This window comes from Ostrea edulis, chromosome 5 (genome assembly GCF_947568905.1).
Source record: "Ostrea edulis chromosome 5, xbOstEdul1.1, whole genome shotgun sequence".
NCBI classification, from domain to species: domain Eukaryota; kingdom Metazoa; phylum Mollusca; class Bivalvia; order Ostreida; family Ostreidae; genus Ostrea; species Ostrea edulis.
The window spans coordinates 13,887,338-13,959,426 of record NC_079168.1 but is presented as its reverse complement, the minus strand read 5'-3'; the positions used below and the strand labels follow the sequence as shown (position 1 = coordinate 13,959,426).

Genomic DNA, 72,089 nt, shown 5'->3' with positions numbered 1-72,089 from the left:
GGAAAGGTTCAGCATTGCTGTTGTATTCATTCGCATTTTCAGAAATAAACAAAGAGAGTGGGCAGGGGTGGGTGGGAGCAGGATCTACATTATTAATCGTTTGTCAACATTTTATACATTTGTAATCTATCTATAAGGAAAAAACTCTCATTTTATCAGCATTGTTTAATGAGTTAATCGATACAAAAATGAAAATAGGTTACATTATATATGCAATGTAGGTATTCATCCAATAGCTAATAACTACACGTGTGTTTGTTTAATGTTGACATATTCTGGGAAGAAACGCTGATCCCGCTCTTCTGTTAGGAAAATACACAAATGTTGATAAAGTTATGGTCATTTATCGAAGATATTTGTCTTTCCGTTCTATTATTCCATTTAGTAAATCAAAACGTTTAACAACAACAATATCAACAACAAAAAGATATGATATATATCGGGGTCATTTGATGTTGTATAGTTTTCATGTCAATTGATCCAGGTTATTTTAGTTGCGTTATCTGTTACGTAATGGCATTGCTTGTTCAAAGTGACGCTGTGCTGAGATTGCAATTACTTTTAAATTTTAGGGCCACATTTATTATCATCATTTTTGGGCGATATTTCAGCCATTTGCGGTGATTAACTAAATAAAATGTGATCGGTTTTGAAGAGTTGTGGAGCAGCATATACTGTATAAATAACATGAGCATCTTTGTGACATTTTGTGTCGTTCATCGGCTCGTTTCAGTACTTTCAATACTTTGATTATTTTTACGTAACGTCCGTATATATTTTCAATGATTCACTGGTCGTGACCTAATTAAAAAAACACTAAGAGTCAAGAAGGCCAGTTTGTATTCGGTGATTTTCTCTTGAGTAATTTGTGTGGATAATGGTACATGTGTATGAAAGAAAAGCATTCTCAAGTGTTATCTTCAGTTTGCATTGTACATTAAACATTCAATCAAAACATTTGAGTAATGTTATGATTTGGGAAGGGGGGGGGGTCACATTAAATCTAAGGGATCACTTCATTGATTGATTGGTTGGGTATTTTTTTATTCTGTCAATGTTCTCTATACACATATAAACACGCTGGTGCAGGTAAACTATAAAAATGCTATAATTAGGCTCAGGCCCTTTCTAATTTTTTGAAGGTACCACACAGATTAAGTGGTTCTTTACAGCATTCAATGCTCCTGAATTAGTATACTGTCGAAATCAAAACGCTTGATTTTAATGCTCACCGAGGCTGAGGACTGATTCACCTATTGCAGCATATAATACCGGGTTGATTAAAGTACACGAGACATCCATCGTCAATGATGTGTAACACGCTTTATAAAGAAAATATGCCAAGGTTGTTGTAAATAGTAAAATGCACAGAAAACATTTCGTCATGTTTTGTAAAATCCGTATTTTCAGGTCATACACCATAACCTATCCTATCACCTTTATGCCAATATTTGGAATTTCAGTATTAGAATGCTAACTCGGTCGTAAAGCGATATGAATATACAAAGTACGAACGCACGTGAGAATCATGTCATTCATATTATTAGATATGACTTAAGAAATAATGAAAATTGCAACAGAATGCTAGAATACATAAATATAAAGTAAGCTAACATTTTTCCCGATAACCATTACTTAAACTGTCACTGGAGACTAAAGATGAAGAGGTAAGAGAAATAAGAGTTAATGATATAAACTCTAAATATAAAGTAAGACGGTTATTGGAGTCAATATCTCACAATTTGTGCCAACAAATAAAGCTATACAAAGATGGGGTTTACAAGTAATTTCCCCACCGTTTTCTAGATTGTTTCTGTGATAGGCTTGTAACAGATACTTGTTTTAATAACTTTTAACATCAACATAAATACATGTAAATTAAATTTTAAATAATCACATCGTGTATGATGTACAACACAGAATGTAAATCAATATTGTTTACACAGGGCATTGCTGATCTTAACACTTGTAACGTCGGCAAATGCGTTTTCATTCTTTGCTGAAAAACTTCCGAATGGAGAAAACGTTCCCCATCCCTGTAAGCCAAACTACATGTGGCAGGGCGTAGGGCACAAAGCCAAGGGCGGAGGAGGGGCGAGGAATTCATTTGGGGAGGATTTCTACAATCAAGGAAAGGTGAGACATTAAAACAAGTGACAAGCATGTGACTATCTGAATTCATTTCCGCATGAATTGATCGTCATAGAATTATATATTTTATATAAAATAGATTACGTGTACTACTTTAGGATGTGGGGAATGATTTGTTATTACATGTGAGTGTCCTCTGTAAGAGTCCCCTTCCTGTAAAGTCGAAGGGATCGATAGGTTTCATCTACGAACGTTACCCAAAATAGACGCTTTATCTAGCAGATACACTGAGCTATTCAAGACTCATTTATTATTAGAAGTTTAAAGTAGTATCTAAAACGACAGTTTTGTGTCTTTCGACTTCGCGCATTTTACCCCTGAAAAAAATATATCAGAAAAGTACATCCAGGTGTTATTGTGCTGTCTATGAATCATCTCTCCATATTTTGAAGAATGAAGAAATATATTCTTTGCATGTACATCTGGTACTTTCTGTGTAGGTGTGGAACGAGTCCCTCTGCAGAATGGATTCGGATGGCGATGGTAGAACCAATGGGCAGGAACTGGGTGACCCCAACTGTTTATGGAAGGAAGGGACAATCCCGGATTTTGTTACAGGAATAACACATCCCGGTAACTTAGTAAATGTAGTAATGCTAAAAAAAAGTCCATATCGGATGATAACGGAATATTTCCAATTTCAAATCGGAATAAATATTTTCATTATTTCCCATATTTTCCAAGAAAATGTTCGCCATTCATTGTTTTTAAAGAGCGGATTTATCAATATAATTTCTTATAGATATTTTGATACTAAGAATCAGTTTGTTGACTTTTTTAAGGTACCTCGCGTCAAACACGCTATGATCATTTACGTACTGAGTGTGAATGAAAAGTGTCTTTTCTTTATCTATATAGGTGTATGCGAGCCCATGAACAGCACAATTTGCTTGGGAAAGAACACATGGGTAGATTGTTCGTCAGAGTCCTTTCAGTGTGAAGCCTTAAAGAAAGATCCAGGTATGTAATGTGAAATCAGTGACTCTAGGATTCGTGTTTACAAGGAACAAATCTATCTCGCTTTCTTGACCAACTGCGCCAATATCAAATTATAAATCGACGAATGATACATTCATGGAAAGATTTAAATCCATCGAAATTATTTTGTATTAGTTAAGGTTGAAAATGTAATTTATTACAAGCAAAGTGTTTTTAAAACAACCCAAGAAAGAAAAAAATGATAACAATAAACGAATTGTAAATTGCAGATGTGAGGAACATGACACTAAAATTTCCCGAGACAGCTGTACCTGCGGAAGAAACTAGCTATTACTGCATGACATTCGAATTTCCTCAAGATGGTGACTATCACATGATCGCAACAGAGCCAATCATTGACAACGTACACGTCATGCATCACATCCTTCTTTTTGGATGCACACAAAAACGTAAGACTGGCTATACATAACAGACAGATTTGTTATTTTTGTAGGACATCAATCGATAAGAAATATATGATAAAAAAGATATATATTATTAAACGTATATAGATATTAGATATCTAAATCCTTTGTAGTCGAAGAGATTATCATGCCTTTTAATATATCTAAATTTGTGTTATTTGTCTGTGACTTTGTGAATGCTATCAGCATGCAACATAAGCCATTCAATATTTCTTTTATTATGTATAGCATTGATGTCAACGAGCAATCCCGAATCGTGTGGAATGGGTTCTGGAAACTGTTTTGACACTATAGGTGGTTGGACAGTTGGAGCATCTGGAGAATGCTTTCACGATAACATAGGATTCAGACTGGGCCGACACGGCTATAAATATGGTATCCTGCAGGTATGGGATAGGAGGACATTTACACTCTCTACAGCCTTATTTTCACTGCAGTTTAACTTTCGCCATTTTCAATTAAAACCAGAATCGTGTAGTGAAAAGACATGTGGTAATAATCATAATATTTATATCTATTTAGATTGAGCCATAAAAACTGTGAATTGAACATTTGAAATTGATTTAGACTAACAAGTTAATATATTCAGACATGTATACAGTAATAAAATTCTTAAACTTTGAAATCATTAATTTCTTTCAGAAAGAAACTGACCGTTTCAATACATGCCAATGTGTTGCTTACTTATATGATTTACTGAAATGTTACAGTTTCATTGGAACAACCCTCAGAGGAGACCAGATTACTTTGATGGTTCTGGGTTGATGATACACTATACTCCAAACAAACGCATTGCTGATGCTGGGGTTTTAATCATAGGACAGAACTACTTTGCGATTCCTCCGCGTAGAGAGGAAGTGATTGTCACTGGACAGTGTGATAATTTAGCCGTAAACGGGACCGTTCATCTCACCAGAGCCATCAATCATATGCATTATCTTGGTAAGTTTCTAGGATACATCAATATCTTTAAAAGTCCCTTGTCATACTCGTTTAATCTGTGTTTACTTGTTTTCTGATGTCATTGACTTACAGTGATGTCATAATATGACAAAATCATCCTCTCAAATAACATATTCTTCTAACATAATCTCGCTCACGGCAATTAAGAGCATTCTATACATATTTATATATCCCAGTCAATGGGACGGATAAATATGAGTTACTGTACCTACATGTATATACTGGATTCTTAAACTTCTCAGAACCCTTACAAGCATAGATACATCGTGGGATCCAGTACATGTTCTACTAAGTTCCTATCTTTGCACCTTATGAAAATATTAACTGCTGTGACGGACAAACTTCAAACGTACTGTGCCATGGCATATACCAGAAGTGTTGTAAATCAAATGTGGATTCTGAAATTAGTAAATTTGAAATCACAAAACTTTTCTCAAATCAACAACATCAAACTATGATTTTGCAACACGATTTCTACGATATACTAAAGAATATACTTTTTGACATCGTAAAAAGTTGCTTCTTTCATAAAAATGAGAAAAGGAAATATTCATATCTTACGACCAGTCATTCAAAAAATCACATCATTAAACTCCACTCTGATTCTACGCACAAGTACTCTGAAATTGATATTAAAAAGATACTGGAGTTCCTCATTGACAATATCTTTGTCGTTGGTGACCAGGTCTTCCACAGTTTGTTGGAATTCCGATGGGCACGGACTGTGCTCCTTCATTAGCTGATCTGTTTTTATATTCTTACGGGGAGGACCTCATTGAAAAACTTCTTTATGAGAAGAAAAAATATCTTGCTGTTGCCTTCAAGTCGACATTTAGATATATAGACGACTTTTTATCTATTTAAAATCAGCATTTCGCAAATGCTATGACACATTATAACGATCTAGTTTGCCAAAATAACCTATCATTGAATCAAATGTGGTTTGACGTGTTTCATACCGATTGTTAGACCGTTCTTGGCACACTGATTTTGACTACAGATAACCCCGTTTGCCTAATCAAGAAATAGGGCTTACTGCGGGTGTGACTGGTCGACAGGGGATGCTTACTCCTCCTAGGTACCCAACTCTGGTGTGTCCAGGGGTCCGTGTTTGCTCAACTCTCTATTTTGTATTGCGTATAAGAGTTATGAGATTGATCACTGTTCGTTATCTTCACCTTTGTATTAAGAATAATAATTTCATTCAGACATTCTGTATGTTGACTCGATATATCCAGTGATCTCGAACTCAAAGGCACCACAGAGTCTCCCACGTCTGCTTCATACTTAGATATTTTATTGAACATGGATGCTAACGTCAAACTAACAACTCAACTTTATGACAAACGGAATGACTTCAGATTCTCCATCGTCAACCTCCCATATTTATGTACCAATATTCATTATCACCTGCATATGGTGCTTGTCTCTCAATTGCTTCGATACGCCAGAGCTTGTTCTGCGTATGATCAGTTTTTAAATCGAGACAGGCTACTGACAAATAAGTTGATGTTACAGGGGTTTCAACAGTCTCGTTTAAAGTCAGGATTTTGCAGATTTTATGGTCGTTATAACAATCTAATTTACCAATACAACCAGGGCATTTTTCATACCAATTGAGGCCGTTCTTTACACATTGATTTTGACTATGGATTACTCCGTTTACCTGATCAAGATATAGAGTTCACGGTGGGTGTGACCGGTCGACAGGGGGTGCTTATTCCTCTTAAGCAGCTGATCCCACTTTTGGTATGTGCAGGGGTCCGTGGTTGTCTGATCCCACCTCTGGTGTGTCCAGGGCTCCGTGTTTGATCTATTCTTAATGTTGTATTATTTATAGGAGTTATAACATTGATCACTGTTCGTTATCGTCACCTTTTCATGAATCATTGCTATTTTTCTACCAGGTAGAAAGATGAAGATAGAGCAGTTTCGAGGAGGAAAGAAGATAAGATACTTAACAAATGAAGACGATTACAACTATGACTCGCCTAAATTGAATGAGTAAGTAAGGGTTCTCTATTTCTCTGGGTGCTGTATTATCATCTCTGGTGAATATCCCCATAATATAATATATAACCAAACATAGGCTTTCACTTTTTATAGTTCTGTTAGCAAAGTACAAAATATAGCAGCACTACATTTTAACGACAATATTCCTTGATCTGATTGCAGTTATACTATCCCAATACAATTCAAAGCTGGCGACACTCTCAGAACAACTTGTACTTTCAAGTCCACCGGGAAATCCAAAACAGTTTTCTATGGCGATGGAACTAATGATGAAATGTGTCTAGGATTCCTGACATATTATCCAAAACAAAACATGCAAAGTCCATTCTGTGTTCCCTTCAAAAATCTGAATCAGATGTCGTTATTTTCATCTGAGGTATACGGTGGATGTCGACACTGGGATTTTCTTTTGTCATCATCAGATGAAATAAGAAATCTAAAATTCCAAGTCATAGATAATTGCCAACCATTACGAGGTTGCCTGTCCGAGTGTCTGACCGTGTTGAAGACGATAAAGGGACATGCGTGCATGAAGGACGACATTGGCCATTGGATAAAAAATCACGCTTTGTACAGTCAAGATCAGAGAGTTAATAGGACGGAAATGACGCAGTTTTACTTGGCGACATCTTCCTGTGACAGACAGTTTGAACAGTACGAAAACAATTACTCTTCAGACGGAGATCCTCTATCGAGGCCATCAATCTATCTTGTTCTTTGTATGACTCTGTTTTTAAACTATTTGATTTTTAGTAATTAAGGTAACTCCATACTCGCAGTTTTATCTGATACAAGTTTAAATTGTGTATTTATTTCCATTCATTAGAGTTAAAACTAACAAATTATCAAATAAAATACATAGGTCATCACACTTTTTAAGATGTGAGACGTACATAATCAGAATCATATATCACCGTCAGAAAATTGCAATTTTCATTAAACAGCGTTATCAAAATCTCATAAAAACTGGTTATGACGATATAGTAGTATTCATAACAATTTCATGAAACTGTATCTTCACAAAAATATACAAAATGTATGTAAAAAATAAAGGAAATCATTGCATAATAGACTTCATAAAGAAATCAATAGAAACAGAGTTATTGCCCTTGGATTCAATATTTTGAAACGTATCATTGATTATTCATCTATAACTTAGACTTTTGAAATATTTTTTTTTAACAAGATTTTTTACAATAACTATAGGAAAAGACTCCAACAAAATTTATGTTCCTATCATGCATAAATCTAAATAAATCATTGATTTTGCAAAATCTGATGACATCACAGGAGGGTGGAATTACTTTAAGTAACAGTTAATATAGATTTTTATATTTCTTAAATGTATTTGTATTTTTATATATTTATATACTGTTGCCTAATAAACATTACCCAATTAATTCAAAACGACCTTCATAACGTTTCTATATGAGTGAAATATTCTCGAGAGGGACGTTAAACAATATTCAATTAATCAAAACGATCCTGTAACCCCTATGTACATGTAGCAATAATGCCATTTAATTTAACACAATAATTATATATTTCAGCATTCGCATTTCCGCTGTTGTTATGATACATGTACTTAGTAATGAAATCCATTCACAAGCCTAGAATCGATCTGATTGATCAAGATCATTAGATGCATACAAAGATAAACATATTCAGACATATTCTTACAAAGGTTATGTCTGAATCGAAAATCAAATTTGTCCAGCTCATACAATATTTTCCCCGTCCTTCGAAATAGATTTCATTACAAAATTAGAATTGTTCGAAAATATTCGAGAAAATGTACTGAGAGTATAGAATAAATAGCAATGGTATATCATATAGAATAAAAGATTTCAAATGCAAAATCTTACAAAGCAAATATCGTCATTATCTACAATGTACAATGCATGTTTTAAGACATACTACAAGTCAGATGAAAATGATATCAATTAAACATCAGGTCCATGGACCACAATGCTCACCTGAGCACCTTCCTTCGAGGGAAATATGACTCACAAGAATGGGAAATCATTGGGCTCAACAATAATCCAATATCAACTATTAAAATGCATTTCATAGGATGCTTTCATGTTTTGAAGGAAGGAAAACCCCGTTTACTTTGTTAGAATATGAGACTTTTTGATATTCCCATTGGAAATGTTCCGATCTTAAATATAGTGCAATCCTAGTCCACGTATTTGGAATTATACTGCTTTAATATTATATGTTTCGCAAAGACCTTTTGCGTCGTATGTACGACTCTTTGGAAGTGAGACGTATCTATGTCAGAGCGTAATTTGTAAAGATGACAGCTTTTATGTGAGTTGCAGACGAGGAAGTAAGAGGGAATTTGAGAAAACAGTGGATTTCTAGAGATAGACAGAGCCCCCTTACATGTAACTCCCACAACAATAAAGATTTTAAATCGTGTTACTTGTCTGGACAAAAGGTGGACTATGAATATAAATGATTCGACAAAAGAGAGCTTATGCAAGCCCACCAAAAGATCCAGGAGTCTGCCTGCATTTCTTTAAGGTAGTACTCTACATCGTCATAATGGCTGACTTCCTTTAAAAACAGGGATGAAAAAAAAATCGATATCAGCAATATTTGACCTTTCCTGTTATATTTAAATTCCTAGCCGAGTAGCTCAGTAGGTTTGAATACCGACTGCTGAACTGTAGGTCGCACGTTCAAGTCCAGCAGGGGTTTTAATTTTTTTTTTTCATATTACCTACTACTAAAACTGTATTGTTTGACAAAATAATGTAAACTTAAAAATTTTCAACTTCAAAATATTGTTGTACATATCCTCCACTTTTCATCTACATCAAATTTCTCTGGTGTAGCATACCTCCTTAAGTCAGGTTTCTTACCCGGAAAACACATACGAGAGTGATTGGAAACACTGGGTATATGCAAACCCGCCGTGCAAGTTATGAAATATTGAAGTAAATTTCTTATCACTTTTACTTTATCAAAACCATTACTCGTCAAACTTCGTGATGTACTTTTATATTTATACTACATGTATATCATGATTACGTAAAGAAAGAAATAGTCTAAACAAAATGTATTTTATTACCTACTAGATGAACCCCGCGCAAGCGCAAGGCAATTAAATAACAGTACATGGAGGAAAGACTTTTTAATGCGATTTTGAATTGTCGCGAACATGAATTGAATGAACGATATCTTAATTCAAATGAATTCAAGAACAACGTTTTTTGTTTTTTGTTTTTTTTTTAAATTGTGTGCATCAGTTAAGTTATATTTATTATATACAGTAAATAAAATTTGGTTATTAGGAAATCATTTGGAGCTCCAAATAAAATGTTCCTTCTGAAACATAAATGATTTCTCTCTTATTGAAAGTTAGATAATGATTTCATGAATGAAATTGTAAGCCGTCATGTCTAATTGTTGACCAAAGACAAAATGAACGGTCGTTCATAATTTCAAAATTTGAAACTAAGTATTGCAAATGTGTTTACAATGGTAGTTTTTGTCCAGTGCGATAATTTAAGGGCAAAATTATGAATACACGTCGTTTCTTCTCACGAAACACGATAATCAAAAGCATAATGCACTATATGACAAACAGAAATCTGCTACATAATATTGTAAACAGTGGTTCGATTTCTATGACATTTTCAGGTAGTGTACAACCTCATTTTGGTAAAAATGTTTTCACTTTTAAATTTATAAGGCGCAAACTTCACAGAACAGCTGATTCAAGGCTAAAATCATGGATTGAAGGAACGAACAGGCACATTCTATTTATCAAAAAATTATCGAAACTTATTTCTTCTCTAAGATCAAAATCAGGAATCGAAAAACCACGGATTTACTTCGTATTTCTTAAAAGTTGACATTAAAAATAAAAAAATAAAACTGGCTTATATCCGTCAAACTACTATCATTTACGCTATTTCAGGGTAATTTATCGAAAACGAAAGTAGGTTTTCAATTGATTTTACGATGTAGTTGATGGTGCAGGGGTTTCTACAGTCTCGTTTAAAGTCAGCAATTATATCCTTAACATGGTTGACAAACATGGGGAATGTAACACACGTTTCTTTATAGGTCTAACAAAACAAGCAGAGGTCTTGACTACAAACCAGAGAGGTAGTACAAAACAAACGCAATAAGATAACAATAATAATAATACTTTATTTCAAGGTGACCTGATTAGTGCACGCACTATTCTTCCCCGGGGCCTTCCATTTGATACATACAATTATATACAAGAATGATCGCTTACAACAGAGTCTCAAAAACATGAACACAAGGTTATGCAACAAGATTCAATCTATATCACTTAATTGAATGTCCGTGATAAATAATCACAAAATTTAATATTCCAGATTGCGATTAAAAGACAAATGCATCATGTGCATGAAATTTATATACGAGAAGAAAAAAGCATGCTTAAATAGTGGTACGGCAGCTGATAATGTATTTCTCTACATTATTTTTAAAAATATGTTGAGACTGAGAGAGCCTTGTACATTGTGTAAGAATGTGCAATATGAATTTTTCCTGGTCCCATTCAATGACGGGAATACCAACAAAGACCAAATACTAATACTCCAACAGCGATTTACAGACTGGGGTAAATGAAACCTGATGCTTTGATATTGAAACTTCATAAGTATATGTACATGCATGTTACAGTGGTAACGCTAGCAAGCTATCAATACCCTTAATCAATTGCATAGTTTTGGCCTTCTCCATCTCCTTATTCTTCTCCTGCACTAGGACCTGATACTGAAGTTGTAAATGAAGTGCAGCAAATTAAGACCTATGTTTAGCACTCAGGGTCCGTTCCTTAACATGTCAACGCCTGTCGCGTTTTTACGGTCACACCGGAAAGTCTCGTAATGTTCACTTAAATACCGAGCGTTTAGCGAAGAAGCAATCCCTACCTATGTTTATATCTTCGGTTTGACGCAGTCATGGCACGACCGGGGCTCGAACTCACGACCTCCCGGTTACATCTCAAGTCACTTGAATAAAAGACTACAACATAGAAAACCACTGAATATTCCCTTTCTTCCTGTTTCAGTGTTATCAGGTGCTACAATGATCATATGATGGTTGAACCCATTTTTGTCTAATGAAAGGTGAAGATAACGAACAGTGATCAATCTCATAACTCCTATAAGAAATACAAAATAGAGAGTTGGGCAAACACGGACCCCTAGATATACCAGAGGTGGGATCAGGTGCCTAGGAGGAGTAAGCATCCCCTGTCGAACGGTCACCTCCGCCCTGCTCCCTATGTCTCGATCAGGTAAACGGACTAGTCCGTAGTCAAAATCAGTGTGTCAACAACAGCCTAACAATATAATAGCATGATGCATGTTGAGGTATTGCGCTTAAATGTGTGTACAATTGTTCCCAATATTTCTTGTTGTTCAAGTTTTATTTTTTCTCATTCGCTGCTAACACAGCATAGAGAACATGTCAAACAATCATTCAAAAACAATATCCACGCATGTACATGTAACGCATATAAATATATATCACAACCTTCATAATGAATAAATACAATGATATACTAATACATACATTTAACCTGGAGGACTTACTCTCACAGTAATTAAATGTATGTATTTACACAATTTTAAAAGTAATTTTTCATTTTTGGTTGTAAATAGATTATGAAATTTTATAACATAAGGTCTAGTATGAAATATTTCTGGTATATAATGTCGCCTTATATCATTTAAAGCAGGACAAATAAGAATATAATGCATCTCATCTCCAATATCAGAACTGCAAATATAACTTTTTTTTTCGATCTATATCTTGCAACCTTCCCGTTTCTATGGGTAATTTATAATTTATGGTTCTAAACCTGGTCCTTCACCGGCAGTGGTGACGTCTCCATATGAGTGAATTCAAACATTCTCGAGAGGGACGTTAAACAACATTCAATCAATCAATCAATTAATTAAAACCTGGTTAATATACGTTGTTTATATATTGAAATATTTGACAATATATATCCTTGACATTTAAAAGCAAGATTTGTAAAAAGTCTGTAAGTTATGCCATTAGAAGATTCGTTACATCTAGATACCCAGTCTTGAATAAACTGATACTTCAACCTTTGTTTAACATGACAGATAATCCAGTTAGTATTCATTTTGTCAACATTATACAATATATCAGACATTCCACAGTCATCTAATATTTTCTTTAAATTCAAAAACCATTTTTATTTACATCCCTTGTGAAATTTATGTACAAGAAAATCGAACATATAAAAATATTTTTCATTTTCCCCATGCATCATCCGACACCAAAAACTAACAATTCTTGTTTTTAAATGTAAATGTAATGGTGGCCGACCTAGCTCACCATAAATCATATAATTTGGAGTGGATGACTTGACATGTAATAATAATTTACAAAACTTTAAGTGTATCTATCTTTTCAATAATTTCATTGTTTCCAAAAACCCCAATTTCACATCCATATAGAAGGATAGGAACAACGATTTTGTCAAATAAGTGTAAATGATCTACTATTGAGATATTAAGAGTTGCTAGTTGTCCGTTTCATGTATTTCCTCTTTGGTTGCCGTCAGTGCTCTGTACGGTTTTACTCTCCTCTTTTACTGGTTGCGATAGCATATACCAGTAGTTAAAGCGTTTGCTTTGCAATTCTCGAACGGAACGTTAAACAATATACAACCAACCAACATAGTGAAAATGTGTTTTGACAATGTTTAGGTTGGCATCGCGAATGTGTCCAATATTGTCAAGCAACATTGTCATATATGCGATGTATGAAATGTAATTATTATGAGTGTGGAACTGTGACCGACAAGTAACGATCACGAAAGAAATAATATATCAGCAATTAATGAAAGGCAATGCAATACTTTGGACCTAAGACACGTGCGTGTGGGATTTCGACATGGGGTATATATCCAAGGGAGATTAGACAGCGTAGACGCAACTGGATTGAGATTCCTTTTAAAAGTATCCCACGTATTCATAAGACTCGCGATTATCGCATGTGATGCTGTGCTCTTGGTGAAGAAACAATAACTTTCTATGTAAACGTCTTAGTTTTGACGCGGCTGTTTGGGATCGATAACCCAACACGTGACCTTCAAGTTGCATTCACTCATATGGAAACGTCACCATTGCCGGTGAAGGGCTGCAAAATTTAAGCCCATGCTCGGCGCTTACAGCCTTTGAACAGGAAGGGATCTTTATCGTGCCACAGCTGCTGTGACACGGGACCTTGGTTTTTGCGGTCACATTCGAAGGACCGCCCGGGCATTTCGTCGCCTCTTACGACAAGCAAGAGGCTCTGAGGACCTATTCTAACCCTGATCCCCATGGGATTTTTCACTATATAATTAGAAAGATTTATTGTTGTAGTCTCCAGTACAAGCTTAATATTGTGAACGAGATCACCAAATGGATATTCAATATAATTCTAACTAAACAGAAAATAAAGTACAGTGTATATAGAAGAAACACCTCTACGTGACCTATAAGCCGGGCTAGCTTTTACTCACCCTCTTCGACACCCATCGATCTTGACACATAGTTTTCCTTTCTTTCATTCGAAGTTTTCTTTTCAGTTTACATTTTTGACAAAGATTAATCAGATCCAAAGAAGCAATTGCTGTCAGAACTAAAGCGATGGCTACACCTCCTACATATCCGAGAGATTGCGCTGACGGTCTATCGTCACTGGCACATGATTTACTTCTAACCCTTGAAGATAACTGAGATTTGTTAACTTTCAGTTCTGTGATAAGTTCATGAATTTTATGGTATGAAGATACATATACAGAATTATTTACAGCTTGACTTAAATTCTTGCAAATGCAGATACAGATATCTTTTGACGTGGTATTGGTCCTATTGTGATGGCCAAAAATAGAATAAGTGGTTCGTAATTTGTCCGGTGTTTCGGTGAACTGTGTCCAAATGTTTGATGAAGTAGCGCGAGCGGCAGTACTGCTGACCAGTGTCCTTGGTAAAGTAGCGTGAGCAGCTGTACTGCTGACCAGTGTCCTTGATAAAGTAGAGTGAACGGCTGTACTGCTGACCAGTGTCCTTGATAAAGTAGCGTGAGCGGCTGTACTGCTGACCAGTGTCCTTGGTAAAGTAGAGTGAGCGGCTGTACTGCTGACCAGTGTCCTTGATAAAGTAGAGTGAGCGGCTGTACTGCTGACCAGTGTCCTTGATAAAGTAGCGTGAGCGGCTGTACTGCTGACCAGTGTCCTTGATAAAGTAACGCGAGCGGCTTTATTGCTGACCCATGTCCTACTTGTCGTATTTGCTGTAAGAGGACCTTTGCTTTGTTGCGTGGAAACACCAAATGCTTCAAGAGTTGTTGGGTGGCTGCTCGAGATGGACGTCGTCACTGTAGGGGATGTTATACCAGAAGAGGACCTTGCATCAGGCGTTGTCAGTGTTGGTAGAACTGGTATCGAAGAGAGCATTCTCGTTCTTACAGCAGCGTTTCCAGAACCATCGTAATAAGTATCGACAAAGAGGACGCACACATCATGCTCCGCCTGAAGCGTCCATTTCATTTCTTTTTCCAGAGGTATTTCCAGGAAGTGACGGTCGATAATATATTGTTTGTCGTTAACTTTGACAGATTGTCTCTTTGACAACACAACATTGACCTTTAAGGAACAGTTGTTAACATGGGTGATATTAAACACTGGACACGAACTCTGAAAATATTTTCCACAGTTTGTTTTCGGAAGGACCTGAAACATCGAAGAATCTTTACAAAAAACCACAAGCGTATTATTCTGAGAATCCACTGCTGTTTGATATAACGGAACTCCGCTTTCTATTTGGATAAACTGTCTACTTTGCAAACTACACAACGACTTTCCGTAACAGTGACCACTTCCACTGAAGTTAAATTGCTGTTGCAAACTTACAGGTATTCTTATGTTTACGACCACGACCACTTGCTGTGGGGAAGCTGTTGAAATCCGACAAACGTATTTGTCGCTGATTGCACTGGAAGAGACCAGCATGTATTCGTTACCTAAGTTCACAGACGGTGCAATGGTATAATAATAACTGCGCTTTAGTTCTTGAACTGCTATGGCAACTTCTGCTGGGTTCTGGACCGATATTGCTACGATTCCGGATTGATTTGAAAGATCCATATCGAATGTGCCATTTCCTGTCACAATAAGAGGACTTTTGTTGAAAATAGTACATTTATTGAGCGTTGTATTGGTCGTCTTCACAACGAGTTTCGTGAATATGGTGCTCTCCCTGGGAGGATTTGATAAAGGGAAAACGATAGTGGGGTATTCCTCCGAGATAGCTGAACCTTTCAAACAAAAATGTAAATTCGATTATGATTAATGTAAATAGGACTATTGTTATCAGTAACTATGATGTTGTTTTCTTCATAAATTCGCGAATTTGTCCACCATCAATGAAAACAAGAGGTGTGTGGGTCTTAACAGTCATCTGAGTATAATGTGTCGATCTACATATATATAATAAATAAAAAGTTCATAGTTTCATAATTGGTGAAAAGTGACAATATAGATTCTCTGATGAATACCGAAACATCATCCCATGTAAAACTACAATAAAATACTACATGCATTATTAATATCTTCTCACCTGTTCAATCACACCCCTTAAACATATCTAGTTTGCAATCGCAGAACTCCGTACTATTTTCAATAGTTTTCCAAACAAATATGGAATATGATTTATCTACAAATTCGTTATCCCCAAGAGAAATCTTCACTAATAAACAATAACGGGGAAGACACAACTTTGTAGAAACTTGAGTAAAACATGTATACTTAGAAGGCAATTGTATAATTTCTAGGGAACATATGTTTGCAACCTATTGGGGCACAAACATTAATTGTTTCGTTAAAATATGCGAGCTATATAGGTACCGTATGGTCGATTTTTGACGGGAATATGAATTTGGCTGAGAGTTTCCCAAAGATTTGCAAAAAATGATAATCGTTAAAATTAAGTACATAAGTATACATATACATCAAATAAATTAATACAATATGAGTTCACCCAAATTTTATCTACTCAAATTAATGGTATACCTTGTAGACTTAAATCCGCCAAATTTGTGTCCCTCCAAAAAACCAGCTATACATTATGCTACATGTACATCTGTGATACAAGCACGTTATTTAGCTTCTCCATTGTCAACTTCCCATATTTACGTAGTAATATTCCATTATCACCTGATTATGGTGTGTTTATCTCTCAACTGATTCGATACGCAAGAGCTTGTTCTGCGTATGATCATGCAGTTTATAAATCGAGGCAGACAACTGAGAAACAAGTTGATGTTACAGGGGTTTCAACAGTCTCGTTTAAGTCAGCGTTTCACATATTCTATGGTCGTTATAATGATCTAGTTTGCCAATACAACATATCTTTGGGCCAAATGCTATCTGATGTGTTTCTTACCGATTGTTAGACCGTTCTTGGTACACTGATTTTGACTACAGATTACTTCCTTTACCTGATCAAGACACGGGGCTCACGGATCTTAGACTCCTGATCTCATCTCTGGTATGTCTAGTGGTCCGTGTTTGCCCAAATCGTTCTTTTGTATTCCTTATCGGAGTTATGAGATTGATAACTGTTCATTATACTCACCTTTCATTAGAATAAAGTTATTCATCATTGCCCTTAAAACACGAGCAATATTGTCAAAACATGATGATAATAGGATGATAGTATATCATTTGTAGATGTGCAAAATGATAGTCATTTTGTCTACACAAGCGTGCAGGCACGTGCATCACATATTTTGCACACTAACTTTGTAATCAGTTTAACTTTTTTGCTGTTCATTAAGATTGTTTGATATTTATATCATAGGTGGATATTGAGACCCTTAATTGATTCGCTTGGTCAAATTTAGCAATCTGCATGCGCATGCACGTGCGCTTCTTTTTGATTGGTTAATACTAAAACGTCTGTGCCTCTCTTATGAATGAAATGATATTCACAGCATAGGTAGATAATATGTGTACCTATGTATTGGTGTAATATAAAATAACAACGTACACACGCATGAGCATGTATCGTCTTTCGAAAGTTCATTTTTGAAGGACGATAACGTTTTTGTTTTTCATCAAATTCTTTTGATGTTGAGGTTTTAGATGTGTCTTGGTATTCCTTACATATTGCTGTGGTTAGAATCACTGCTTAGCACGTTCATGCACGTGTGCTGATTTCTGATTGGACGATTTTAAAATCACTATAACTTTCTTATATTTGATGCAAACATTATGAAATTGATACTATGGGTATGTGATACAAATACCTATTGAATAACATCAACAAAAGTGCGGAATCATATGCGCGTGTATACACGTGGATTGCTTCCTTTCATTTTTGGTGCTGAAATTATCATATTGAACGTACCAATTAAAGGCTAAAATAAAATGATTTTTTGCTCTAGGTTTACAATGACACCACTTTTTAATTGGGGGAGGTTTGGGGAACATATGTAACGGTCCCCTTTACAATTAAAACTAGTTATGATTAATTTGAAAATAAATACAAGCAGTTTTATGCCTTTTTCTAGTTTGATTAAATCTATGCCACCTCTTATAACCTCGACCAAATTCAGTGAGTAACCGAGTGTTTACTCACTTTGAGTTACTTTTTTTCATACTCTCTTCAAAGACGGAACATACTATTGAATGACGAAGCCCGTCTGTCTGTCCGGTACATTTGACCACCATGATGAAAGGAAGATGCCTATTGTTTCTTAAGGATGCCTAATAATTCAAACAAAACCAAAGGTCAAGGTCGTAGTAATAGAAAGACATTGTTTGTTATGGATACAGATATTGCCCTGAAATTTAGCCACCAGCTTCCTGTTGGAGGATTGTAAGTTCAGTTTGCATTTCAGCTGGATTGGTGCACCATGGCCTAATTCGGCGTTAAAAGTAGGTCAAACTTTTCCAGATTTGTTTCCGTTATGAATACAATTATTGCCCTGCATTTTATCACAACCTCCCTTATGTACTGTAAAATGGCTGAAATATTGCCGAAAGCGGTGTAAAATCGTAATCAAGCAATCATTCAATCACAGAGAGGTACATATTCAGTAAATATTTCAACTTATTGGTGCAACATGACCTACTTTAAGGCTTTTCTATTTGGAATGTGTATGATATCAATTCAAAATGCATAATGTGCTTACAGGTCTAACGGGCGTATGTTGTACCATCTGCGGTACTCTTGTCAAACTGAGAACAGCGAGAGAAATAAACTGACAGCATTTTATATACTTTCAACAAGTCATCGTACAAGTACCAAATGTCATTTTAATTAATGCCGATATGCAATGTCCGTACATTGAGGATGTATGCAACATTTTTGTTCTTTGTTAAAAAATATTACAGAAGCAACCAACAGCTAATTTATTCTACCAGAAAAAGTAGCATTACCAACGTAATACCCGTGTAGCATTCAACGCTGACATTAATAAGCGGAAAAGTGGCTGAACAAGATGAAAACGTTTCCTGTTTACAAATGGCTATGTACAAAAAATTCCCTGTGCCATAATATTCACATTTACTATTGATGAGGTCAAAGACAAGGTCACAATGTTCAACACCCATGGCAAAGTAGGGAGTCTTTGTTAAAATGATTAAATATCAAAGCTAATGCACATTAAGCCTTTTTTCTTTGATAATTCATATGCAACCTAAGTTATACGATTTTACGTGCAAAACAAATATCCTAAGACTACTTTAAAAAATCTTGAGCAAAACACTTTTCAATAATATTCTCAAATGGTGTTTGCATATTGACATTTTTTCTATGAGAAATTGAGCTGACGTACAATTGCTTCACAGAGATTACCGTTCTTACATTGAATTCAAGTTCTGAAGACAAATATGCATTAGGAATCGTTTTCTTGTCAACTGATAAACAATATTACATGTATATACACTGTACTTACCTAATAAAAGCACATATACAACTATGTTCGACATTTTTCAGAATAGAAGATATGAGTTTGCATGATTAAATTGTTATTTAATGGAACCATGTTTACATAAAATTCAGGTTAAAAAAAATGAAGTTGACATACCGACCGATATTTTGATCTGTTAATAAGAAATTCAATAGCAGCGGAAACATGAACAATATTGATAGTGTGAATGAGATTTTACTAATATCTCTTTAAATATTATCGTGGCTTATTAGATATTGTAACACATGTTAAAATGAGCAAAAATAGAAAGGATTTTTGAAAATGGAATTATGTGGGCAACTAATATTTAGAGAGAAATCGGTCAAGAATCTGAAAACTGTCAAGTTTATAAATGCAACTACTCTATTCTGCTTATCAATGCATTATGTTCTTCATATCAATGACAATATTAATGTACATATAAATCTCATTTCCTTAAAGCAGGCAGTGATATTTTTCGCGCATTTTACAGACTTTTGAAACTAAGCGATAGAAATGTATCTACCGGTCACTACTTGTAAGCTTAGTTTGTTTGGGTTGTTTACTCTTGTAATTAAACAAAATTAAAAGATACCTCAAGGTAATTAAAAAATTTGTAAATTACATGAACAAGTTCTAGCGGAAATAAAACGACTTTAAAAAACTTTAAGGTAACGTACTTTTCTCCCCTGACTATTCCAGTTTTAAGATGTTGTGTGTGCATTTTGTTCAGATATTGAAAACTTGGGTATATCTGACTATATCACCAGAGTTCTTTGGACGGAAATATCGTAATTTAGTGTATTCCAACGGAAAATGAATAATAACTTCTGAATTTGCTTCATAAGCGAATAGAAGGTGATAAAAATTAAAATACAATAGTTGTTGTCCTTTGTGTTACCTGGTGGTGTAAGGTAAATTTGATTTGTTTTATGCCCCTTGGGGAATTTCCCTCTCATATCGAGACGTCACTATCTGTAGGGTGTGGAGAAGTGTTCCATATTCTCAAACGAGTTTGTTTCATAGTGTTTCACTATAAATATCCCATTTTAAACGAACTGTGAAAAAATAAAGAAAGAAGATAACAATGTAGATTTTCCATGAATCTATCAAGCATATCCCCAACATGTGTACCTTATTAGTTAATTAGGAAGTCACGTCTGAAAAATTTACAGATTCTGAACATTTGAAGACAACGAAACAATACTTGTCTAGATTGGAAATATACAGCGTTCGTGACTCCTCTAGACATTTTTTACAAGAGCATTATGGGTAATCTCCATCACTTGTCAGCTGATGAAGAGCAAATCACGTGACTCACATAATACAACAATTTACGGCCTCAACCTTGCGTCGATTTTTCGGCGTCGTAAATCGAAAGTTTAAGGAGGGGTGGAACTGTAGATCTCTGGTCTGCCCCAGTATTTTCCCCAGAGAGCTACAGATATGCAGCTACATCTGTATATTCTGAGGAAGTGGATTAGTTTCTCCTTTTCAATTAATTACGAAAAATCTAAATTTGTATCATTACACTTGATAAAAGATAAATCTATCAAAGGTGTAATACAAAAGATACAGGTGCATGCATTGACAGCTACATGTACCTCTTCACCAAATGGGGAAAAATCATTTGCAAAATTCAACAAAATTTTAACCTAATTTTGAGAGAGGAATCATGAAGTCTCATGAAATTACTCAATTTTCATTTTTTGATACATATATATCTATTTTTCTGATCACATTCTGTACAATATCATGATACAGTAACTATATATATGAAAGGTGAAGATAACGAACAGTGATCAATCTCATAACTCTTATAAGCAATACAATACAGAGAGTTGGGCAAACACGGACCCCTGGACACACCAGAGGTGGGATCAGGTGCCTAGAAGGAGTAAGCCCCCCCCCCACCCAAGTCGACCGGTCACACCCACCGTGAGCCCTATATCCTAAATATTAGTATTTTAAGTGAAATATTTCAAATAATGAAAAGTACATGTGGTATTTAAAAATGAAGGTGGGGATTCTGTTCATACAAATACCCCAAATTAAAGATTTTGTTACTGAGTTCTCATCGAAAATTTGTTCTTCTACGTAACGTTCAAAATCATCAAGAAATGATTGCACGAGGTTACATCCCCATAATATATATTCTATTGTTTTCATCCTTTTGTGACAAAAGGTACACATCTTAGAGTTTACCATCTTAATTTCGAAAAGAAATTAATTTATAGCTAGAATTTTGTTTTAAATAATTCTGTATTGTAACCATTGGTGTCTACAGTTTTTTGTAATTGTGAATGCTAGTTTTTGTATTTTTTTTTTCCACTCCCTATTATCTATCTTTAAATGTTCACTCCATCTTGTTCTGCCCATTGTTACAGAGGGATATTTGTTAACATTTCATTATGGAATTTGTTTTACATTTCAGCACATAGTACATGTATATGTTTGATCTAATAATTGGAGTTGCTATTTTTTCTAAGTTTTTATTATCTCTTGACCTTTTAATTAATGTCTTAATGGCATTAATAATGTTTGCATATTCTAAGAAGTTAATCTTGACATGCAAAAACTATTTTGTTTATTAGCAAGAGACCTCTTACAATATGAAATATTCGTCGTTATGCATAAATTATTACCTTTTCCAATGTAGTTTATCACTCACATAAACAACAAACTTGACACTGATTCCTTATATTTGATACATTTGACACGAAAATGAAGGTATACATTATTTAAGATTTGAACTAATCACGGCATTCCATGTAACGTTCAATAGTCAGACCTATACTGACCTCATAAAACGGGCTTATTTACAAGATGATTTTATGGGGATAATCATTATACTAAAACTTCAAATGGGGATCACAGAAAAAAAATTACGAAATGTAAATACAAGTGAATTTGAAGATATGTGCATCGATCGCGTGGATACAACCAAAGAAGAAACGTATAAATGCAGAAAATCGGCATATTTAAGGAATGTGTGGACACTCTTTATTATCATGCATTTCCGCTTGTCGTTCGTATGTACATTATGCATCAGTTGTGTAACTCTATAATATTTAAACAACTTTTTCTTTACATTGCATCGGCTCATTACTTAAGGTAGAGCGATCCTTGTGTGATGTCAAAGGTTTTTACAAAAATCTTTATTAAACCAAACTTTGCGCATGATAGAAATAGATCGTATAGATAAATTTCATTCACTAGATGAAAAAGGTAAACTATTGATACTGGCAAAGTTTATATTTTCCATAGATAATCAATTACTTATGTAGTTATTACGAAAAAAATGTTGTTAAGGGCAATAACGATAACTGAACCAGTTTACACCAATGAGATAATTTGTAACATCCTTAAATACAATACAAATGAAAAATGTTACAATATAAATGAAAAATCAATGTATGCACCCAGGGGTGCATGAGCCGAGTTGCATGGGATACATTGTAAAGTCAGGAATGATGTGGCATATTTATAATTGTGAAGAACTAATTTCAGTTTTAAACTTTTCGAGTTACTGTCCAGAAACCACATTTGTCTGAAGTTTTCAATCTATTTTCGGTCACTGTGACCTTGACCTTTGACCTTTTTTCCTCCAAAATCAATAGGGGCCTTGCTTTGCTGGTATCCAACAATATATCCAAGTTTCATTTGATTCAAATTAAAAAAAAATTCGAGTTATCCTGCGGAAACCAAATTTGTTTGGAATTTTAAATCTATTTTCGGTCACTGTGACCTTGACCTTTGACATTTTATCTCCAAAATCAATAGGGGTATTCCTTACCTGGTACATAACAATATCTTTAAGTATCATTTGATTCGGATTTAAACTTTCTGAGTTATCATCCGGAAACCAAATTTTTCTGAAATTTTGATTCTATATTCGGTCACTGTGACCTTGACCTTTGACCTATTTTCTCCAAAATCAATAGGGGTCTTTCTTACTTGGTACCCAACAATATAGCAAAGTTTCATTTGATTAGATTGTAAACTTTTCGAGTTATCATCCGGAAACCAATTGTTGACGCCCAAACGCCCGCCCGCCCGCCAACACGCCCAATAGCCGAGTTCAACTTCGTTGCAACTCGGCTAAAAATCATACAACACAAATGGAAGATATACAATACAATGAAAAATGATACAATACAAATGGAAATACTCAATACAAATAATCTTTTTACAATACAAATGAAAATCCTATACAAAATAAAAGAAAAAAGATCAAATAATGCAACGTATGATATGCCATAGAAAACTACTGAGCAGTCTATATTCCTCCATTTCTCACACTGAATTATCACACTATAAAATAAACCAATTAATCAATCAAACATCATAATTAAACAGCACTGTCTATAAAACAACTAACGGTGAACACTGCCAATTTTGCAAGAATAACTTGTGCACAATTTGGGTAAATGCATTATGAGAAATCGGCCACCACAAAGTAAACAGGTACATGTACTCGAGTTAAGCTAAGTTCAACAAATATACGACTAGTTACGGCACCAGAAGTGGTGACACACACACACATAAAAAAACCCACGTTGACTGCCCAGTTACTCAAACAGTTTCAATTATCAAACACTCAGATAAGTGACGTGACCGACGTCAAACATGTAATTGTACCAGTAGAAAGAAAAACTCAAACCAAACAAACAAACGGAAGGTCCTGTGCCGCGACAGGCTTTGTACGTTAAAGATCACCCACTTCAAATTACCCTCACTACTACAGCTATAATCGCTAAGCATAGGTCTAGTACTTCACCTACAGCTGGTGACGTCTCAATATCACCGGAATATTCTCGAAGTGACGTAAAACAAACAAATACACAACAAACAAAACTTCCGGTAAAATCTGCTGTACATACTATGTGCTGTTTTCCCGTCACGTTAAATACGGATATGTGTACATCTTTTGACGCAATCGCCGTACCATACATATCTACAGATCGTTACTGGAAATGGCTGATAAGCTAGTCAAGTACCCTATAGGTTAGTTACTTTCACCTCTCTCTTTCTTGCAGCTTAATGATAGCTTATTTGTTTAAATGTAAGGAGGTGTACAAGTATTTGTAAACTGTGGAAATATTTAGAAATAAACGCGTTAAAAGCCATCCTTGAGATGTCCTAAATATTGTACCGTACGCAATTTGACTAAAAATTATATAATACTTTTATATGTTGTTTGGTCGCATTTATAATTACCATAAAAGGCTAATTATGAAATTACGAAAAGCTATTGATGTAATATTATGTTTCGTAAAGAACAGGCACATTTTTATAATAATTATACCCCGCTCCTGATATCAATCTGCAAATGTAGTACATTAGACCTGCTGTGTATGCATTGGCCAATGAAATATTTGCTTACACTTCCAATCGTGAAGTATCTTAGGGTGGAGTTGTGCAGTGAGAAGATATACTTTAATTGTGCATAACAATCTGTAAAAAGGAAAATATAAACCAAGTATTAATCTAATTAGAATCAGATCTTCTCTAACCGTTACACTGGAGGATCTGACAGCATTGCATTTGCAGAATCGCTCCAAAACGCACGATTTTAAAGCCACCAAAGACTAGACGCGTAAATTTAAAGATAAATTGAATACAGCTAACCTCATTGATAATTTGTAAGTCCTTAACAATGTAAAAAACAAACGTAAAATAATATTGTAAACTGAACAATTTGAAATGTCACTTTTCTCGATTCAAATCGACTGCCAATTTACCGGAAACTGTCATCGGAACACACCACTATTTTCGAAAACGAATGCTCAATGAAGAACCGCCCATTATGTATATGGAAATCAGTGAAACGCAACTTTCGCAAAGAGCTTGAAGACAAAAAAGTACGATGTACAGTAGACAAAGAATTACCCTGTCAAACTGAGAGACGAACAGGCGGATATAATCTCTGCAGTGCTAGGGGGAAAATATGTGTTTGCCAGTGGAATCTGGTTGGTTTTCTTCATTCAGATCTAATGAAAGCAATTTTCATTAAAAGAAGAATGGCATACTGATTTTGACTTCGGATAACTCTGTTTACCCGATCAAGATATAGGGCTCACGACAGATGTGACGGTGTGTCCAGGGGTCCGTGTTTGCCCAACTCTCTATTTTGTATTGCTTATAGGAGTTATGAGATTGATCACTGTTCGTTATCATCACCTTTCACCTTCATATTAATTTAATTTGATGTTAAAATGTTGACTTAACTTATATTTCCTAATTTACAGTGTTTATTTAAAAATATAAGTTAATTTTCCTGTAAAATAACGGTGTAGTAAAGATCGTAGTAACATGTTCTGTAAAAAAGTCATATCTCCAAATGGGAGTGTGATCTTACGTAATGACAAGTTCTGGTAAAATGTAAACTGTACACAGCAAAATTCAAACTCGTAGGTTTTAGTTCTCTTTCTACACTAATCAAAATAGAATTAATGGCGAGTCAGTTATGAAGGTAACTTTTTTGGTTGTATATTAATGATATGTGAAATGATTTTACCGAAAAATGTAAGGAGCGCAATAATTGCTACATATATTGCGGTTATATGGGACGCATTCTATTATTAAACCGGATCCGTAGGATATTATCATTTTAACGATAGAACATTGTATCTGATAATGACCAATCAAATGACGGCTTTCGCTAACATGGAAGTTTTTGCTGTTATATGATATTTATCATACGCATGTCATTAATTACCGAGGAGCACGGGAGAATAATTCAAAAAGATTGCGGGGCCATGAGCGATGTTAGAGCGCCACACAAGATATATTTTAACGATAGTGGATATATAATATTTAAAATCTCTCTTCGTTCGTCCTTTAGTAACGTTGATATTTGAAATTCGTTTTTTTTATGGATCGATGTCATTTTTTGTTAATGTGAACTTACAATCCGAATCCGCCTCAGTAAAACGATTCCTAATTGGTCCTTGATTCCTTGTCAAGCTAGTGTTATTGGTCGAATATCTAAGGAATTATTCATGAAACTGGGGTCAATAACATGACCTCAAATGCAACACTGTCGGACCCTTCTCCAGTGTAATGGTTAGAAGAGATCTGATTTTGATTAGATCAACCAAGTATCGGCTAAACAGTAGGACTGAAGATAGAAAGATCATCATTTTATTTTAATACACAGAATGTAATAACCTCTCGTTACGTGTACACACCTGGATTTTTAGATGTAACAGATAATGTGTTATACCTCACCTGTTTCGTATGCATGAGCCAATGAAGTGTGTTCCCTACATATTCGGATGTGAGGTACAGGAGTTGTGTACGGAAAGGAGTCAGAAGTGGTTAGGGCGCTCAGTCTGCAACCGAGAAGTCCGCATATACTTCTCCATTCGGATCCATTCTGCGTCCAATATAAGTCTTTTAAGGGGATGTACTACATGGTCATAATGACTGACTTCCCTTTAAAACATGAATGGAAATAAAAATATCACCAATTTCTTACTATTCCGTATAGACATTGATTAGCCGAGTAGCTCAGTAGGACTGCTGATTTTTTGTAGATCGCGGGTTTAAGTCCAGAGGGATTTGACTAAACCTGCATTTTTGAACTAAATTATGCAGGTTTGAAAATTTTCAATTTCGAAAAATTAATGTACACATCCTGTATGACAAACGGGATGATTTCAGTTTCTCCATCGTCAACTTCCCATATCTATGTAGCAATATTCCATTATCACCTGCATATGGTGTTTATATATCTCAACTGATTCGATATGCAAGAGCTTGTTCTGGGTATAGTCAGTTTTTAAATCGAGGTAAGCCAAGTACTGACAAAAACGTTGATGGTAATGGGGTTTCAACAGCCTCGATTGAAGTCAGCATTTCGCAAATTCTATGGTCGTTATAACGATCTAGTTCGTCAATACAACCTCTCATTGGGTCAAATGCTGTTTGACGTGTTTCATACCGATTGTTAAGCCGTTCTTGGCACACTGATTTTAACTGCGGATAACTCCGTTTAACTGAACAGGATATAGGGCTCACGGCGGGAGTGACCGGTCGACAGGGGATTCTTACTCCTCCTAGGCACCTGATCCCACCTCTGGTGTGTCCAGGGGTCCGTGTTTGCCCAACTAAAAATGTATTTGTTTTGTGTTGCTTGTAGGAGTTATGAGATTGATCACTGTCCGTTATCTTCACCTTTCATCCTCCACTTTTCATCCAGATCAAATTTTTCTGGTGTAGTTTTCCTCCATAACATAAGTAATAAATGTTCCTCAGACATTGCATTGCACTAAAAAGAAAGATACTGCATCTTATGGAAATTATTTGAAAAACGTGTGTCCCACATTAATATTGGGTGTTGAGACGTTAGTATCACCACTGCGTTGCTCTCAATGCATTGGTAATTATTTGAAATGTGCTACGTCACTTACAGCTGGTAACATCTCTATATGAGTGGGAAAAGGGTCAGAAAAAACCCCATAAAGGAGATACATTATATATATTCAATAACATGTAACAAACAAAACCCAGGATCAACGAGAGTAATATTCGGGCATACTATAAAACCTGACCCGGCTCCATGTGCCTGGCCTCAAAGTTGGCTTGGCCTCAATTTTGGCCACTAGAAGAATTGGCTTTAACCAAAATTGATTTTTTTCTCAGGATTTTGATTAATTTCATTCATTTACTATTGGCTTCAAATGTAGTTTTTCAAAGTTATAGAAGGTAGAAATATACTTCTGTCATTTTGCAAATGTGCACATCAAAATAATCATGCATTACCACCAATCTTGATTGATTGCATGCGTGGATCTAGAGGGGGTGGGGTCCGGACCCCCTCCCCTGGAATTTGCAAAGATAAAAAAATTACAATATAACGATTTATAAGAAAAATGAGTTGACTGTTATTATATTATTAATATTTCTGAATTAACTTTCTTAGTATTGTAATGTCATGAGGTTAGAATCAAATCACAAATGTTATTCGAGTTTCTAAACGAATCTAAACAGGAACGATTTGTTTAACATCCTATTACGAGTGATTCACGTCATAACCTTGTCATTATGCTACTGCATCGTCATAAAGTCATCGGCTTTAGTATAGCTCTGCTTCAGACTCAATGTGACAGACCAGTATTCGTTTATCATTCTAAGTAAATATTAATAGAATTCTCTTACAGTAATCCGATTATCATGGGTGAAAGGGATTTTGATCTTTTACATGCCTCTTTACTGAAAGCAGCAGCAAAAAGGGTGGCAAGCCTTGCAGCTCAATGTATCTTTAAGATACGCAAGTTGCAAGAAAGAACTACACCTAAGATCTGAGTGTAATGAGGTCCGATATATTGCCCAGAGATGGTAATCTGGACAAAATTGCCGAGGCGCTTTATCCAGAAGATGGCCCAGTAGATATTTGTCCTGTGAAAGTGTACAGGGGTGGCAATTGCTTCTATAGGGCCCTCTCTAAAGCCATTTTTGGTCATGAAGAGAGACATATCGAACTTCGTGTCATGACCGTATTAGAACTTGTAAAAAATTCGAGAAAGTATGCGTTACAGGCAACTTACGACAAGATGTGTTCTCATCCCACAAGTGTACAATATGTTGTGGAGACGTCAGTATCGGACAGATCACTTGTACCGGGGAATTTTCTCAAGTCGATTCAGAATGAAACTCTAAATTCAATCAAATCAGGGGAATATTGTTCTTTGATTCATTTTTCGCAGCGGCAAATGTCCTGAATCATCCAATATATAGCATTTATCCAACAATACTAAATGTTGCTGTAAACAGACACTTTCTTCATCAAGAAATAAAGCCATTTTCAGATGAATTGGTACGTCAGGGTTCCCCCATCTACATCATGTGGTCACACACTGAAAATAGCAACCCAGACAATTGGTCACCAAATCATTTTGTGGTTTGTTTCCCAGTTTTACCTACTGAATCCAATGAAATGAAGGAGCCTGCCCATAAAAAGTCAAAACTTTGTATTGATTCAGATTATACCCCGCAAATCACCATGGACTCACAAAATGAAAAGACGGATATTAAATCTGATGACAATGAATTTATTAAGACAACAGAACATTATAAAGATAAAACATCATTTGACGATTCAGATTTTTCTGATCTTGGTAAAATTGTAACAGGTGCAATAAAGTTGAACACAATATTCTCAGCTGAAAAGATAAGTTATATTCAGAATCAACCCTTGCCAGACGATGTCGCCAAGTTAAAAGCAGGTCGTGCTCAAACAACGAATACAGGTGAACTCAAAAAGACTTTATCATTTCAATCTTCTTGGATGAATCAGTTTTCATGGTTGACCTTCAGCAAACTGTTAAATGGCGGTCTGTGTAAGTTTTGTGTCATGTTCCCTCAGTCAGATGTCCAACATCAAAATATATTTGTTACGCAACCTTTTACTGCGTATAAGGAAGTCCTTGGAAAAACATCTGCCCTTTTAAAGCATCAAAATTCAGAACACCACAAGAGTGCCAAATCTGTTTATCACACAACCAAGATGACATCCGAAGTGCCATCTTCGTCTCTTCCGTATAAACTCAATCATCAAAATCAGGCACAGTATCAGCACAACATAAAGTTACTTGAGAAAATAGTAGATGCGATCATTTTTTGTGGGAAACAAAATATTCCTCTCCGAGGACACAGAGATGATACCACAAGTGATTCCTCAAATAAAGGTAATTTCCTGGCAATATTACAGCTGTTTGCAAAGTATGATGAGCAGCTCTGGTCTCATCTACAAAAACAAAAAAGAATGACTTATATACCAGCAAAACCATTCAGAATGAGGTTATCCAACTCATTGGAAATCACATCACAGGTAAAATTTTGAAGGGTTTACAAGGGAGGGGTTTTTATTCCATCATAGCGGATGAGGTAACTGACACGTACGCTAACAAAGAAGTTTTAGTCTTGTGTCTAAGATTTCTAGATACTAGAGAACACCCTGCCATCATTAAGGAGGAATTTCTTGACTTTGCAAATATAGGCAAAACTACTGGAGAAGTAATTGCTGATAAACTTATTGAAATCCTCCACTTGCTTGAAATTCCGATTGAGAATATGCGAGGGCAAGCATACGATGGTGCAGCAGCAATGACATCGAAAAAACGGGGGTGTCAGGGACGAATCAAGTCTCTAAACCAATTAGCTTTGTACACACACTGTCGGAGTCATGTATTGAATCTGAGCATCGCTTCAGCCTGCAAATTACCCCTTGTGAGGAATATGATAGATGTCCTTAATTCAGTGTTTATTTTCTTTGACAGTTCCCCTAAACGACAAGGATTTCTTGATACTATTATAGAAAATGATGGGTCTGTAGATTTTTCCAGAAAGAAACTAGTTGGACTCTGTAAGACTAGGTGGGTTGAGCGTCATATCTGCTTTGATGTGTTCTACACTATGTACAAGTCCGTCATCAAATGTCTGCAGCACATTCTCAATCAAAATCTTGATGAAAAAAGCAGTGAAGACTGGTGGTCTTGGGATAGATAAACTAAAGTGATCGCACAGGGGCTTTTGGCTTCAATGACGTCCTTCTCTGTGTTGATAACATTTGTGTTTGTAAGGTATGTCCTAGATACAATAAAGCCTTTGACTCTCAAACTTCAGAAAAGAGATATTGACATTTTCACTGCAAGTAAGTTAATTGAGGAACACGTGGATAGGATCAAAGAAATTCGTAGAGCGGTAGATACCGAATTGGAGTCTTGCTTTGAAGATGCAAAACAAATTGCAGACGACCTTGATATAGTGATTAAAACCCCAAGGGTTTGCTCCAAACAGCAACACAGAGAAAATGTTTCCACAAGTAATCCAAAAGATTATTATAGATCTGGCGTGGCCATTCCATTTCTGGACTTTTTCCTCAGTGAATTAAATACGAGGTTTCAGAAAGAAGATCTGGCGACATATTCGATATGCTCTTTGTTGCCTGTCAATGTGACAAATATTTCACACGAGGAATTGTCCAAACTTGCCTCAGAACTAATATTTTGGGGGAGCGACCTGCCTTGTCTTTCTGTAAAGGACTTGGAGAAAGAACTCAGAGATTGGAGACGTTATTTTGTTTACATGAGCAAAGAAACTTTAGACAAGCTCTGCAATCTGCTCAATCTTTTCAACTTTGTAGATGGGGACGTTTTCCTGAATGTGAAAATTCTTCTTCACATTGGATGTGTTTTACCTATCACAACATGTGAGGCCGAAATATCCTTTTCTGAATTTTAAAAAGTTACATGCGCAGTACTATGCAAGAGGACAGATTGACTGGGCTTGCACTAATGCATCTTCACCATTCATTAGAAATTGACCAAAAGGAAATTGTACAATCATTTATCAGGCAAGGAAAACGAAGATTATTTCAGTCAAGTATCTTTAGCTAAATAACACTTCCTACCAGAAAACATCAATACACGACAAAAAGGTCGTCCGCGTGGTGCAGTGGTTATATAGAGCGTTTCCTTCGAGAGTTGGAAAATAAAGGGTTGAACATTATATCACGGGTTCGATTTTGTGAAAAGGTTCGACCCCCCCCCTCCCCTGGAAAAAATTTCTGGATCCGCGCCTGGATTGTATTATCTTTTGATTAGTTACACCGTGATTGACTAAATCATATCCCCCGTCCTAAATTATATAGTTTTTAATAGTGAACAAAATCGGAAACGCTACTGATGAAATAATTGGTTTATTGATGTTTTCTGTGTTCTATATTCGAACAGATACGCTTGTGTAAGTTTATCAATTACACTTAATCAGATATCAATCAAATATCTGAGAAATGCAGTAAGAAACAAGATCCTTAATTTATATGATTTTGAGCTCTGCCCTGAGGATTTAAAGGGTCATCTGATTCCTGAACATTGTGAATATCTGCCAACAATCCGTCTACATGTGCTGCGTTCAGATTTTTAAGAATCACCTTGAAATTTTATTCTGATACGTATTGGAAATGAAAGTTGTAGGAAAGGACAAGGTACGGTTTTAGCCAAATTCTGCCCGGCGTTTATGGAGGAAAATTATTTTGCGTTGCAGATATTTTCCTGTCAAATTCCTAAAAGAGTAACTTATAGTAACTCTCAAAAGCATATGGAAATCAACTCATCTACGCGCATGCGTAGTACATAATCAAATAAAGTAAGGGCTTTCAGGCTATTTGTGGTGTTTTCATGGTTTTTGTATTGATAAACTTGTGAAATTGAACACCTCTTCCCTCGTCGCCCGGAATAATTTTTATATGGATTAAAAATTTACTAAATAACTTACAATTCCTCTTAGTTTCATCCCGGGCGACGATGGAAGAGGGGTTAAAATATCAGTTGAAAGATGCTAACAAATTCGCCATCGTGACGCAATTTGCGTTGATCGTGGCGGTTGAAGAGGAAACAAGAATCATTTGAGTAGTAAATATATTTTCAAATAATATATGCTCATATAGTTATTTATTTAAACACATTGACATTTATTAAAATCATCATAATAATAATAAAAATCCGGATAAATTTAAGCCTATCTTACAGACCGGATGCCATTTTTGTTGTTATGACTATAGTGTAAACAGAACGGTATATAAATAGCACCAACCGACGATTCGTGAGAATTCATGTTACATACCAGGCAAACTACATTTAAATAGTTTATATAACGATGGACAATTCTTTTAATAAATAATATATTCCTTGAAGATTCAAGCATTATTTTTTACCATTCACATTCATTTGATTAAATGGGAAACGGCATGTAACAGCAGACGACAATATCCACCTAGGTACGTACGTACATCAGTGACGTATTTAGCGCGAGTGTAACATTTTATATTTTTCAAAGACAACAATTTATGTCAGAAAGTTTACGATGGTTATTCAGAAATATAAAATTTTAAGCACACTATTTGTAAATTTACACCACCGCGGTGGCCGAGCGGTTAGAGCGTTTGCCTCGCAAGCGGAAGGCCCGGGGGTTCGAATCCCGGCCGTGACAGACCGAAGTCGTTAAAACAGGTAGTGACAGTTTCATCGCCAAAATGCTCGGCATCAAGTGTGAATGTCACGGGTCCTTGGAGATGACCAGTGCTCGAGCTGAGCTTCGCCATTTTCGCCAATGGCGAATTATTTTCAAAAATGGCGAAAAAAAATTGAAAGTGGCGAAAATCCCTTTTTGCAATAAATTGTATTTTAAATCCTTTGTCAGTGACGCATTATCGCCTATTTGTTTATGCAGTCAAAATCTGTTTATTCAGTCAACGCGCGCGACCGGAAATCTTGCGTCGCTCCAGTGCACACAGAGCTGGTCACAACCTCAGGTAATTTATGGCTGCAAAAAAGTCGGTGATTATGTAATAAAGTACATCGGACAGCTGTTTACCCTGCTGTGGTCAATTGTTTAACATTTAAAGTCTTATTCATTATCGTGTTATCATCTCCACATTAATGTCAATTCTTAACCAGAGAACCGACCGGTAATTAAATTGGCCTTATTATTGTGTATAATGAATATATGAATACATCAATTGTTTGTTTTTGCGGCCAAACTCGTTGATTACAAGATTTTGATGTGTTTGATTTTAGTTTGAATATTTCATGAACAATTATGTGGTCGGTCACCATTGATATGGACATAGCAATTTTAATAAATAATTTTCTTTGAAGTTCGGTGCGCAACAGTATAAAAATGCTAATCTCCTAAGACTATGCACCCCATTCTATTTTGACACTAAACTTGTAGCTTCTGACCCTAGTCAGTCTAAAATTAAAAAATAACTATGTTTGGCTTTACAGTCAACCCCACCTGCTCAAACATCTGATTCTGTCCAAATTGCAAAATCTTCCATACAAAAACGGAAATTTAATAGGGAATGGTTGAGATACGACTTTAAATTGGGTTTGATGTTTTGTGACATCTGCATTTCGGGCAATGTACACAATGTTTTCACTGAGGGGTGTAGCATCATGAAGTTTATATTTTTATGATTTATTATCTGAATTTTGATTTCCATAATAGAATTTATCAAACAAATCAACTTCTTATTATTTCAGAAAGAAGTGTTTAGGTATGGTAGCTGGATATGATTAAGTAATGTAACTGATTCAAAATGCTAAAATAAGTGTAATAAATAAAATAATATATAATATGATGGAAATAATTGTAAAGCATGTGATTATTTGTGCCGCGCCGCTCCCCGAAAAAGTGGCGAAAGGGAATTCTGGTCCAGTGGGAGCACTGGAGATGACCTTAACACCGGATGACCGGTGTCACAATATGGCACTGGGGGTCTTCAGTGTTCTTCTATATCTGCAATGGTTACAAAACTATTTCGTTGTTTGGGGAACACTAATTCACTTTCATTTTTGAAAACACAATACAAAACAAAAAAATTTTGTGTAGCTAAGATAGGGATTAATATACATTTCTTGCAAGGCACTTTTTACTAAGGAATATATGTTACTCATTAAAATTATTTTTAAATTGAGGTGCCTGAAAGATAATTTGCTCCATATGTGTTACTTGGATCGTATTAGGCCTACTATATGCATTTTAATTTACAATGATTGAAATAGATTATAGGCGCATAGATCGTTTTTTGGGTTTTTTTTAAAAGGGGGGGGGGGTTGACTTCTCGAAAACATTGACAAACACAAAAATAGGGATTTTGGTATCATTGGAGTGGGTTGATTACATGTATCCAATGTATCACTTACAATTACATTTCATCTATCTTTCTCTACTACTATTTAAAATGCAGTCCGGGGGAGGGGGGGGGGGGTTACACAAAGCGAATACACAACATATGAATAGATCTATATATAAATATAATATTGAGACTCGCAGTATTGAGCATTCCGTCAAAATTTTGTTTTTCTCCATTCGAGATAAATATACGATGTATGTATATACTTGCATAATGAGAAAATGCAGTTTAGATTTGAATGGTTTTCTTTTATCATGGGGCAGGGGTTGGTTAGCAAGTCTTAAGTTTTATTTCTCTTGTATAAACTATCGAATGATTTTTGTATTTAACAACTTTTAAGAGGGTTTCTTTGAGCAAAAGTGGATACAATGACACTAAATTGCGCAAACCAAGTGTTGGGGTGTACCAGCTTTGTATCGCTCAGTTGTACAGTACCGAACACATTGACGATTTTTTGTGGAGAAGCGTGATAGTGGAGAGAGAGAGAGAGAGAGAGAGAGAGAGAGAGAGAGAGAGAGAGAGAGAGAGAAGAGAGTTTTGTTTGTTTATTTATTTTACGTCCTTTCGAGAACTTTTCTCTCAAATTGAGAAATCATCAGCTGTATGTGAAGTACCACATATAAAACCTATGATTAGCATTTAAGGCTATAGCATTGATTTTTTTTTAACGTGCCAATACCTGTTGTGACACAGGACCTCCTTTTTTAAGGTCACGAAAAGCTGAAGATATCGAATAGTGATGAATTCGAATTTGCGTAATTTCTATAAAGAATACAAAATAAAGAGTAGGGCAAACATGGACCCCTGGACACAGTCGAGGTGGCATCAGGTGCCTATCTGAAAGACCCGTGATTCTCACTTTTGTCGAGCGTTTGTCGAAGAGCACATGTATGTCTACGTCTCAGGTTCGACGTGGCATGTCATGAGCGGGGTTCAAACACACTATACCTCCCGGTCACGAAGCGATGGCCATACCACTGATAACCCTAACCGTTTCATAATTATCTTCCCTTTGAAGTTGTGTTTCTAGTTTCTCAGAAACACTGCGTTTTTTCCTGAGTATACCTATGAAATGACATTTTGCTCCAACTTAATACCACGCATATAATATTGAGAATATACATATATGGAATATTGCGTATGCCAATTAAAAACAAATACCGTTGAATTCTATTGTGTTCCGATTCGTGAAGAATTACATTGGTGATAACCCAAACTTCGCATAAAATTCAGTGATTTGAATTTGAGCTGCCTTTGATGTCATCATTTTTTTCCGAATGCACGCGAGACTCTAACAAATATAAAAAAAAATCTTAAAATTCGCCACAATAAAAGAAGTTGGAGACAGAAATAAGAAATCACTGTTACCAGCATATAACTGTTTCTTTAATTAATTTGGTGTTCAAACCATTATATTTCTGCACCAGAAAAGCTTTCCGCGAATACCTGCAGTTTTTGCCCCTCTGCGGCATATCTGATGTGGTTTCAATTTCCATTTAATACCCATTCAAATCAGTACAAAAACCAATAATTTCGCATTTATTAAGAATTAATAGTTCTATGTGTGATACAGTTTTTATTTCCTACTCAAAACATCACTTGGGGAGAACTCTCGTATATTACGTCAAAATTAACGTCAAATTTGGTGACGTCGTCAGGTTAATATAAAGTTTTCCGTTGAATATATTACAGCTACTATTGTAGATAAAGAATAACAATGCTCATTTTCATAAATGGCACATTCTCAAATACCAGATTTAGTATTTTGGTGAATTTCCTTGACAGGGCAGATTTTGGCTAAAACCGTACCTTGTTCTTCTGTGCAAAGCACGTGTTGTGTTACCGTGCAAAAACTGACAAAGCTTAAAAATAACTGGTTAACCTCAACCTTGATTTCCTGTCAAGAATCAAGGTGTTGAACTTGGAGTTACAATGTAAATGCTGATATTTAATTCAGTGCTACGTACTGAAGGGAAAGTTATCAATTATTTGATAATATCAGGTATATTAAGATTTTTCACAAAATTAAGGAAAAAATACATAGACAATTTTTTTTAATGAAAAACCAAATGTTCTGAAATTTTCTAATATATTGTCAACTCAAGATATGAAAATATTAAGAAATCTCTGTTTTTATTTCTCATATTTTTGAGATTGTCTGTTGTTCTTCGTAATTGTTCTTCCGCTACCTCTTAAACGTGTTACTATTATGTTTATTTATACATCAGTGTATATTATGTTCCCCTCTGGTATCTAAGAAAGTTGTATTGTTCCAGATATGAACCTCTGACGATTTTTCTTACAGGTATTATATTTATTGTACCTCCTGTACTGTTTAACATGGTTTGAGCAAAAATAAATTGAATTGAATTGATATTTACATTTCACCTCATTTTAAAATTATTTTATATAATTTAAACAGAATAATCAAATGAGTAAAAGTATGAACACCCGTAAACCTTTTATCATATCAACAGGTCTCATCTGTATTGATTCTTGGTAATATTTAAGAAATTCCTAGATGCTTGTGTATATCATATATGAAACATAATTGCTTTTATTAATGAGAGTGAAGGCACGATATCGGTAACCAACACTCTACGGTGCAGGTTGTGAAGAGCAATGATTCCTCACTAAGTTAACGCGAATTTGTTAATTTATGCGTGACATTTAATATCAATTTAAGTGTATCATTAGTAAATTGTGTCTGTTTTTAATGTACACATTGTCATCATCAAAACTACAAGTTCAAAGACCTCTCTAACGGTTTCTATGCATCGTAGTTTACCTTTCGACGTCATTTATTTTTCTTTTAGATACTAAGTTTTTTAATTTAACATATTGTTTGGAATATTCACTATCAAAATGACAAGATGTGTTTGTGAAATATTGATGCCCCTGTCTGGTAGCAAATTAATTCTGGTATCCACAAAAAGGTCTTGTCACAAGGAATACACATGTGAAATATGAAAGCCCTATAAGTAACCATTCAATTGTTATGGCCAAGGTTCAAAAGTAGGTCAAACCCCAATGTCAAGGTCACAAGATAAAAAAGAAAGTCCTTGTCCCAAGGAATATACATATGAAATATGAAAGCCTTATCACCATCCATTCAAGTTAAGACCTAAGTTAAAGAGTTTGCGAACATATTACATTGTGATATGCTTCCGAATCTCCAATTACCGGGCATAAAAAGTTTAATTGCTTCTTTTGCTCAGATAAAATTCATTTCACGTGGTTATTTCATATCCTTTTAAGGCAATTAAAGATTTCGTAACAAAACAATTATTCTAATTGATTTAAATCTTCGATACTTCTAGACGATGGTTGACCCCTCTTTTAAATCGTCGATACTTCTAGAAGATGAGTGACCCCGCTTAATACGTTAATAATGTACGTGTTGGTTGCACATGCATGCAATTTCAAGCATATCTGATTATGTTTTAATCGTCAAAAATAAAGATTAATTAGATGTGTCGACACGACACGAATATCCCCGCCTGCAGTAAAGTCAAATGTAGGAAATCCATCGAAGTATATAATTGAATGTGGTATTCAGATTGTATGTTACACACATTTTGTACAATGAAGAACTCAACAACAATCCTTTATATGTTTTAACAGCCATAACATAGATACAGTAATGTTTCTATGTTAAAGGGGCACAACTCCATCAAAATCAATGAACAAGAACAAAACTCAAACTCGATCTGTAACTCATCAATATACACCTGCATACAAAAAATCAGTTCAAAATCTCAAGGCGTTTAATTAAAAAGTCCGGAAAACTGGTCGCAACAGTAATTTTCTAAGTTATAGGGGCACAACTCCATAAAAAATCAGCGAACCGGAACAAAACTCAAACTCAATCTGTAACTCATTAATATACACTTGCATGCAAAAAAAAAAATTCAATATCTCAAGGCTTTTATAAAAAATAGTCTGGAAAACTGGGTGTTACGGAATGACAGAAGTACGGACAAGGGTAAACTATACGCCCCGACTATTACACTGTATGTGGCGCGGCCATAAAAATTGATAAAAGAAGAAATGCTAGCACTGATATGCTAAATAAATTCTGATCTAAAGAAATCGAGGACTACTATTTACATGCTTTGTTACATCATGACCCTACATTGCCTCCGAAAAAATCACAAAAGGAACCCATGAATATTACCAGTGACTCAAATTATTGTACAGACAATTACACGTACTTTTTGGGGGGAAAATTCCGAACTAGCACATAGAAGTAGCACTTAATTTTCTACTTATTCCTATTAATTACGCTATAAAGTGAGAATTTCAACGTGTTCTGCGACGTGGCCCAGAGTCTCGTGTCTAACCAGACAGTAATGAACCCCAATCACAAACCAGACATGCTACCCCCTTTCCCCCGCCCGCACACACACACACACACACACACACACACACACACACACACACAGAGTCTATAAGACGCATAATGAAAATGTTTTGTGCAGTTCTGGAGCATACACGTACATGTACAACAATATTTATGGATAATTCATTTCATCCACAGCTAGTGTTGAGGAAGAGGAGATAATAGAGCGAAAATGTCCAAGTGGGCGGATATTGAAAGTTATCGGGATGAACGACCGTTATAGAGATTTACAATTTACCACCAGCGGTTTCATACCAGATCCAAGGTCACATGTACCCAGCCTCAGAACCATGGACATCTACGAGGACGATGTATTGGTATCTGCTTTCCCTAAGTGTGGTATGAAAATCATTTACATGTACCTATCCTTGATAGTTGAATAACGGAAAGCACTGAACCTAAAATGTGAGTAAAAATTATGTAGCTGATTGATGTAGTTACTAGAACAGATGATGACTTGTATTTCACAGGAACTCACTGGGTTTGGGAAATGGTGAAGATGCTACAGAAAGGGAAAGCTGAATATGACAAACGTCCGAAGGAGGTGGCGATGTTGGAGTTCCATTCAATGGACCTCTTACTGGAAGAGTCGAGACCGCGGTTATACAACACTCATAACTACCCTTCTGAGGTTCCCACTGGTTTCCTTGAAGGGAAAGGAAAAGTGATCTTCTTGCTTCGAAACCCGAAAGACGTAGCAGTTTCATTTTACAGCCACATGCGTCTTTTGAAGATGAACAAAGACCCAATGAGCTGGGATGATTTTGTTTATTTGGTAATCACCTACGGAGGTACATTTTCTTAATTGATATTACATCTGACTTGCATGTAATTGAGCCTCTTCATTTAAAAACCTAACATAATTTATTCAGTGCTACAGCATTGTGAATGAATATGATAAATACTAGAAAATTGACAAAACGGAAACAGGCACTTCAGGTAGATTGCTTGGCTCTGAATAGGAGTTTCCAATTACTGCCGGGACACCGTTTTATTCTTAAATTGTACGACAATTAATGTATTCCCCGCAGTCTTGTGAGAAGTTTTATCAAAGGACATTGGACCTACCGTGTCATTGAATGAAAAATTGATATACCTCTAAATATTATTTCCAGGTATAAATCAAGAAGTTGTCTAAAAACCAGTTAGTAAATAATTTCAAGACTTGTCAGGGGCAAAGAGTAAAGTCTCAAATTTATTTACTGGCGGCACACGTGTAACACGGTCCCGCGCTTTCTGTGTGATGTCATTAACTTCCGCATCAATCTCAAACGAAATACTGAAAGTGTTTCTATATACTCTTTTAAAATATGTTTTCTTTTATATTCGGTATGCGTCCCGTGGGAATCCGGGTTAGAATAGATCCTCAGTACCCATTGCTTGTCGTAAGAGGCGACTAAATGGGGCGGTCCTTCGGGTGAGACCGCTAAAACCGAAGCCCCGTGTCACAGCAGATGTGACACGATAAAGATTCCCCTGCTCGAAGGCCGGACGCGCCGAGCATAGGCCTAAATTTTGCAGCCTTTCACCGGCAATGGTGGATCTCCATTTCAATGAAAAATTCTCGAGAGGAGAGGAACGTTAAACAATATACAATACAATATTCGGTATACATGTAATAGAATACCCGTTTACCGACAAAGGGGACGATATCAAGGTTTTTGTCCCCCCCCCCCTCTTCCCTGCCTAGAATAAGAACTAAATGTGTGCTAATACAATGCATTTGTTAAATGAAACTCCACTAGTATCATTAAGCGCCAACATACTAGTACTTTAAAATGAAAATCCGTTTAATTTTTCCGACGCCATATCTACCCGTCATACGATTTCATGTATCCATAAAACAATCATAGCTTCGTAAGTTATATAAATATCTCGGCAAATTAGAATGATACTAATTTTAAATACATAACTTGAAACTGGACTTGCTGCCGTATGCTTCACTTTAATTGCAAACACAATCAGAAAAGCAGCTCTCTGTTTACATGAACATTTGCACTCTTGATGACATAGTACGGTACTTATCATCAGAAAAAAATGATCACCCAGAAGTACGATCTCGATGTCCTTAACATTGTTTGGCGATTCTAACAATATGGGAAATCAATATGGGAATCAATTTGATTTCAGTCTCCAATTTCCATGTTTTGGAAGCTCTTAAAAGTGTGGTCTGTTCTTGATAAGATAGAGGAAGAGACAATACAGATTTACCGGTAGTCAGATTTTGCGGGGTGACCTGTAAGTTTATTCAATGATAGATAGTAATTATATGATTCTATACCAAGCGCCTTCGACAAATCATCGGTTTTTCCTTCTATTAAGTACGATATTGGATTGTACATGTACATGTGTATAGGTTTCATTCCAAATTAAAAGAACATATACATGTACTCTACTACAAGGAAATGAAAAAGGTTATAATTTTATTTTTGAAAATCACCTTGCTTTATAATTTGCTCAACTTCTTGAAATAACAAGTTTCATTATCTACTCACAACTCAAACAACCACGATAACATGTTTATGCATGAATATTTCAGGGGTGTCGGCAGATTGGTTTGAACATACTGTTAAGTGGGAAAACGAAATGCGGAAAAACAGAAGAACATACTTGTGTCTCTACTACGAGGAAATGAAAAAGGTTTTCTCATGATTTAAATTTTCATTTTCAAAATTACTTACTCAAAAAATGTGATATTTTATTTCAATTTGAATTGTTTACTTTGCAGAATCCACTTGAAACTGTAAAGACTATAGCGGACTATTTAGAAACTCCTTGTACAGATTTACTGGCAAAGGATATCACTACGAAATGTACCCTCGAAAAGATGAGATCCGCCAATAAAGATAAACACGATGATAGGAATGATAGCGGCCCTAATCCGGAGATGAGTAATCCAGATCAAATGTACAGGAAAGGTGACATGTCATTAAACATCTACCCATGGATGCCAGAGAATTTTCTAAACACGTATCTTAAAGAGCTTTTATATATCCTACATACTATTACAATATAGTGATCTTCATACTTATGCAAGGTGAAGATAACGAACAGTGATCAATCTCATAACTCCTACAAGCAATACAAAATAGATAGTTGGGCAAACACGGACCCCTGGACACACCAGAGGTGGGATCAGATGCCCAGGAGGAGTAAGCCACTTATATATCCTACATACATGTACAATTACAATACAGTAAAACTCTGATATAGCGAATTTCTGGGGACCCTCTATAAAAATTCGCTATAAGCGTAATTCGCTATACGTTTATAACGAATTCATAATTCAAATACAACGAATTCGTTATAAAACTGATTTGTTCTACATATATACCAGTTATATAAGAAAGCAGCAATCGATATACAAATGTACTTGCGCTTGTATCGTCTTTAAGAGAAATGAAGCCTATATATTTTCGAGAAGAAATATTTTCATACAAGAAATATACACATTGATTTATATATGATAATCTATCTTGATGGATTATTAAGTCATGCAAGAACATGTCGAGAGAGAAATGTCAACAAAATTTTGCGAAATGCATACATGTACAGTCTATTGCAATTGTCATTTACTTGTTGCTTGACAAATATAAAGGAGTGTACGATAAAATAAATGCAATCAAACTTCAAATTTGATTAACGAGAATAGTAAATAATACCGACAAAATATTTCCTAAATGTATGTGTAAGTATTGTTTTGCGTTAACAACCTTTTTTGAAAAAATGTAAACAGAAATTTTGTAATAAGTGTGGATCCTTTATGTCAATGGAAAACAATTGTTAAAAATCACAAAGAGTTTAAAATGAAAAAAAAAATGAGTTCGTTATAAAAGGAGATTTTACATTCATTTTTAATTCAAGGGGAATAGGAATTTACTTCGTTATATCTGTAAATTCGCTATATCCGTGTTCGATATAGACGCGAATTTTTATATAGAATATATAAAGAATTTGCCGGGGAAATCGTTTTAACTTCGCTATAGCCGTAATTTCGCTATATCCATGTTCGCTATATTCGAGTTTTACTGTATAGCGATCGTCATACTTATATATCCTATATACATGTACTATTACAATATAGTGATCTTCATACTTATATATCCTACATACATGTACTATTACAATATAGCGATCTTCATACTTATATATCCTACATACAATTACAATATAGCGATCTTCATACTTATATATCTTAGATACTATTACAATATAGCGATCTTCATACTTATATATCCTACATACAATTACAATATAGCGATCTTCATACTTATATATCCTACATACTATTACAATATAGCGATCTTCATACTTATATATCCTACATACTATTACAATATAGCGATCTTCATACTTATATATCCTACATGCTATTACAATATAGCGATCTTCATACTTATATATCCTACATACTATTACAATATAGCGATCTTCATACTTATATATCCTTCATACTATTACAAAATTTTGATCTTCATACTTATATATCCTACATACAATTACAATATAGCGATCTTCAAATATGATGACAAAAGCTTGATTAATGCTATAATCGTGAAATATCAAATATGACGTCATAGTTTAATTTCAGAATGCGGATAATTAACCTTAAAATATGACATCAAAACTTGACTTTCTTGTTCGCGTGCGTTTGTTTACACCATTTGTTTATTTACGCCACATTCGAGAAATCTTCATTCCTAGAAATGTCAGCAGCTGTAGTTGAAGAGGTACGATTTGTGTCGAGAAATCTTCATTCCTAGAAATGTCAGCAGCTGTAGTTGAAGAGGTACGATTTGTGTCGAGAAATCTTCATTCCTAGAAATGTCAGCAGCTGTAGTTGAAGAGGTACGATTTGTGTCGAGAAATCTTCATTCCTAGAAATGTCAGCAGCTGTAGTTGAAGAGGTACGATTTGTGTCGAGAAATCCTCATTCCTAGAAATGTCAGCAGCTGTAGTTGAAGAGGTACGATTTGTGACACTTTACCTACAGCTGGTGATATCCCATTAGGAATGAAACGTTCTCGAATAGGACTTCAAGTAACTATGTACTTTGCAGGGGAAGTTGGAGACTGGAAGAACTGGTTTACCGTGGCACAAAACGAGGCAATCGATAGAGTTATAAAAACGAAGATGGAAGGATCGTCATTTATTCTAGCTTATGAATAATAACAATTATTGACATTTTGTCTATCATTACAACGGTCTAGCAACCTGAGAAGTACAACTGAATATTAACCGGGGGCGAGATGAATATCGTACTTCAAGGGTAACAAAAGTACCGAATTGACTAAAAAATATAAATGATCATTTTATTATATGATTGAATGTTTTTTATATACAAATACAATTGCAAATCTAAGTCGAAAGGGTCTTTGTTTATTTTGACTACTTGTAAATAATTGGACCAGGTACTATAATGCACCCAACGATACCCAATCGGTCATCTTTATCGGGTGCAATGTTACATGCTACATGTACTACAAATCGACAATTAATACTCCATTTCTTGATAGAAATCGCTCTTTCTGTACAATTTTACTGTAGCACCTTGTCGAAAGCGAGTACAGAGGCGAGTTTTCATTTTAAATTTAAAGAGACACTGCAGCTCATTTTCCACATTTTAATGAAGTGTTTTTTAAAACATGTAGTGATAAAAGGATAAAAAGTATATTGATATTGACAGTTTTGAACAATTTGGATGCATCAGTTTGCTCTCAACTGCGCTTTGAAGATCATCCGGATTTCAAAAGTTTCTTCATGTTGACACGGACTTCCGAATGCTTATTTACATCATGTGATTTTGAATGACAGCAAAGGTGTTGTGTAAAAATTATTTAAATACCACTTACGGGGTTCACACTCGCTTTTCAAGTATGAAAGTATTCCGTTTATTATAATTAAGTAATTATATGTCATAATTTTAACAGAAACCCTTCCATGTTCCTATTGACCAATGTTTGTTTTTTTTACAACTAAAACGTATCGTGTTCTGATAAACATAGCACTTACGTTAAAAGCAGTGTCTTAGCAGCTAGTCCCAATGGCAGATTTAGAGGGGGTCAAGATGGCCTTCCCTTTTTTCGCTACAAATTGTGTTGTAAAACTCCAGATTTGGCACCCAAAATGGCTGAGTACTTGGCTAATATTTGACTTTGACATCCCCCTTCGGAAATCCTAGATCCGCTACTGAGTCCTGCGTGCATTTCTCCTAGCTCTTTGTTTTTCAACGGTCATACTGATCCCAAAGTAAATTCACATACCAGTTTTATCTCATTATATTTTTACTTCTTTTCTTGCAGAATCTGTCAAAATTCGGAATCTGTCCACTACACTTTCTCTCACTCGACGACATGCTGCACTGTTTACCGTCTATGCGCATGCGTCTGAGGACCGAAAGGCGAAGATTCGATAAATATTTTGTATAGGCCATCAAAAAGTATTAATTTTCACAAAGTTCATACATTCAACTATGCAACAAAAATTAAGATAGTACTGAGAAATTTATCATTTTATGATTTTTGCGCTGTAGTGTCTCTTTAAAAAGGACCAAAAATAGTAATCGTATCAATTTGGAAATTTTCGTCCGATGTTTGAGGCCCTCGAAGGAACATGCAGGCAAATATAATAAAGTTCTTTTTTCTAGTTTGATGGATGTAAGCCAATTAACATGCTCGAAAGGATGTTTTTGTGTAAACCTGAGTCACCCTGGTGACCTATTGCTATCGTTCTACGCCCGTCATCGTTCGTTGTGCGTTAACAATTGAACATTTTTAACTTCTTCTTGATAACTACCAATCCAATTCTTATAATTTCAAATTTGGTATGAAGCGTCTTTGGGACAAAGGGAGACAAACTAGAACAAGAAATGTTTGTAAAACATATACCCCTCCGTTATGCAAAAATGAAAAGGGTTATACACATACATCATTTAACTAATGGTAGTGCCAAATCAATTCAAGATATTGAGCGGACAATATCCTCCTATGCCCAGAGTGAATTAACCAGATGACCCAAAACCAGTAGGGGTCATCTACTCCTAAGGATGTACCAGTGTAACAAGTTGGGTGTGAATCAAGCAATTGATTCTTAAAACATAAGAGACAATATATTATTATGTTCAGTTTGACCCTTGAACTTTGACCATGTGATCCTAATTTTATAGGGGTCATCTACTCCATATGATGTACCAGTGTCAAACAAAAGGTTCTCAAGATATGTAGTGGGCAGTAATTTCCTATGTCCTGTTTAACCCTTGACATTTGACAATATGATCTATTAAAATGGGTCATCTACTCCTTAAGATGTACCAGTATACCAAGTTTGATGTCAAGCAAAGGGTTCTTAAAATATTGAGCGGGAAGGCCTCTACCAAAATTCTAAATTTCATGATCCCCAGGGTAGAGGTTCTGACTTCAGGGCAGATATCCTATAGTTTGAATATCAAACTTATACGGTACCAATTTTGATAAACCAGATGCGCATTTCGACAAATAATGTCTCTTAAGTGATGCTCAAGCTGAAATATTGGAAATCCGAATTAACAATAAACAAGGACGTGGACTTGTGACATAGAAATTTATTCAGTTTAGAAACTCGGAGCTGTATATTGTCTCTCAAATTTCATGGAACATGAATAGTACTAAAAGTAACACATGGTATCAGCCTTCCATAGAATTGTCTATATTTGTCGTCTAGCCTGATTATTTCACCGAATTGCTGCTCTACCGACTCAGTTTGATCATCAGCCCTCTCTGTTACTGGACATGAAAATGTTGATGTAGCCTCCAACAGGTATCCGTGACGAGTAAATTCCTAAATATACACGAGGACTTTATTATCGCTTAATTTCATGAGAAGCATCACTCACGAATTAAATTACTTGCTTTCATTTTTTATTTTGCAAAAATGCATGTAAAGAATCTTGATCAACAAAGCACTTGCGAATTTATATTCTCGCGATTTGACATATACGTGTCATTTCGCGACATCAAGAACTCGCGTAAAATAAGGAATCTACAGTATGCATGACATTTGTAATGACCCAGATTGCGGCAGGTCTCCGGATATGTAATGATCCTGGATATTGAAGTGGCAGAGCTAGCTGTTATCGAGTGAGCATTTGAGTTCGATTACCCTAGTGTTCTTAGTATATCTTGATCAAAATTGAGAAAATAATACTGCGCTTAAAATTGAAAATATTTGTTTGGAGTGAACACGGAAATGATGAGGTGATTGTCCATTTTTTTTTTTATCAAGACAGTAAAATGAAATGTGAAAATAACGAACAGTTATCAATCTCTTGACTTCTACAAGCAATACAAATTAGATAGTTGGGCAAACACGGACCCCTGGACACACCAGAGGTGGGATCAGGTGCCTAGGAGGAGTAAGCATCCCCTGTCGATCGGTCACACCCGCCGTGATTTATCGCATTTGGGGTATGTTTTATACAAACTACATGTATAAATATAAGCAGAAACATGTATATCCCAGCCCTATATATTATGTTAGAGATCTGAAATAAGAAATATTATGAAAGGTGAACATAACGAACAGTGATCAATATCACTCTTATAAGCAATACAAAATATAGAGTTGGGACCCCTGGGTATACCAGAGGTAGGTAGGGTCAGGAGGAGAAAGCATCTCCTGTCGACCGAAAACGGCCTAACAATCGGTATGAAATACGTCAGACACCATTTGACCCAATGGTAGATTGCACTGATTCCACCTCTGGTGTATCCAGAGGTCCGTGTTTCCCCAACTCTCTAATTCATTTTGCTTATAGGAGTTATGAGATTGACCACTGTTCGTTATCTTCACCTTTCATTGGCAAACTAAAGTGTTATGATGACAATAGAATTTGTGCAATAATGACTTTAAACGATACTGTTGAAACCCCTGCGCCATCAATTTGTTTGTCAGTAGCCTGCCTTGATTTAAAAACTGATCATACTCACAACAAGCTCTTGCATATCGAATCAGTTGAGAGATATAAACACCAATATTGAATATTGCTACATTAATATGGAGAGTTGACGATAAAGAAGCAGAAATCATCCCGTGTGTCATAAAGTTGAGTTGTCAGTTTGGTTTATATCCAAGTATACTTTTCAACACTATACACGACCATTCCTCACGATAAATTAAAGACTAGATTTTTTGACATCATAGACAGTTGCTTCTTCAACAAAAACGGAAATATTCATATCTAGTGATCAGTCATTCAAAAATTTACTTTGTTAAACACCACTCTGATTTCACGCACAAGTACTCTGAAGTTGAAATAAAAAATATGCTAGAGTTCCTCATTGACAATATCTCCGTGGTCTTTGGTGATCAGGTCTTCCAACAATCTATTGGAATTCCCATGGGCACGAATTGTGCTCCTTTGTTAGCTGACCTATTTCTATATTCATATGAAGCAGAATTTATTCAAAAACTTCTACGCGAGAAGAAAAAAATCTCTCGCAGTGGCCTTCAATTCGACATTTAGATATATCGATGACGTTTTGTCTATCAACAATAATAGCTTTCATTCATATATCGATTTGATATATCCCAGTGAGCTCGAAATAGAGGACACCACAGAGTCGTCCACTTCTGCTTCATACTTAGATATTTTATTGAAAGTAGACATTAACGGCAAACTGACAACTCAACTGTATGACAAACGGGATGATTTCAGCTTCTCCATCGTCAACTTCCCATATTTATGTAGCAATATTCCATTATCACCTGCATATGGTGTTTATTTATCGCAACTGATTCGATATGCAAGAGCTTGTTCTGCGTATAGTCAGTTTTTAAATCGAGGTAAGCTACTGACAAACAAGTTGATGGTGCAGTGGTTTCAACAGTCTCGATTGAAGTCAGCATTTCGCAAATTCTATGGTCGTTATAACGATCTACTTCGTCAATACAACCTCGCATTGGGTCAAATGCTGTCTGACGTGTTTCATACCGATTATTAAGCCGTTCTTGGCACACTGATTTTGACTACAGATAACTCCGTTTACCTGATCAGAATATAGGACTCACGGCGGGTGTGACCGGTCAACAGGGGATGCTTACTTCTCCTAGACACCTGATTCCACCTCTGGTGTGTCCAGGGATCCGTGTTTACCCAACTATTTTGTATTGCTTATAGGAATTATGAGATTGATCACTGTTCGTTATCTTCACCTTGCATGAAGCAGAAGTTGACGACTCTGTGGTGCTTTTATTTCAAGTTCAAAGAGATAGATCGATTCGCCATATGAATGAAAACAATTGCTAATAAATAAAACATCGTCGACATATCTAAATATCGCATTGAAGGCCACAGCAAGAGATTTTTCCTTCTCGTGAAGAAGTTTCTGAATAAATTCTGCTCCATAAGAATACAACAAGAGGCCCACAGGCCTTATCGGTTACCTGAGCACTAGTGAAAAAGTATCACTACTCCAAAGGGCCATGGAATCTAGAAATGAAATTTACTGTTCTGCATATCTAAGCTAAATTCTAATGTTCAGCAACAGTATAAAACAAGATGTGTAAGATTACCAATTTTTGTACATCATTTTCTGCTATTCCTAAGTATGCATTTAGATGTTATACAGTATCAGCAAACTTACAGATAAATAATGTATACTAAGTTTGGTCGCAAGCTCGGTCCGTCTACGCACCAAAAAAACTCGGTCGTCATATTTTCCCATACAAAGTCTATAACCTATAAATATTATATGTTGGCCTTACTGTAAAATCACAACCCCACATGAATTTGTCAAAATATATTGAAGAATGTCGATAAATGATTTCAAATTCTATTACCTACTCCTAATTTTGTACGACGACAAACTTTAAGGTTTTGTCAAAAAGTATTGCGCATCATTGGAAATTGGACAAAGACTTTCATCAAATTTGTCATGAAAATAGTTCTGGTCATCAATCGCGGTACCCACCATCTCAGTAGTCATTGTCAGGGTGTCGATGAAAGGTTTATTCCCACCTACATGTAGCTTAAAGTCTGAAAATGTTTAGTTAGAATTGGGTTTTCTCACCTGAGTTGTCCGTTCCTGTAGCTGTAATTATCACTTGAATGTTTACGATGTAATGGTTAGTTCACGTAATTATCAATCAAAATAGATTTAATGTTTAATTTCATCAGATAAAATGATTTAAATCAGAATTTTGGTATTTTGAAAATTCGACTAACATATCATTATCAAGAATAGTATTCCTTAAAAAGATAATCATAATTTCTTGACGAAAACAAGGAATGTTTGAAGTTTGATAAATAGGAATACATGAATGCGATTCACAGATTTTATAAAATTTAGAAGAGAACTTGCTAGACAGACTACGCCAAGGGAATATCCATGTGATGGACAGTCTCCCATTTTCTTCATCTGGTGTGACACGTCCTAGTGTATGACTGAACAAGTACCGGTAATTGTGACTGTATAAACTGACGAGTAATTCATGCAACTTTCTGCTTAGAATGTATTATGTGTATATTCTCACAAAATGATCTAGTTTGCAAATACAACCTTTCATTGGGTTAAATGTTGCCTGACAAGTTTCATACCAATTGTTAGGCTGTTCTTTACACACTGATTTTGACTACGGATTACTACGTTTACCTGATCAAGATATAGGGCTCAGGGCAGGTGTGACCGGTTGATAGGGGATGCTTACTCCCACTAGGCACTTGGTCCCACCTCTGGTATATCCAGGGGAAATCTTAATTTTGTATTCCTTGTAGGAGTCATAAGATTGATCACCATTATCTTCACCTTATCATGGACAGCGACTTTAAGTTGGATATACTAAGACCGACTTTGTTCAAGAACCCAAGGGGGTATGCTATGGTCTGAAGTGTGAAACGGACCTGTGGCAAAACTGTTTTCAATCATGCCCAAAAATGTCCAAAAGAATAAAATTAGTAAGTTCTTAACTCCAACCATTTGAACAGAAATGGCAGACACGCATGGTGTAGCGGTGTAGTAAGTGATTTGGGGTCAAGCAATGCAAGGTACGACCAAATCGAGTTGCGAGAGAAAAGTTTAACTATATACTCTGTACATGTTTCACACCTCACACAAAAGATTTTCGCCCATACAAATCACTTGGTACACCCCAAGTCCAAGAGTGTCTGTCATGTCTTTTCAAATGGCTTGAAGTTAATACTATTCTTTTGGACATTTTCGAGCATGATGAAAAAGACTTTTCTAGATATCATTTCTGAAAATGATCTTGAAAACAGAATATTTGGATGACCTCAGCGACAAACAGAAACAGATAAGATATACTGACAGAGTGATATAAAACTACCTGTGCCTTTTATTTTTTTTTATTGCTGGATATGTCGTTTTGTGACAGAAGCCCAAAACACATGCTGTTGAGTACACATCTCATACTATATTTATGAAGTGTTAGTAATAGGGCATATAACAAATACATCAGAGAGAGAGAGAGAGAGAGAGAGAGAGAGAGAGAGAGAGAGGAGAGAGAGAGAGAGAGAGAGAGAGAGAGTGTGTGTGTGTGTGTGTTTGTGTACAACATAGTTTGTTTCGTTGCATTGTTGTAATGATATACACATGTTAAAATATTCTATATCTGTCAATGGAAATATGTGTTTCTTAATTTTTTCTATTCCAGGGCGTCAATGACAGGTTTGGTAATTGATATGCAAGGGTATACTTCCTATTCAATATACTTTATTTAAAGATGAAATGAAATGACGAATCCTTCATTTTCTTCTGATAAACTTTATCAAATTCCTCGTTCTGTGCCACGGTAAAATGGTTCTTCCAGTCCCCCACTTCTCCTACAAAGTAGATTATTAAATTACTTGTAAGCTCTTTCTCTATGACAGCATGGGGAAATTGGTATGATCAGAAAATCCGATAATGCAGAAATGACCCATACTTCAAAGAGTTTAATACGTTCGCCGATTAATCGTTATATACCCATCATATACAAAGCCTATGAAGTTTATCATATTGTGCCTTCATTTTGATTTGACAAATGTTACAGGAGTTACGGGACTTTTGTTGTGATTCATCTTATTTTGCGGCGGAAGGGGACATGGCCACACGTAGCAATCTTGTTTTTTGTAAGTTGGTTTAACACAATCAGATCACTTCTTCCTTTTCCATCGCATGCTAGAAAAAAGACCCGGAAGTTAGCGTATGAATACTGCTCGAATTCAGCATTTTAGCGAAAGATTTCGAAGTAATGAAACATAGAATAAATCCAGTTAGAAATGGGACATATTGTGATTTATTCTGCATATGATTCAAAATGACGAATTAATATTATATACTGTGTATTTAACAAAATTAGCTGCTTTATAAATTATAATTCCATTCATGTTCAGTTGTTCGCATAAACAGAAACAACTAGAACTGTCCTTTCGAGACTAATACCCCTCGTGGGGCATACTACCCCCCACGCCAACAGAAAAAGGATATATAGAGAATGGATATATTCATACATTCACTATAAATCAAAATGTAACGTACATAAATGTTATTTTACTTTAACAAAATGTATTTAAAATGTCTAATTCAAATATATTCACGTGTTTCTGAAACATTCTTCAGACAAAGAGACCCCCTTTAACAAAATAGAAATTAGCACAACTTTCTAATACTTTAAATATTCTTATTCAAAATAAGAAATGCATAACCTCAGTCTAAGAACAATGTATTTACAACGTTTAAATCAAATCTCTTTGTGGTTTTTAAAGATATGCATGACTCTTTTTAGTTTAAAAATTCTTTAGTCCATAAGTAGAAAAAAGTCTGTAAATTGAAGAAAAATTGTCCAATCAACATGAAAATACCAGGTGCACATCTTCATATGGTGAGTAATGAATGTAGCAAGTTTCCCAAAAATCCAGGCACTAGTTTTTTACAACATGCACGAACAAAATCATGTACAGAGACAGACGGACATGCTGATTCCAATATACCCATTAACTTAGTTTGTGGTGTGTGTGTGTGTGTGTGTGTGTGTGTGTGTGTGTGTGTGTGTGTAAGAATATTGGCAATTCAAAATATGAAAACATAAATACGTGAGATAAGCATGGTTAAGGACGCTCTGGATGATGCCAAAAAGCAAGTTGGTTTTGAGTTCGACATACACGTTAAACCGTCAAGAACATATAGGAAAGTGTCGTCTTCCACATTTCATCGTATATGATGCAGGGGAATTTCAAGTTAGATATGTCAAAAGTAGTTCCAATATATTTTGTACTTCCCGATCTTTTTCCTAGACTACAACCTCATCAATCAGTTTCGGGGTTGATTAAGTACACAAACAATAATACCAGTGATTTCAAGTTGAAATGAAGTACATGTATATTGAATCAGCATGTGTTGGTGTCTATGAAAAGTGAATAGGGGTGTACGTTAATCCTCAAGACATTATTTAGTTAGTAAACTCTTGTATAGTTAGCGAACAGGAGAAAAAAATCGAGTGTAAAATCAAACGTTACACAAAAATGGACGAGGTGTAATTTTTATCAAAATGACTACCGACCTTTTCTGTACAGTGTGTCTGGATCGTGCATTTCTGGGTTTGGACCACTCTCGTTCCTGTCGTCATATTTATCTTTATTGGCAGATCTCATGTTTTCAAGTTTACATTTGTGAACAATTTCCTCCGCTAAGGTTTCTGAACACGGAATTCCAAGATGTTTGGCAATAGACTTGAGCGTTGCAAGAGGATTCTACAAGAAAAAGAAAATTATGGAGTATATTTGAAACAAATTGTTATGGTATATTTCATGATTAGTCCTAATGAACATAAACAAGACAATGCTATAGCAAGATATTGTTCTCTACAGTAAACAAAATGATAACCACTATAACAAAAGCTTGTTAGATTAACAATAATTGTTTTATTATTATAATTCACTACATTAAAGTATAGGTGACTCCATTTAACAAGCGTTGACTTATGTACTATTTGAGATTATGTGGTAAAATGTGATATGCATATACATGTAAACCATTTCAGAGGAAAACCTGCTTATTCCTGATAGAAAATATGCTGAATGAGAGAACAATTTATGGTGAGTGTTATTTTGCTTTCAGTAAACATCAAAATAAAGAGCTATAAATGCAAGGTGAAGATAACGAACAGTGATCAATCTCATAACTCCTACAAGTAATACAAAATAAATAGTTGGGCAAACACGGACCCCTGGACACACCAGAGGTGGAATCAGGTGCCTAGGAGAAGTAAGCATCCCCTGTTGACCGGTCACACCCGCCGTGAGCCCCATATCCTGATCAGGTAAACGGAGTTATCCGCAGTCAAAATCAGTGTGCCAAGAACGGCTTAACAATCGGTATGAAACACGTCAGACAGCATTTGACACAATGCAAGGTCGTATTGACGAACTAGATCGTTATAACAACCATAGAATTTGCGAAATGCTGACTTCAATCGAGACTGTTGAAATCCCTGTACCATCAACTTGTTTGTCAGTAGCTTACCTCGATTTAAAAACTGACTATACCCAGAACAAGCTATTGCATATCGAATTAGTTGAGATATATAAACACCATATGCAGGTGATAATGGAATATTGCTACATAAATGTGGGAAGTTGACGATGGAGAAGCTGAAATCATCCCGTTTGTCATACAGTTGAGTTGTCAGTTTGCCGTTAATGTCTACTTTCAATAAAATATCTAAGTATGAAGCAGAAGTGGACGACTCTGTGGTGTCCTTTATTTCGAGCTCACAGGGATATATCAAATCGACATATGAATGAAAGCTATCATTGTTAATAGACAAAATGTCATCGATATATCTAAAAGTCGAACCGAAGGTCACAGCGAGAGATTTTTTCTTCTAACAAAGGAGCAAAATTCGTGCCCATGGGAATTCCAACAGACTGTTGGAAGACCTGATCACCAAGACCACGAAGATATTGTCAATGAGGAACTCTAGCATATTTTTAGCTCTTCTGAGCCGAAGGCTCAAAGAGCTAATGCTATGGCCATTTGTGCGGTGTGCGTAAACTTTTTAGAAAAAGGGCTATAACTCAAGAACCCCTTGGCCAATTTTTTTCAAATTTGTTACAGGTTATCATTGGCCCAAGGGCTTTCATACATACTAAATAGAGGGATGTGACCTTTTAACAAGGGGAGATAATCAGGAAAATACAAACAAAAGTAGTGGTTGCTAAAAAATCTTCTTCTCAAGAACCACTGGGCAGATTATCACCAAACTTACACATAAGGATGAGGATATGTTGTAGATTAAAAATTGTTCAAGGCATTACCCTGGGGCAAAGGGCGTGGTCTCAAGGTCACTTCAAAGTTGACCTAAATTTATATTTCCTTAAATCTTTGATATTTTAGTCATTATAAGGACTAGGATCATCAAATTTTGACAGTTGATGCATCTTAGGACCTTGTGTCAAGTTGTCTCAAAAGTAGGTCACGGTGACCTACTTTTTGAATTTTGCAGGTATTTATTTTAAAATTAATTTTGATGCATATCTTGGACACTTTGAAGCCTATGATCATCAAAACTTGTCGGTTGGTGGATCATGGGACCTTGAAATGCGTCAACTGAAAAATAGGTCACCGTGACCTACTTTCTGAATTTTATGGCTTATCATTTATAGATATATTTTAAGTTGTTATTTCAAATACCGAGAGGTTTAGAATCATCAAATCTTGTAAGTTGATGCATCTTGAGGCCTTGAAACATATTTATAAAAAAGTAGGTCACAGTGACCTACTTCTTGAATTTTGCAAATATTCAAATTTCACATTTTCAATTTTAGATGCATATTTTGGGCACTGTAAAACCTAGGATCATCAATCTTTGTCAGTTGATGCGTCTTTAGTCTTCGGTTTGTGTCGACCAACAAGTAGGTCACCGTGACCTACTTTTGGTATTTGACAGCTAAATTACTATATTTCAGACACTATTTGACCTACAATCATCAAACTTTGTCAGTTGATGCATCTTGAGTCTTCGGAGTGTATCAACCAAAAAGTAGGTCACTGTGACCTACTTTTGGCATTTGACAGTTATATTTATATATTTCAGTCACTAATTGACGTACAATCATCAAACTTTGACAGTTGATGCATCTTGAGTCTACGGAGTGTGTCGACCAAAAAGTAGGTCACCTTGACCTACTTTTGGAATTGGACGCCTATATTTATATATTTCAGATACTATTTGACCTACAGTCATCAAACTTTGTCAGTTGATGGGTCTTGCATGTTCGAAGGGTTTCGACCAAAAAGTAGGTCACCTTGACCTACTTTTGGTATTGGACGGCTCTATTTATATATTTCAGATACTATTTGACCTACAGTCATCAAACTTTGTCAGTTGTTGGGTCTTGCATGTTCGAAGGGTTTCGACCAAAAAGTAGGCCAACTTGACCTATTTTTGGAATTGGACGGCTATATTTCTATATTTCAGATACTATTTGACCTACAGTGATCAAACTTTGTCAGTTGATGCGTCTTGCATGTTCAAAGGGTGTCGATCAAAAAGTAGGTCACCTTGACCTACTTTTGGAATTCGACGGCTATATTTATATAATTCAGATACTATTTGACCTACAGTCATCAAACTTTGTCAGTTGTTGGGTCTTGCATGTTTGAAGGGTTTCGACCAAAAAGTAGGCCAACTTGACCTATTTTTGGAATTGGACGGCTATATTTCTATATTTCAGATACTATTTGACCTACAGTGATCAAACTTTGTCAGTTGATGCGTCTTGCATGTTCAAAGGGTGTCGACCAAAAAGTAGGTCACCTTGACCTACTTTTGGAATTCGACGGCTATATTTATATAATTCAGATACTATTTGACCTACAGTCATCAAACTTTGTCAGTTGTTGGGTCTTGCATGTTTGAAAGGTGTTGACGAAAAAGTAGGTCACCTTGACCTACTTTGGGAATTTGACGGCTATATTTCTATATTTCAGATACTATTTGACCTACAGTCATCAAACTTTTTCAGTTGATGGGTCTTGCATGTTCGGAGTTCGCTGACCAAAAAGTAGGTCACCATGACCTACGATTGGAATTTGACAGCTATATTTCAATATTCAGATACTAATTGGCTTAAAATCATCAAACTTTGTCAGTTGATATTTCTTGGGTTCTCAAAATGTGTAAACCAAAAAGTAGGTCACATTGACCTACTTTTTTTGAATTCTTAGGATTTAACTAAATATTTAGAATACTAAGAGGCTAAGAATAGAAATGGTGGGGTTGTACAATTTATCAGAAGAGCGATTCTAGGCCCTTGGGCCTCTTGTTTATTTCAACTTCAGAGTACTTGTGCGTGGAATCAGAGTGGTGTTTAACAAAGTAAGTGTTTGAATGACTGATCACTAGATATGAGTATTTCTGTTTTCCGTTTTTGTTGAAGAAGCAACTGTCTATGATGTCAAAAAGTCTAGTCTTTAATTTATCGTGAGGAATGGTCGTGTATAGTGTTGAAAAGTCATAGGTTTTAATGCTATTGATTTGGAAAAAATTCTGTGATTTCAAGTTTACTAAAAGTTCTTTAGAATTTTTTAGAATCCACATTTGATTAACACCACTTCTGGCATATGTAGTCGCACAGTACGTTTGAAGTTTCTCCTTCACAGCTGTTAACATTTTCGTGAGGAGCAAAGATAGGGGCTTGGTAGAGCACTTACTGGATCCATCAATGTATCTTTGTTTGTAAGGGTTTTTATGTAGTTTAGGAATCCAGTATAGGTACGGTAACTCATATTCATTCGACCCATTGACTGGAATATTAAATGTGTCTAAAACTGAAGCATGGTTTTGAAGAATTTCGTCTTTTGAAAGGGCAGTTGGAGTATAAGTATGATTACCAAAAGTGGAATTAATGCCAAGTTCGTTTAAAATACAGTTGTAATAATGAGCCTTACAAACAAAGACAATGTTGTTACTAGCTTTGTCAGCTGGAACCAAAACATATTCCTCATGTAGCCTATCTAATTCTTTTATCACTTCTGGTTTACTAAACACAGAAGGATAGATGGTACGTACTTTTGTTTTCATGTGTCTAATGCGGGATTTTAATATCCCTCTTATGCTTTTAACCCATTTTGACAATGTATCAAGTTCTTCTTTTTCATATTTAGCCCATCGTCTGGCATAATCTTCGACAGAACTCATAATAGAGATGAAGTTCTGTCGCCAATTAAAAGACCGATGTTCTCTGTATTTAGGACCTTTAAGAATAAGTGATTTGGGGTCCTCATTTTCAACTATATCAACATCACCAGTAATGACATGTCCAGCTGGACTATAGTTGAAAGAAGATGAAGAACAAGAACATGTTGGTGGTTTACGTATAAGATGGTCTATATCTAAGCACTGCAAAGTTTGTTTATAATTAAAAAGTTTGGATGCAATAGTAGAAGTATAGCTGTAGGAAATACAGGGTGTAGACTTGAACTTGAAATAAGTTGGAATACACGACTGAACCCTTTTATGACGAAGAACGTTGCTTATGTTGACGGCATCTATTCCTTTGTTTGTAAATTTGAGCTTAAGGAACTGACAGCATGATTTGGAAGGAATATCTTCCATGGTCCGTGCTGGTTTATAGAGCCTGTGGTAGGTGACATCCATAATCATAGAGTTCAGTCTATATTCAGGTGTTGAAAAATCCAAGTATAGACTAGCCATAGCTTCTCAAATAACGTGTGTAAAACCCTCAACGGAATAGAGTAAAGTTTTGTACGAATATGATGTGGACCCAATTGTCTGTTGACGTGTGGTCTTTTATATGAACAATGTCCGTGACTGCGTTTTCGTCTTTGGGTATTGGGAAAGAGTCCCATCACATTAACGTTATTTCCTTGTGGACTAGTCAAATTTCCCACATCATATACATTATCATTGCATCCATATGGAAATGCAGTGCCTAGGGTCCCGATCCAGTGATCTTCCCGTTGTCTACGAAAAGGGGTGCTTAATGTAAGATTGTTTGTGTGATGGTAATTTTTTTCTAAAATCCTTACCCTCATGGACAAGATGGAGTGGTCCGGTGCATTAAAATGCTTGTAAAGAAGTTGGTTAGAAGAATTAAGGTATGAAAAGATGAAGATAAAGAACAGTTTTCAATCTCATAATTCCTATGAAGATGTATTTAAGAGGAAAGCAAACTAGGACTCCTGGATACATAAGAGATAGAATCTGGTGCCTAGGAGAAGTAAGGATTCCCCGTTGACCGGCCACATCTGGCGTGCGTCCAATATCTTGATCAGGTAAATGAAGTAATCGGTAGCTAAAACCAACACGAGTACCGCAAACGATACATCATACGCTCGTCGGACAGGGATGCTAAAATTTCAGTTTAGTATATGTGCCCATAATGAGAAAAGGTTCAGGAAACTATTTGACCTACTTTTAGAACTAAAAGTAGGTTACGGTGCACCAATTACGCTGAAATGCATACTGAATCTATATCTCTGAGAGGGAGGTTGTGACGACTACAATTCAGGGCAATGTCTGTATCTATGATGAAAAAAATCTGAATAAATGAAATTTAGTCACGAACTACCTTTCGGATAAATATAAGTTCAGTTTGCATTTCAGCTGTATTGGTGCACCATGACAAACTTTAGGGGTAAAAGTACGTCAAACAGTTTTCCAGAGATTCTTTGTCATAAATACAGACATTGTCTTAACATTTTGTCACATCTTCTATCTCAGAGAACTTGCATGGTGCACCGTGACATACTTTAGGGCTAAAAGTTGGTCAACTAATTGTCTGGACTTTTTCTCACTGAATGTCTAATGGGCGTATGTTGTACTCTTGTTTCAACTCTTCATACAAGGGACTGTAAAATTTATGTATTATATACAACTTTCATTATATTACATTTTGATTTGACCTGTCGTAACCAAGGACAGGGCTAACATAAGTGTATCCTACTGCCTAATCCTATTCAGTATGAATAAAATATTGTTTGAATTTACTATACTTCAAGAATGGTTACTCCAGTTCATGATAGAATTCACGTTTTTTTTTTACAATATAGTATAAGATAGTAACAAAGGAATATACAGGCGAGTTTTCATTGAATAACCAAAATACTAATCAATTTTGAAATGAGGAAAATTCAAATATCATATTCACATCAAATGTATTTGCAGGTGAGTATAATGTTGGATATCAACTGATCGTAAAAACACATAACGATCTAGTTTGCCAATACAACCTATCATTGGGTCAAATGCTGTCTGACGTGTTTCATACCTATTGTTAGACCGTTCTTGGCACACTGATTTTGACTACGGATAACTCCATTTACCTGATCAGGATATAGGGCTCACGGCGGGTGTGACCGGTCCACAGGAGATGCTTACTTCTCCTAGGAACCTGATCCCACCTCTGGTATATCCAGGGGTCCGTGTTTGCACAACTCTATATTTTGTATTGCTTATAGGAGATTGATCACTGTTCGTTACGCTCGCCTTTCATTCTGTGCTCTTTTTCAACTACAAAATACCTTCAGCATTTCCTCGTAGTATATACATAGGTAATTCGTCTTTTTCATATTTATTTCTTTTTCCCATTCTGTGGTGTACTCGTACCAATCAGAGAAGGTTCCTGAAAAGACGTATATTTCGATTTTCATTCACAAACTTAATAGAAATGTATGTAAACGATTGCGATTTTATAAAGATCTCCTATGTTGCTTTCTTTCAAGTTTTGCTTATCATGGATCTGTACAAGCCGGCCTATTACATGAAATGATGGACCAGCACAAGCCGCCCATTATATCAAGGAATTTGCTGTCTTTTAAAAAAGGATTACAAAACGTGGACAATGAACATTTGTGTCTAACAGAAACTTAATATTCTAGGTTGAAATAAAATGTGTTTTAAAACCGGTTTTTTTTTTCAATTTTGAAACATGCATATTAAAGGTGAAGATAACCCCTGGATAAACCAGAGGTGTGACCAGGTGCCTAGGATGAGTAAGTATATTTCATTAAAAGTATTGTTACTTGAGCTGTAGTGATATATAATAGGCCTAATGGATATCGAGTATTTGTAGCTTCGATCTTTAACCTCAGAATTAAAAGTCATTCTTATATTTGATATCGGCCATAAAGTTCAAATTCAACGTTTTGCAACTGCTGATGTCGGCAAAATGATCATTGGTTACGTAATAAGGGATTTCTAAGGGAATTATGCACGAACCTTTCATGCTTTAAATCTCTTAAACGAAAAACATTTTCAAAAAAATTATGTAACTATAAATTAGTCAGAATGTGACACTAAACAATCCGCCATATTTGTATTTTGTCTTTCATCAATTTTTTTTTAGGAATTTAGGGGGTGACCCCTAAAAATGAATATCCTTAAAAAGAAGGGTAAAAACAATGTGTTCGCAAATTTTGTTTTAAGAACATAATGATATCAATAATGATGATAATAAAAACCGTACGATTACTGTTAGGTTTTCCCCTGACAATGATAATAATAAGAAGAAAACAAAGAAGAAGGATGAAAACAATATGTTCCCAAACTTTGTTTGGGGAACATAATATTGAAAAATTAATTCCAAGTTTGAAAATGCATGGGGGAATGAACTGCAACGTTTGACGCTTGTATACTTTGTATTTTCAAAAAGACTCAACGTAGATGTATACTTAAGTATTTGGCATTCCTTACCTCCATAATTAATCACTAAGTACACATAATCATCCCAGCTCATCCATGAAATGGATAGTTTGGACTTCACTATGTGGTGATAGAATGACACGGAAACATCTTTGGGATTTCGTAGCAAAAATAAGCTCTTTCCTTTCCCTTCCAAAAATGCTGTTGGTACTTGATTGGGAAAAAGGTGTGTATTGAAAACTCTAGGCCTTTTGTCTCCACAGAACTTGTCCACAGAATGAAATTCCAACATGGCGACTTCTTTTGGACGTTTTTCATATTCAGCTTTCCCTTTGTGCAGCATTGTAATCATTTCCCAAACCCAGTGAGTCCCTTTAAAAATATTGGAATACGCCAAAGGTTATTTCAATGAGCTGACATTATTTAAAAACTTATCACATAAATCTATTAATCTAGTCTATTAGCAATATTCACTTTCATTCATACATCGCATAACAATCGGTATGAAACACGTCACACAGCATTTGACCCGATGGTAGAATGTGACCGGTCGACAGGAGATGTTTACTCCTCCTAGATACCTGATCCCACCTCTGGTGTGTCCAGGGGTCCATGTTTGCCCAACTATCTATTTTGTATTGCTTATAGGAGTTGTGAGATTGATCACTGTTCGTTATCGTCACCCTTCATTGGCAAACAAGAGCATTATAACGACCATATAATCTGTGAAATGCTGACTTTGTTGAGACTGTTGACACCCCTGTACCATCAATTTCTTTGTCAGTAGTGTCTTGATTGATAAACTGATCATACGCATAACAAGCTCTTGTGTATCGAATCAGTTGAAATATATAAACACCATATGCGGGTGATAATGGAATATTGTTACGTAGATATGGGAAGTTGACCCTGGAGAAGCTGAAATCACCCCGTTTATCATCAAGTTGAGTTATTAGTTTGCCGTTAATATTTATTTTCAATAAACTATCTAAGTACGAAGCGGATGTGGAGGACTCTGTGATGTCTTTTATTTCGAGTTCCCATGTATATATCGAATCGACATATGAATGAAAATTATTGTTATTAGATAACACATCGATACATCTAAAAGTTGATTTGAAGGCCACAGCAAGAAGAGTTTTCTTTGCATGTTGAAGGTTGTGAAAAAATTCTGCTTCAGAAGAATATAAAAACATGCAAGCTAACAAAGAAGCACAATTTCTGCCCATGGGAATTCAAACAAACTGTTGGAAGACCTGATCACCAAAAACCACGAAGATAATATAAATGGGAAACTCTAGCATATTTTTTAAATTTTACCTTCAGGGTACTTTTGCATGGAATCAGAATGATGTTTAACAAAGGAATGTTTGGATGATTGATCACTAGGTATGATTCATATGATTTCCAATTTTGTTGAAAAAACAACTGTCTATGATGTCAAAACGTCTAGTCTTCAATTGATCGTGAAGAATGGTCGTGTAAAGTGCATAAAAGATACATCAAAGTGAACTGAAAGAAAGACATTACAGCGTATTTCAGATTTACTTCATATTTAGAATTTACTGAACACAGACGTTAACGACAAACCAAAAAACTCAACTTTATGACGAACGAGACGACATAAGCTTCTCCACCGTCAAGTTCCCAAATTTATGTAGCAATATTCCATTATAATGTGCATATGGTGTTTATGTCTCTCAACTTATACAATATCAGACAACATGTTCTGTAAATGACAAATATTTAAACCGAGACTGGCGCTTTTGATAGATAAGATGACGTGACGGCATGCTAAATTGATGTCACATGGTTTCAATTCGACTGAAGTCTCTGTTAACGTCAGCATGTCGCAAATTATATGGTCGTTATAATGATTTTATTTGCAACTATAACCTCACATCGGACATTAGGTCAACTGGTGTTTGACGTATTTTTATCAATTGTTATTCCATTCTTTACATCCTAAGGATCAATTCAGGATAATAGAAGAGAAGCACAATAGGGGAGAACAATTTTCTGGACATAGTTTTCATATTTCCTTTTGGAACCTAAAATGTTGAAATTAACCTTTAAAGTTGACTTAAACATCACCCCCCCCCCCCATTAAAGTACCGATTTTGACATGCATTTTAGCTTTGAAGACCTGCAAGACATGTCTGCCCCTAAGATTTTTCAAAATAAATTTTGATAAGTTACAATCTTAAGAATAATTTACAATAGTATTTGAAGGGGCACCCCTGCCTTGGGGTCAAAATTCATGAAAAATCAACAAAAAGGTAGGGAAACTGTTTTTGAAAACCTAGTTCATATTGCATGATTCGATTCTGCCCCACGCCATACTTTCATTTTTCAATACTTTTTCATATTCTATATGATTTTGTGTATATTTTCCCTCAATAATCTAGTTTAAATACATATTCATTCTTTAAACAAAAGGCAATAAAAGAGAATGGAAATTGTACATTCTTTGTTTACAAACGTAGTCAAGTGGAACGATCCTCGATTTTATTCCACGAACAATGATCATTTATTCCGCGTTACTCGAGGAAAGCACGTGCGACAAAATGAGGATATCGTGCAAGAACTCTGGTTTATGCCTGTTCAGATTGTTTAATTAATAATTGATAATGATGTGCGGGTTTTTCTTTGGTTGTCGGTTTCGAACGGGCTTTTGTATTGGTCACGTGATTAAGGCATATAAACAGGCGAACATGCGTTTGCGCGGCACTCTAAGCACGTTCGCTAGTTACAGTTGTACGGTAAATACATTCAGGTAAAGGATCATATGGAAAGAAGAAAAGGAAAGACCCACAGGGGTTTTAAATCTTATGCACGATGTATAAAATAAAAGTCGAATCTGGTTCCGGATTTGATTGAACATTTTAAAGGCCACCTACATTTATATATGAGTTTATCAAATAGATAGTTCATACAAGAATGAAAGAAAACAACAAATGAATATTTAGCTTTCTTGGAGATCGCTTTAAGTTTGAAAATAATGAGCTTTGATAAAATTTTACCAAAATATAATGCGTAATTAGTTTACGGATTTAACAAGTGTTTAACGAATCAGGTTGAATTGCGATACCAAACACACGGACATTACAATATCATTACAGAGCAGAACGTTTAATGTGTATGACTTCGGTTTGATCGTTTTTATGCTTTAATTCTTTTTCATCTTCACAAAACAGACCATGTGCGAATAATTCTATACAAAATGTATGTTCAATCAGTGTTACCTATGATCATAGTGATAAAGTTCTATATGAAATGTAGGAATATATACGAGTGCTCAGATGTTACAAGTATGAACCCAGTCGTTATGAACACATAATCACAGAAAAATAGACCTGTTTTCTCACAAAACTGTGAAAAAATAAAAGTCTTGGATATCAATGGGAAACAGCAGCTTTAAAAAAAAAACTAAAAAAAAAAACAAACAAAAAAAAACGATTCAAAATTTAAAGTTTTACTCAAAGCGCTTTTGTTCAGCTTCTATTGGTTTATTGCCCCCTATCCCTTATCTCGGAATAGTTTTCTCCTGCATTTATCACAGATAGAATAACCTACCTCACACCTTTTCCCAGCGACGCAATTTATCCTCTTTTGAAGAACCCCAACAACAAACGAACGTTTTGCTGGTGGAGTTTTTCGACAACAAACACAAGAAATCTTGTATGGCATCGTTATTAAAACGTGTCCTCTGTGTCGAATAACACAGTTTAAAAAAATGATACATACATTGAATAGAAAGCCGTTTTATTTGATTGAAGCTATTGTTACATGAAATGTGAAGATAACGAATAGCGATCAATCTCATAACTCCTATAAGCAATACAATTATAGAGTTAGGCAAACACCTGGACATACCAGAGGTGGGATCAGGTGCCTAGGAGGAGTAAGCATCCCCTGTTGACCGGTCACAACCGCCGTGAGCCCTATATCTTGATCAGATGAACGGAATTATCCGTAGTCAAAATTAGTGTGCCAAGAATGGCTTAATAATCGGTATGAAACAAGTCAGACAGCATTGGACCCAATGATAGGTTGTATTGGCAAACTAGATTGTTATAACGACCATATAATTCGCAAAATGCTGACTTTAAACGAGACTGTTGAAACTACTGCACCATCAATTTATTTGTAAGTAACCTGCCTCGATTTTAAAAACTGATCATACGCAGAACAATCTCTTGTGTATCGAATCAGTTGAGATATATAAACACCAAATGCAGATTTCTTGTTTCATTTATTGATTATGTTTTTTTCCAGGGTTCCTGTGTTTGCCCATCTCTTTATTTTGTATTCCTTGTGGGATTATGAGATTGATCATTGTTCATTATCTTCGTCTTTCAATCTCTAAAACACAAGTGACAACACATTTGTCTGAATAGCCGCGAATTTCTAAATGCATATAGTTTATCGTCGTTGGCTGTTTGTTTTACGTTCCGTTGAGAAGTTTCCACTGACATCGAGACATCACCAACTTTAGGTGAAATATCACAAATGTAGACCTATACTGAGCCCTCGGGGCCGTATTAAAGGGAAGATGGAAGTTAACATCATAATGCAAATGGGAAGTTCCTTGCTGTCGTCCCATCTGACACTTGTGTGGGAAAAGGTAAAACGGCAGTGTGCAACCTTGCAACCAATAAAGACAGTCAAAGTTGTGTAGTTTTAGGACAGGCTGGCACGGAGAAGTTTAATTAATCTATCGAAAACGTTAGGTGAACATATCTCATGACCCTACCCAACCCCTTCTACTTAGTCTCCAACCACTAACTTTTGTCACCCATTGTGACATCTCTGAAAACGTATGAATAAGCAGAAAATGACATTTGGATGTAAATGCCACTGTAGACGTTTGGTAGTATGTCCACGTACAAGTGTGTGGGTATCAATTCAATTGTGAATTTTTCTTATTACGTATAACATTTACTTTCAGCTCATTTTAAAATAAAATGAATAAGTGAAGTTATCATTTTTGACGTAAGAAAGGTATATTCCAATAGAATTATTCAAGATCCATTTCTTCGCTAAAACATTTTTTCATTCAAAAGTTACCGCTAATTAAATTTACTATTTTAAATTTTATCAGCCAATGGAAAAAGACCTATCCCGAAAGGATGTCGGCTTCCGTCCTCCTTTTACCGATTTTTCGCATTTGAGAAGAAGTAGACGATATCTGACAGTTGATTATCGTCGATGAATGGACTTTAGTTCACTATGCATGACGATGCGAGAGATAAACCCTTGACAGAGTTCTTGCAAGACGATTGGAATCTAATTATAATAATTTTTTTTCGAAAATTGAAATGATGCAGCTGGTAAGAAAACAAGTTATGGCGTGATATACTTTGTGAATAGTTTACAGAAAGACAGAACAGATTTATTATATAATCAATTCAAAACGTCTAGCACCTTTGCGGTAACATTGATTTTTTCCCCGAGAATATAAAGAATCTAAGTTCTTCTATGTTGTGTCTGACTTTACTCTTAGGAGACGACAGACGTTCTACAGTTGGATACAGCTGGAAATGATATTCAGAACGACCCATTTATACGTAGTTGTATTGAAAAGAAAACATGAAAAGGCTATGCTTCAGTTTGTGCTTGATTCAAAATTACAATGATTTGAAATATCACATGGACATTCAGAATTATTCGCCATTTTCTTTTTATTCTTTCTTTAAAACCACAGAATCGTTACATCAGGTCTAGCATCATATATTTCAAAAGAAAATCACAAAACAATCAAATATACTTAGATATTGCAGATTTCAGGTTATTGCATTTTGTTTCTATAAAACATTACTTGTTTATAACCATTTTGCAGCGTAAAATTGTACACCGTGTCAGAGACCGCAGCCCCTCTGGCATGCAAGAAGACTGTTGATGTGGTGTTCCATAAAAGAGTAAACTTATCATGAGCCGCCACGACGATTTAAAAAAAAAATAATAAAAAATCGGATACTGCTTTCACTTTAAAGGAAGATGGACACAATTTGAGCTGAACATTTTCAAATTTAATTTTTCCATTTTTAATGTTTATAATGCTTAATTAAGGTATATCTAACGGTCAACCAAAATTTAAATAGCAGCTTTGGAGTCACAAGTGAGATACAACACTCACAATTCTTTGTTATGTAAACAAGGCTCGTGCCATGTTTTTGTTTATATATAGATTGCTTAATAGAAAATAGGATATTTAAAACAAAATGAGATGTGCCAAACACTAGAAGATATATAATTGTATGTAGAATTAAAATGTAAATTGAAAAAAATCTGCTTTAAAAGAAACATTTAAAAGTATATTTAACCTATATAAACAAAAACATGGCACGAGCCTTGTTTACATATGCTTACTCCTCCTAGGCACCTGATCCCGCCTCTGGTGTGTCCAGGGGTCCGTGTTTGCCCAACTATCTATTTTGTATTGCTTGTAGGAGTTATGAGATTGATCACTGTTCGTTATCTTCACCTTTCATACATGTAACAAAGTAAGAGTAAAAACAAAAGAAGGAAAAATGAAATTTGAAAATTTTCAGCTCCTATAAAGCCAATCCATGACTGGGATATCACCGTTTCGATTCAAAATGAAAAAAAAAATCAGCTGTAAATCTTACCACCGATGTTAAAGGTTAATAGACGGAAAGAACCCCGTATACATCCATTTGAATAAAACTAAAACACTAAAATTTACCGTTTTCTTACCACATTTAGGGAATGCATGAATCAGAACGTCATCGTCAAATATTTCCATACTGCGAAGTTCGGGTACATGCGACCTAAGATCTGGTATGAATCCGCTTTTCGCCAAAGTTAGGTCTCTATAATGTCCATGTAACAAAATGGACTTGAATGAGAATCCACTTGGGCATTTTCTCTCTGCTATTGTCTCACCTTCCAAACTCCCTGCAAGAGATTTACATGTAACAGGATACCCATTATTGTTTTCATTTTTGACATCCACTTTAATATAATATATTTCTCTATGTATACTGATGTCTACTTCTCTATGTATAATGCTATTCTCTTCTATACGCTTATTGATATCGAACCCCTATATATATTTTCGTATGAGCATCCAGGTTATCATAGGTCATCAGTACCTCTTGCTTGTCATAAGAGGCGACTAAATGGGGCGGTCATTCGGACGAAACCGCACAATCCGAGGCCCCGTGTCACAGCAGGTGTGGTACGATAAAAATATCTCCCTTCTCAAAGGCCGTAAGCGCCGAGCGTAGGCCTAAATTTTGCAGCCCTTCACTGGCAGTGATGTCGTCTCCATATACGTGAAACATTCTCGAGAGGGACGTTGCATAATATAAAATCAATCACTCAACCTAATCAACCTATATATATATTGATAACTACTGTAAAAACCGTTCTCCAGCTCGTTATATCATCAATTGTAAACCAGTCATAGATGATAACTGTGTGTCAGATATATATCTTATCAATGGTTACCAAAGAAACAGACGGTATTCTGTTTTATGTCTCTATCTTATTATGGTAATCAAGTTATCTATTGTACTGTTTTCATTTCAAATAGGGTAACAAATACTTGTAACTCAATTTTGTATTGTTTATAGGAGTTGTAAGATTGACTGCTGTTCGTTATCTTCACCTTTCATATTGAACTGTTCTTCGGCCCTTTATTCTACGAATTGGTTTACAAAGTTATGCCTAATACACTGTTTGTCCGCTCGTTTATCATATTGATTATTTATCAAGTCACAGATGATTATTTTATCAAATGTGTATCGAATTAGAAAGAAATGAAGTTTTGTCCTTTTCTTTATCTGAACAATTGTATGAAAGGTGAAGAAAACGAATAGTGATCAATCTCATAAATCCTATAAGCAATACAAAATAGACAGCTGGGCAAACACGGACCCCTGGACACACCAGAGGTGGGATCAGGTGCCTAGAAGGAGTAAGCATCCCCTGTTGACCGGTCACACCCGCCGTGTTTTGTATGATGACACGTTCTTGAAGTCTTTTTACTATCAATGTTAAATGAAATAAGAAATTGTGAACTCTCATTTTTCTAGTCATCGTATAAATAGCACACGAGGTTTGTCTTCCTATATTTTAGATCCTAACTTGTCTATTCCAAAGTGAATAAAACCTGCTGGAGAACCAGTCAATGAAGGTGACAAGGGATAGTTTAATTTATTTAGCACAAACACGGACCCCTGGTCACACCTTAGGCGGCATCAGGTGCCCAAAAGTAAACATCCACTGTTGACCGGCCTCACCCACCACGAGCCTCTATCTTGATTAGGTAAACGTAGTAATCCGTAGTCAAATTAATGTGTAAAGAATGGCCTAACAATTGGTATGAAACACGTCAGACAGCATTCGACCCAATGATAGGTTGTGTTTGCAAATAAGATAATTCTAACAACCATAGAATTTTTTAAAAAAATACTGACTTCAAACAAGACTGTTGAACCCCCCCCCCCCTGTAAAACCAAAGTATTTGACAGAAGCCTGCCTCGATTTAAAATTTGATCATACACAGAACATGTTCTCGCGTATTCAATCAGTTGATGGACATAAAAATCATATTCAGGTGATAATGAAATATTGCTACATAGATATATGAAGTTGACGGTGGAGAAGCTGAAGTCAACCTGTTTATCATAAAGATGAGATTTCAATTTTCCGTTAACATATCTAAATTCAATGAAATATCAAAATATGAAGCAAATGTGGAAATATCTGCGATGTCTTATATACATGTATTATTTTACAGGTATCTAACAGTGACTCCAAGTACATGTATTTCCATTTAGTATGAAAAATGGAACCAATATCTGATTACTCATTTAGTATGTACTGCGATGTAATATTGAATTCTTAATCTCTTGTGGATCTTATCAGTGTGTATAATAAGCTAAATTATTTGGATCCTACCGATGGTATATGTTGCTAATTTCTGTTGAGAATTAATTTTTGTGCAATCTACTAAGGTAAGCTTCACCAATTTCTGTGGATACTGCCAATAGGACTCTTAGCTAATTTTCTTGGATCTTACCAATGCTCTACTTAGCTCACTCCTATGAAATTTATTTCTATGTTTCATTCCAATTGTTAGGTTGTTCTTTAGATATTGATATCGGCTACATATTACTCCGTTTACTAACAAAGATATCAGGCTCATGGCGGTTGTGATCGGTCAACAGGGGATGATTGCTCGTCCTTGACACCTGATTCCACTTCCGGTGTTTTCAAGGGTCGTGTTTGCCCTACGTTGTACTTTAAATGTATCTATTTCCTGTTGTTTTACTATTCCCATGGTTCTTACCAATGACATTCTTGATTAACTTCTGTAAATCTTACTATTGATATATTTGGGTAAGTTCTTTTAATCTTACCAATGCTATACATAGAAAATTAAACTCCAGAGCTTCTGCATAATCAGTGGCATACTCTGGTCCTTACCAATGCTATACTTATCTAACTGCTGTAGACTTCACAAATTCTATAATCAGCTACCTCCTGTAGATATATCAGATGTGCGTACTTTACATCTATGTATCTTACCAATATTATACTTAGCTAACGGCTGTTGTTTTTCGCAGTTCATTGTCGTCATGACAGGTAAATGATTCACAGTCTGTAAAATTAATCATTGAAAACAAAATAGTATTCTATTTGTTACAATATGATTATGGAATTGATTGGATTCAAGCAAAATTTTACCATAATGAAGAACCACTACCTCTTTTCCGTATCTGCTAAATCAATGATAAAAACTTTCTCGGAATTAAAGTTAACGTTTAAGAAATTTTCATTAATACAACTACTGTTGAATCATTTTAAT

The 72,089-nt window shown here is 35.5% G+C and overlaps 3 protein-coding genes across 7 annotated transcripts; 2 read left to right on the top strand and 1 right to left on the bottom strand.

Annotated features, from left to right (window-relative positions):
* The first annotated feature begins 1,571 nt into the window (after window positions 1–1,571).
* LOC125652463 (DBH-like monooxygenase protein 2 homolog) lies at window positions 1,572–7,937 on the top strand. 2 transcript variants are annotated; one of them, XM_048881682.2, is made up of 9 exons: window positions 1,572–1,667; window positions 1,947–2,136; window positions 2,592–2,724; window positions 3,010–3,111; window positions 3,360–3,539; window positions 3,783–3,940; window positions 4,265–4,496; window positions 6,425–6,521; window positions 6,693–7,937. In XM_048881682.2, exons 1-9 carry the CDS (start codon window positions 1,660–1,662, stop codon window positions 7,288–7,290), a joined length of 1,698 nt encoding a protein of 565 aa, XP_048737639.2. In that variant the 5' UTR covers window positions 1,572–1,659; the 3' UTR covers window positions 7,291–7,937. The 2 variants fall into 2 exon arrangements, with proteins under 2 accessions (XP_048737639.2, XP_048737640.2); XM_048881683.2 differs by lacking the exons at window positions 1,572–1,667; window positions 1,947–2,136 and adding an exon at window positions 2,339–2,490.
* A 16,453-nt stretch (window positions 7,938–24,390) lies between these two features.
* On the top strand, window positions 24,391–44,972 carry LOC125652351 (sulfotransferase 1B1-like). Of its 4 annotated transcripts, none has more exons than XR_008803426.1 (7): window positions 24,391–24,509; window positions 39,749–39,949; window positions 40,081–40,401; window positions 42,150–42,250; window positions 42,339–42,528; window positions 44,315–44,576; window positions 44,670–44,751. XR_008803426.1 is itself a non-coding variant. In XM_048881497.1 (6 exons), the coding sequence occupies exons 1-6, from the start codon at window positions 24,479–24,481 to the stop codon at window positions 44,777–44,779; spliced, it is 954 nt and encodes a 317-aa protein (XP_048737454.1). In that variant the 5' UTR covers window positions 24,391–24,478; the 3' UTR covers window positions 44,780–44,972. The 4 variants fall into 4 exon arrangements, 2 of the variants coding, with proteins under 2 accessions (XP_048737454.1, XP_056022729.1); XR_008803427.1 differs by having other exon boundaries at window positions 44,315–44,517; window positions 44,670–44,725; XM_048881497.1 differs by lacking the exon at window positions 44,315–44,576 and having other exon boundaries at window positions 44,670–44,972.
* Window positions 44,973–52,314: 7,342 nt separating this feature from the next.
* LOC130054530 (sulfotransferase 1B1-like) lies at window positions 52,315–71,852 on the bottom strand. Its single transcript, XM_056164502.1, has 6 exons — window positions 71,810–71,852; window positions 68,969–69,169; window positions 62,300–62,620; window positions 61,129–61,229; window positions 54,143–54,332; window positions 52,315–52,424 (listed from the first exon to the last, which is right to left on the bottom strand). The coding sequence occupies exons 1-6, from the start codon at window positions 71,850–71,852 to the stop codon at window positions 52,315–52,317; spliced, it is 966 nt and encodes a 321-aa protein (XP_056020477.1).
* Window positions 71,853–72,089: the final 237 nt, after the last annotated feature.

Excerpts from the sequence above, each read along its gene's own strand:
- LOC125652463 (XM_048881682.2), top strand. Across the intron at positions 3,112-3,359 it reads AGCCTTAAAGAAAGATCCAG|ATGTGAGGAACATGACACTA; the intron begins GTATGTAATGTG and ends TGTAAATTGCAG. Across the intron at positions 3,540-3,782 it reads TTTTGGATGCACACAAAAAC|CATTGATGTCAACGAGCAAT; the intron begins GTAAGACTGGCT and ends TATTATGTATAG.
- LOC125652351 (XM_048881497.1), top strand. The coding sequence starts at position 24,479 with ATGGCTGATAAGCTAGTCAAGTACCCTATAG. Across the intron at positions 39,950-40,080 it reads ATCTGCTTTCCCTAAGTGTG|GAACTCACTGGGTTTGGGAA; the intron begins GTATGAAAATCA and ends TGTATTTCACAG. Across the intron at positions 42,251-42,338 it reads ACTACGAGGAAATGAAAAAG|AATCCACTTGAAACTGTAAA; the intron begins GTTTTCTCATGA and ends TTTACTTTGCAG.
- LOC130054530 (XM_056164502.1), bottom strand. The coding sequence starts at position 71,852 with ATGAACTGCGAAAAACAACAGCCGTTAGCTAAGTATAATATTG. Across the intron at positions 62,621-68,968 it reads TCATGCATTCCCTAAATGTG|GGACTCACTGGGTTTGGGAA; the intron begins GTAAGAAAACGG and ends ATATTTTTAAAG. Across the intron at positions 52,425-54,142 it reads AGACACACTGTACAGAAAAG|GAGAAGTGGGGGACTGGAAG; the intron begins GTCGGTAGTCAT and ends TCTACTTTGTAG.